This window comes from Musca domestica, unplaced genomic scaffold (assembly GCF_030504385.1).
Source record: "Musca domestica strain aabys unplaced genomic scaffold, Musca_domestica.polishedcontigs.V.1.1 87, whole genome shotgun sequence".
Taxonomy (NCBI): Eukaryota; Metazoa; Arthropoda; class Insecta; order Diptera; family Muscidae; genus Musca; species Musca domestica.
In genome coordinates, this window is record NW_026712423.1 from 2,761,221 (window position 1) to 2,833,309 (window position 72,089).

The 72,089-nt window shown below is 34.5% G+C and overlaps 2 protein-coding genes across 5 annotated transcripts in view; one reads left to right on the forward strand and one right to left on the reverse strand.

The window, feature by feature from the left end:
• LOC101890721 (uncharacterized) overlaps positions 1 to 9,177 on the forward strand; it is a 293,996-nt gene extending 284,819 nt beyond the window's left edge. Inside the window, exons 7-9 of the mRNA XM_059131395.1 lie at positions 3,214 to 3,336; positions 3,473 to 3,650; positions 7,349 to 9,177. Of these exons, the coding sequence (XP_058987378.1) occupies positions 3,214 to 3,336; positions 3,473 to 3,650; positions 7,349 to 8,685 (1,638 nt within the window). The 3' untranslated portion in view covers positions 8,686 to 9,177. The remainder of the gene's footprint in view (positions 1 to 3,213; positions 3,337 to 3,472; positions 3,651 to 7,348) is intronic.
• Positions 9,178 to 28,876: 19,699 nt separating this feature from the next.
• LOC101888541 (protein bicaudal C) lies at positions 28,877 to 58,091 on the reverse strand. 4 transcript variants are annotated; one of them, XM_059131401.1, is made up of 13 exons: positions 57,543 to 58,091; positions 46,904 to 47,285; positions 46,721 to 46,770; positions 46,582 to 46,651; positions 46,424 to 46,503; positions 46,037 to 46,363; positions 45,853 to 45,978; positions 45,466 to 45,576; positions 38,403 to 38,510; positions 38,168 to 38,330; positions 37,118 to 38,094; positions 30,086 to 30,437; positions 28,877 to 29,982 (listed from the first exon to the last, which is right to left on the reverse strand). In XM_059131401.1, the coding sequence occupies exons 2-13, from the start codon at positions 47,145 to 47,147 to the stop codon at positions 29,741 to 29,743; spliced, it is 2,850 nt and encodes a 949-aa protein (XP_058987384.1). In that variant the 5' UTR covers positions 47,148 to 47,285; positions 57,543 to 58,091; the 3' UTR covers positions 28,877 to 29,740. The 4 variants fall into 4 exon arrangements, with proteins under 4 accessions (XP_058987384.1, XP_058987382.1, XP_058987385.1 ...); XM_059131399.1 differs by having other exon boundaries at positions 46,904 to 47,288; XM_059131402.1 differs by lacking the exon at positions 57,543 to 58,091 and adding an exon at positions 52,640 to 53,075.
• Positions 58,092 to 72,089: the final 13,998 nt, after the last annotated feature.

Consider the following 72,089-nt stretch of genomic DNA (forward strand, 5'->3'; position numbering starts at 1 on the left):
AATTTTTAATTTTGGCCAATCAAACTACGCCAACACATAGTGTTGTAGGGTATAAAAATGGGAAGACCTTGCAATACTTTATCAAATATATTGGCCTATGTTTTTGCGCAGAAATAAATTGTGAAAATACTTTGTGAAAAAATCAAATTGTTCTTCCGGAAAGCCATTGTTTAAACAATTCTAAAAAAGCCAATAAGGAAAGGTGAAAAGTCGGGCGGTCCTGGCTATTTGATACCCTACACCACTATACGAATTTAGCAGAGCTCCCGGCACAAAAAAGTGTATGTTTGGAATTTATGTGAAATAGATCATAACAACTATGAGGCTTATTTAAATGCGAATCATGGCTTTAAATTAGTCATATTTTTGGAAACTGCATCCAACTCTGAACCGATTTTCAAAAAATTTGACTTAGGCCTTTGTACCTCTAGTACCAAATAACGTTGTTGTATAGTGTATGATATGACTTCGATAGTAACTATATTAAAAAATATTTATGGGAGCAATAGGAATACCGGACCGAGTTTCACCTAATGGAAAAATTCGGTTGAATATGAAGAAATTTATCCAATTTGGGCATATATTACATTTATGGTTAACAATAAAGGTAAAATCGATTGAAGATGTATATCGAAGTTATAGATGAATCTGAACCGATCTCGATAAAATTTGACAGAGGCATTTTATAGCTGTATCTGATGCTCGGTATCAAATATCATTGTGGAGCGCATATTACGCATGTCAGGGACTTTAGTACCAAATCGGATGAAACATATATGGGAGCTATAGCTATACCTGAACCAAATTTCACCAAATTTTAAATACTTCTTTCTAGGATGAATTCAGTCTGAATTGCCAAGATTCAGTTCATTTGGGCTGATATTGGTCATTTGATGCACAATAAACCACATATCGGATAAAGATATATGTGGGAGCCATATCCAAATCTGAACCGATCTTGATATAATGTGGCATAGATATTCCTGGACTGAATCTTGTACCAAATATCATTCCTGTGTTGTGCGTATTACGAATGTGAGGGACTTAATCACCAAATCGGATGAAACATAAATATGGGAGGTATATGAAATATACATCTGAAGCGATTTTCACCAAATTTGATGTACTTGCTTCTAAACAGAATTCGGTCGGATGTGCCAAAATGCAGGACATTAGAACTGATATTGGACATTTGGTGCACAATTAATCCGCAATCGGTTAAAGATATATATGGGAGCTATATCCAAATCTGAACCGATTTTGGTACAATTTAGTAGAGGTATTTCGGGACTGCATCTGATATCTGGTACCAATTTAAATTCTTGTCGAATACATATTACGAATGTGAGGTACTTAAACACCAAATCGGATGAAACATATATACATGGGAGCTATAGCTATGTGCACTTGCTTCTAGACCGAATTTGGTTGGATGTGCAAACGAAATCGGTTGAAGACATATGGGAACTGTATCTAAATCTGATCGGATTATCACCAATTTTAAAAGGGTTCATCCTTTGACCAAAAAACATGGTTTGGAAAAGTGCATCCCAAGCGACCAGCATTTTGTTCACAAGAATAAATGGACAGAAGGACATTTATAAATGTTTAAGAAAATGCATGTTTTTATTCTTTAAAATATTTTCAAAAAATCACGATAATGTCCTTAAAATATCTTAATAAAATCCACGTGTGAGATCTTAAAATAATTTTAAAACCTTCATCAATTCCACATATTTAGAAAATATTAAAAAAAAATCTCTTCAGACATATGGCTATAGCCCTATATCATTTGATATGACCAAAACGTGCCTCGTCTTTTGGAGTTGATCTAGCTTATCTGTCTGGCTGGTTCGCACGATAACTCTTGAAGGGAGAATTTGATTTCGTCCAAACTTGGTACTTCGTTATATTATTATCGGCACATTCTTTCTTGTAATTCAACGAAAAAAGAACCTAATATTTGTATCAGAATTTGGTCAGATGCCAAATGGAGTATATTGGCCCACTACATCGGTACCTCCACATAAAGGGTTAAGATTTTGAATAACCATAACGCATATCAAAATATGTTTTAAAAAAGGACATAGGCTGAGGATATGCATCTATCGGTAAAACCGACTGATACTTTTGAACTTCGTTATTCCTTCCAAAAGAATTCTACGAATAAAAAATTCTGGGAAAGAATTCCACAAATGGTCAATACTGGACAAATATAGAAATTAAAATGCACAAAAATTTGACCAAATTTACCACTTTCTCCATTCTTGATTTAATAAAAAAGGTGGTGTTTTCAAAATTATAGGCATATTCGATGTTTGGGATTGTGCAAAATGTTTTTCATTTGTGAGAGAGGCACTTCAATTAATTGGTCTAAAAATATTGGGATTGGGGTCTTCTTCTGAATTTCGACTTTTATTGTTTCTCAGCTATTTTGATAATTTTTGAGAAAGCTACCCGAAAGAGGGGAATGTATACATCATTTCCACATTTGACATAATATTGACAAATTAATCATTTCGCCCCTTAATGGGGTAGGTACTAATGTTTCCATATTTAACACTTGCAAATACTGTGATGAAAGACATTTTAAAATAATCACATTCTCCGAGTATAAATGTTTTTGAAAACGTTGACCCTTTGTGGAGCAGATACGTGAAGGAGTTACTTAGTAGTGTTCTCTTTTTCACCTAACTTTAAGTCTGATATAAATAATATTGTGTGGTAAGATTAGGCTACAACTGCTCTTAGGGAAGTCCGAAATATCAAATCGGATGGGATTACTCTCATGTTTGAACCGATTACTATTTTGGATAAATATAAGCCTTATAAATACTGACTCTAACCAGGCATCCTGATGTAAAAAGTGAAAGTGAATAACAAGAATCTCCTCCATCCCCCAACACCATAAAATGGCAAACATAAAATTTGGTTAGCCCATCCAGAGAACCAGCCGAGCTACTCAAACAGTCAGCATTGGAGTAACCGCAATTGAGAATTTTTGTTTTACAACTTGTCCTCTGGTGAAAAATGCAAACGTAAACCAACAACAACAACGGCAACACTAATAAACACAAAATTCTCTCAAATCCACAATTTTACAGAAATTTGTAATTTCCTCTCACTTCCTTTGCACACACAGACACACACACACAAAAGCAACACCACACCACAAAACAACAAAAAATGATTTGGTTTCTTTTATTTTTACAGGTTCCACCGCATCACATCAAAACCTACCAAATTGAAAAATATGAACAGACCAATTTGGAATCGGTTATGAGTGCCATTCATTTTATGGTAACCACACAGCATTTTATCAAAGGACAAATGAGGGTAAGTGCAAGAAGTAGTGTTGGCAGTTGAAGGAAACCAGCAAAATGGGGGAGGCGACATAATGCAAATATTACTTTTGTTTTTGTGGTCTAAGCGAATTAAATTAAATGTTTTTTTTTTTTTTCACTTTTTCCAGCTCAAATGTACGGCGAGTATTTTCGATATATTCCGTGAAGAAATCGAAAGTGTCATTGAAGAGGACCGCCCCAGAATCATGGCTTCCGGTCGTTCATATGATGCCCACAGCTATCCTCATGACGACAACAGTGTGGGCTATGAGGATCACAATGAGTCGTATTTGACATATTTTTCGGGTAAGTTGGAGGAAAATAAGGGATAAAAGTGACAACAACAATACTAAAGCATAATGGATTAGGAATTACATTGATCTGCAAAGCTTTTTTAGGATTTTAACTTAATATGAAGAATAAAGAATAATTTGGTATTTTGGGTTGGTGAGAATATCAGCATTTCCAAACATCAACTCATTTAACGATAATTAAAGTTATCCAGGGTGTGGAATGTAAGAACTTAACTCCACGACTGAGAGAGTCTGATAATAATATATCGATAAGAATAAATAGCGATAAACGTATGACTAATTGGGGGACATATTATTCGATACGACTATAATCTCGTTGCTTAAATTATATAAAATATACAATCAATGAACCACTTGTTCAAAAACTCTTTCGAAATTAGAATGTGTGTGAAGATGGAAAATGTGAAATGAGGTCGCTAGCTTTTGGAGCCTCTCCTTGAATGAGTTTAAATTTTGAGTAATTTTGAAACCTTGCTCATCCAGATATGTCTGTCAATGTTACGAATGTTATAAATTTCCTACAACTGTAAAAAAACAAGTAAGCAAAGGATAGACGTGCGGGCCGACCATGTGATACCCTACAACACTACAATATAGTAGAAGCCAAAACCCAATTTGGAAGATTTCGCATTTGAAATTATGTCATAGAGCACTGCCCAGATATCACCCTTAGCTTTTTGACCAGGGACATTTGCCCAATATTTACGCAATCTGTCTTGCTGTTAGTTGTTGTGGTCCATTTTACAGCTACATATAATACAAAATGATAGACTTCTTCCCTGTTCTTAACACTCTCCTCATGCAAAATGCCGTGTCGATTGGTTTCAATTGTATGATCATGAAAATGTTACTATTTTTGGTTCATTTGAACCCCTAAATATGCGATATTTGGCTATATTCGTCAACGAAATCAGCATTAAAATGGCATAAGTTCGCCTTTTATGCATTTTGGATTTTACCTGTAAATTATTTTCAGCGTTTCGGAAGAATGGAAATGTTTTTATTCTTTTCACACAAAGGTAGTGGTTCCTATTAACCGCTGTCCTAAAATTTTATTTCATGCGAGATTTCCTGTTCTTTGGTTTCTACTTTACAATGGCTGCAAAATCAGGAACATTTATAGTTGTTGGTCCATTTCAACCCCTAAATATATTGCGGACATCTTTAAAAACAATAGTCCGAGACCTTCTGAACCTAACCCTAGCCTTATGAAAATTCTCGTGAGGATTACCCGATCATTATAATGTGCATATAATAACCACAACCCGTGTTGTAAGGTAAAAAAATATTACAAAATATACACTTCAATATAATAAGTCAATGGCAAAAGTCGCATGCGATAAAAAATATGAAAAATCCTCAGAATCAGAAAATCAGAATAGTATCTGAATTGACAAATTTTTTCAAAATGGCCATCCTTGATATATAAGCATTTTAGCTAACATCCCTTCCTTTGTATATATTTCACTGTATAAATCCGATACATTTGCTATCGACATCTATATAACTGTCACAACTGACATTTTCGTCCATTTGTGATCTTGCGAGGGATTAAAAATATTCTCGGTCTAATAAAAAATTTGACTTTTATTTAACACAAATGTTATGGTCTATTTCACCCACTAGATATTGCCCTATGACCATTGGAAAGCTTCTGCCCAGCCCTAAGCTGTAGCCCCTAGTATTTAATTGCGACATGTAGTGCAACTGCAAAATCAAAAAATATTTCTACTTTTGGTCCATTTCAATCCCTAAATATTATGCGCTCATTTCCAAAAGCAATGGGCTTATATTCTGACCATAACCATGCAAAATCTCGTGAAGATCTGGCCATAATTACGACCTGCAGAGTGATTACAAATTAACATGGACAGACGGACATACTTAGCTAAATCAGCTCAGCTCGGCGAGATAGGAACATCCATGTATAGCTTCCTATATTGGAAGCCATTATTTCATTATTTACGCATGTCGTTGAGATGAAATTTTCCATAAAATATTTTTTGGCCCAAGGACGAACCCTTTTGAAATTTGTTAGAATCGGTTTAAATTTAGACATAGCTCCCACATATATCTTCAATCGATTTCTTTTTAATTGTGCCCAAATGGCCAATATCAGTCCAAATGACCTGATTTTTGGCACATCCGACCAAATACAAACTAGAAGTAAGCCCATCAAATTTTGGCTATAGCTCCCATATGTATCTTTAATTTGATTGGTAATTTTAAGTCCCTCACATGCGTACTGCACAAGAATGATATTTGGCTCTAGATATCAGATACCGCTCAGAAATACCTTTGTCAATTTTATCGAGATCGGTTCAGATTTGGATGTAGCTCCCATAGATATTTTTATCCGATTTCAGGTTTTTTGATATTAGCCATTTGATGCACTATCAGTCAACATGACCTGAATTTGGCGAATTTCGATAGAATTCAGTCTAGAAGCAAGTACTTTAAATTTTGGTGAACATCGGTTCGTATATAGATATAGTTCCCATATTTATGTTTCATCCGATTTGAGGTCTTAAATCCCTCGCATGCGTAATATTCACTCCACAAGAATGATATTTGGTACCAAATAATTTTTGGAGTTCAAAAATACCTCTATACAATTTTATCGAGATCCGATCAGATTAGGATATGACTCCTAAATATATCATGATCCGATTACACGTTTATTATGCACAAAATTGTCGAAATCAGGCCAAATGGAAATAGGTACAAAATACCGCAGAGCAACATTCGGGCAGCGTGTGACGATTTCATTGGCCGCTTGAAGATCATAATTCGTGCCAAAGGTGACCAATTCGAATAAATCTAAACTTATTCTAAAATTGTATGCTATTTCCGAAATTTTTTGCGTTCGTTCATTAAAATTTAAAAAAATGTGAGAATCATGGCGTTTGTCTTTGTTGCAGTTTTTTATCTCACCCTGTATATGTTTCATTCTATTTGGGGTTTTTAGTGCCTCACACGCGTACTATGCACTCCTCGACAATGATATTTGAAGCCGGGCATCAGATATTGCTTAAAAATACCTCTGTCAAAATTTTATCGAGATCGGTTCAGATTATTAATAGCTTCGATAGACATCTTCATCCAATTTTAAGGTTATTGTCCACCTCATATGTAATATCAGCCCAAATTTAATAGATTTTTTCATATTCAACCGAATTTTACCATTTGGTGAAAATCGAAGTCATATCATGAACTATAAAGCAATATTATTTGGTTCAAAGTTGGTATGGTTTACTTCATTTAAACTTTTAAGTTACGCGAGCTCTACTAAATACGCACAGTGGTGTAGGGCATCATATAATCGCCGCAGTTTGACTTTTCCTTACTGGTTTTTTTCATGTAATGTGAATCTTAAACTTTAGTTTACTTTTACTAAAAATGTTGGTCGCTAACTTACCGAACATTTTCGCATAAACCGAAATTACAAACACTCTAATTTAACCATTTTTTTGTCGGTGTTTTCAAAAATGAGTTAGACAATAGCACATTTTTTGGTCTCGAAAATTTCGTGTGATTTATAATATTGTCATAACAAATTGCTCTAACTACCCAAAGCCAAGTCATTCTCCCACAGCTACCATAGAAATTTATATAAAATAATTTTCCTAATAACATTCCAATTAACGTTATAACAAACAATTCTTTTTCTCTCTCGTCTTTTTTCTACAGCTCCAAAGTCATCAGCATCGCCCCGGGCCAAGGCACCCTTTGCCATAATCTTCGAATACTTTCACAAGCTGTTGCCGGCATTATCGCTGAGGAAAATAAAAAATCATATATGCAACACATTAGCGACATTTATCATCGATATTGAAAGGTATTATGGGAAAATCACTCAAAATGTCATGACAACATATTGGCTGAAAATGGAGCAGGAGCTAATCAAACTAATAACAGTAATGGCCGTATTATTAAAGATATATCAACAACAACAAGAACAGAACAACAATGGTGGCAACGGAAAAACTTGCCACTGGTGGCGACAGATGCTGGGAAATGGCAGCAATGTTCTGGGAAAGATATTTTGTAGTTTCAAGAAGCAGCAAGAACAGCAACTGATGAAATCAACGACAATCATGAATGAATATGAGGACATGCATCAAGAGCAGAGGGAGCCACTGTTGGTGCAACAAACGAAATCTAACAAGGCACACTCTTATCTTTGCACACAGCAAGTCGGCGAGGGGGAAGGAGAAGCTACGGCCATTGATGTTCTTCTTGCTGCTCTACGTATTGATTGTCAGTTGGAAAATGAACAGTGTTTAGCAGCAAATCAAAATGTCATCAATGAAAAGGTCTTTTGGCATACGGCAACAGCAACAGGAGCAGGAGCATTGGAATCATTTTCCAATGTCGATTACCAGCAACATTGGCGGCAGCGGCAGCGACAGCAACAGCAGCAGATGTCACAAACACTTGACAATGTCCCATCAACAAATGCAACAACGTCTTTGGCATTCCCTTTGCAGGGCTTACCATTCGCCACAATTGCCATTGTTGTTGGAACTGGTGCTGGTGTAACGTTTGGTCGTGATAGTTTTCCATTATGTGAGGATGTCGACGATGCTGCTGGTGGTGGTGATGCCGATGATGATGCTTTCGTTGCAACTAAAAGCAATAACGCCAACTATATGTCAAGGGATCAAACATTATTGATGATGACTTCCAGTAAGAAGAGTGCCACGACCTATCTTAATAGCAGAAAATTACAAAGGGTAGCGGCAAAATTGGCAATGCAATGGTTAGAAGAAATTGAAGAAGAACCCTCACGACCATCACCCCCCGCAGCAGCAGTGACGACCGGGGCATTAGAAAGAAACCTGAAAAGTATGGCTCACAAAGGAAATGCAAAAGCAGCCCCATCATCAACGTCGTCGGTGTCTTTCTTGACATTTGCATTGCCCTCCCTCTACTTGAAGAAGGCATTTTCATTCTCCGCCCTTCCCCAGTTTCATAATTCTTATTTGATGACGTTTATTGGTAAATTTCTCTTACATCAATGCTGATGTTAAACGGATGATAAATGATATGTTTCTTTTTCACATTTATTTTCCCCATTCATTTCCCATTACCAAAACAAAACTCATGGAGAAATGTAAAAAAAAATGCAACACAACACGAAAAAAAATCTATAATTTCTATAAGCCAAAAAATATATATTAAAAAAGAAGAGAGAAATAAGAACTTCTATTCAAAATGCAGTTTATTTTTCATTCATACACATACACACACATGGGAGCGACTTATAACCAATTCCCCCAAGAAACCCTATTTAAGAAAAGGAAATAAGAATAAATCTTAACATGAAATGAAATAACAAAAAAAAAATATAAAAAATTAATTATATGCGCGCTTTTTTATGAAAGAATAAAAAAACCAATACAAACAACAAAAATAACACATTCACATAAAGTTGTATGTCTAGTAATTAAGTGTTATAAATGTTATTATTTTTCTTGTAAGAAAAGGAGGAAAAAAAAAATAAAAAACACAAATAGAGAAACAAACACAATTTATGTTATTTGTTAAAATAAATATATTTAAGAAATATGAAAAATATTATATAAATAATATTGATAGAAAAAATAAGCTTTTAGGAATATAAAAGGAAAATGTTTGGGAATGATATAGTTTTGATTATAATATGAAAGTTTCGAGTGAATTTTTTAAAATTATATTTAATATTGTGACAGGAAATTTAACAAGTAAAAAAAAATTAAGTTCTGCAAAGTTTTCATTTAGCCTTGAAAATTTTATGTGGCGGACCCTGTATCTTTTAGAAGAAGCTTGTGATGCAAAACTAAAACAAAAAACATGAAATCATATAGATAAGATCTTATCAGAGAATATGGCGATTATTGTTAACTTCAAATACGAAAATTCAAACAACGCTATTAAAAAATTTTGCTAAAATTATACAAATACAAAGTTTCGAGGGGGTTATGCGAAACGTGTACCAGCATAGATACCACTATGCAGGTCCATGTTATATAACAAAAAGTGGACCGATATCACCCATTTTCTGTACCAATGATTCTGGATGTAATCCAAAGACCTCTTTCACATTTTAAAGTTTTATCCCAAATTTCGAATTTAAAAGGTGTTTTTTTTTAAGTCCGATAGAACTTGAAATTGAAAAAAATAACACAAAAAAATTAAATTTTAATCAATTTTTATTTTATTCAAGAGATCAATACGTGACATTAACATTTGAAAATGATTTCGGTCATATGGGCACCGCGGCTGTTCTTGACGAAGTGCATTCTGGACGTCCAATTTTTGGCCACTTTTTCGAGCACTGCTGGTCGTATGTCACGAATAACACGAACAATGCTGGCCTCCAAGGCGTCAATTGTTGCTGGTTTATCAGCATAAATCATTGACTTCACGTAGCCCCACAGGAAATAATCGTAGCATCACTCGAAATCAACTTATCGCCAAATTTTGATTTCAATAAGTCGGTGGTTACGTTCGCAGTATGACACGTAACGCCATCCTGTTGAAACCACATCTCCTCCGGATCAATGTCATCCATATTTTTAAACAAAAAATCATTGATCATAGTGCGGTAACGATCTCCATTGACCGTAACGCGAGCGCCGGCCTCAGCGTGAAAACCGCACCATTTTTCTGGAAGTCATGGAGTCTGTAGGGTCTCTTGTGGATTTTTCTCACTCCATATGCGGCAATTTTGTTTATTAACAAAACCCGTTAAGCCAAAAATGCGCTTCATCGCTGAACACAATTTTGCGATAAAACAACGGGTCATTTGCCAACTGCTCTAGAGACTGATTTTCAATGTAAATTTCGGATAATTTCGTAGCGTTGTTCAAGCGTGAGCCTATTCATAATGATTTTAATTTTTGTGTTATTTTTTACAATTTAAAGCTCTATCTAGCATAAAACACACCCTTTAATATACCAAAGAATATATACCAGGAAGAAGCTAAGTTCGGCCAGGTGGAACTTTTTATATCCTCCACCATTTGGAAGAATCTAGAAAATTGTCAAAAAAAAACTATCACAAAATACCGCCCAAACCGTAATATGAGGGCTATACGAAGACGTGATCCTGCATAAGTAATTTGTGTCATAAGCGGTTGTAACGGTTTCGAACATTATATACAAAATTTGAAACAATTCGCAAAAATCATGAAAATATCAAATATCTGGGGGTACCGTTTTATACTAAAATGTGGACCTATTTAAACAGTCCTCCTCAAGGGAGTAATACACTCACAAGGGACTCCTTCTTTGGTTTTTAAGACAATTCCATTGAAAAATTTAGGGGAAATCATGAAAACATCGAATATTGGGGGTACATTATTATGGGGGCTATACGGTATCGTGGACCTACAAAGACAATTCTCGTCTAGAGGATGAAGTACTGACAAAGAACTCCTTTTGTGGATTTTCAGACTATTCCATTGGAAAATGTGGCTAAAATTATCAAATACCGGGGGTAACGTTATATGGGGGCTCTAGGATATCGTGGACCTATATAAAATAACTCCAAAAATAACTCCTCTTGTGGATTTTCAGACTATTTCATATGAAAATGTGGCTAAAATCATAAAAATACCGGATATCGGGACGTACCGTTATATGGGGGCTATACGATATCGTAGAACGATATAGCCCGTCTTCGAATCTGCCCTGCCTGCAGACAAAAGACAGACATTTGTTTCGAATGTATTGTGATTACAACAGACGGACAGGATTAAATCGTCTGGGTCTAAAATTATTATTTCGATGAGTTACAAATGGAATTTTTTCTTATTTCGCACTTAAAAGTCCTAATATTTATTTGGCCCAAGGACGAACCCTATTGAAATTGGTGATCGGATCGGATCAAAATTCGATATAGCTTCCACATATCTTCACCGTTTTCGGGTTAATTGTGCACCAAATGGTCCATATAAGTCCAAATGACCTGAATTTTAGCACATCCAACCGAATTCTATCTAGAAGCATTAATTTTAGTGAAAATCGGTTCAGATATAGCTTTAGCTCCCATATATATGTTTCATACGATTTGGTGTTTAAGTCACTCACTTGCGTAATGGTACCAGATATCAGACACAGCCCAGAAATACCTCTGCCAAATTTTATCAAGATCGGTTCAGATATACATATATCTTCAACAGATTTCGTATTAATTGTGCACCAAATGGCCAATAAAAGTCCAAATGAACTGAATTTTAGCACATCCAGTCGAACTCAGTATAGAAGCATACACATTAAGTTTTGTGAAAATCGGTTCAGATATAACTATAGCTCCCATATATATGTTTCGTCCAATTTGGTGTTTAAATCCCTTAAATTCGTAATATCAATTCAACAACGATGATATTTGGTACCAGGTATCTTATATAGCTCGGAAATATTTTTGCCAAATTTTACCGAGATCGGCCAATATTTAGATATAGCTCCTAAATATCCCTAATCTGATTACAGCTTTATTGTGCAAATAATGGCTAATATCAGCCCGAATGAATTTCGAGACATAAGTTTCCATTTTGTGGAACTCCGATATTTATTTTTTTTAGTATAATCCTCTCACGCACTCCACAGCAATATTTTGTATTAAAGATTAAAATGTATCCGTCAAATTTAGTGAAAATCTATTCAGAATTGAATATAGGTATCTCCCATAAATTAATTCCCTCTGAAAACAAACTATAACTGTTCCAAAGCCAAATGTTGATTGGTGGTATAATCTACTTCATATAAATTCTTTTGTCACTGGAGCTCTACTGAATGTGCATAGCGGTGTAGGGTATCATATAGTCGGCGCCGTCCGACTTTTGACTTTTTCTTACTGGCTTTTGCATGAAGATCAATTAAATGTACAAACTCGAGAAAAACGTCTTGGCTTACAACACAAAAAAGTATTTTTTTCAAGACAAGCACCGGCGCACAAGAGTGTTTTAAAATTGCTAGAAAAGCGTTGGACTAAGGGTATTGAAGTTTCAGGAGATTATATTGAAAAATAAAAATATTTTTGAAAAACTAACTATACTCTTTCATTGATAGGATAAGAAATTTAAGAAAATATCACTTTATAGTATCATACTCGTATTTAATGATTATTTGGAAGTTTGAAGGCTTTAGTCGGATATGCTAAGATGGATGTAATTTGCAGCATTATATTCCTTTGAATAGAATAGCTCCTGATTCCCGAAATATTGGAGGTTATGATTTCTTGTGAAAGGAAACAAAAAGTTCTTCACATAATTTCAGTTAACGGCACTGATGGATTTTATTCATTTTAGGGTCCAAGACACATTTTTCGATCGAAATTTTTATATTTGGGAATTCAATAAAGTTTAATAAATATTCCTCTGAAAAGGCTTGTCTTTTATTAGTTATGGTAATTAATAATTATTTATTTATTAATAATAATTTTTAATTAGTACTTTCCAAATAATTTAAATTTATCTTATTCGACGACCTCACTCTAAGTGTACGACACAAGCTATATTTATATGTATTTAAAACCCAAATATTTTCCTAAAACACATAAAAATAACAATAAAACAATATATTATAATGTAAATATGTATATAAGTAAATAAAGAACTAATATAGTAAATATTTAAAGAAAAATAAAAAAAATATCTCAAAAGAGAACTAATCGAAAAAAACATGTATAGTTTTTGGGGAAAATAATTACCGTTATTGAACTAGTAAAAGAAAACAAACAAACGAACAAAATATGCGTTTGTAATGAAAAAAATCTAAACAAATCTAATTAAATCAACTTGCAAAACTTTTAGGCCAATAAAATTTAATTTTCAAAAAGCATAACAAAGGAAGCATATAATAAAATTATTTAATTTATTAAAATTATAAAATTGGTTTATTTGAAAAGAAAATGAAATCCATAAGAAACAACGGTAACTAGTTCCTTAAATTAAGAGATATATATAAAGCAAAAAAGTAACATTTATTGTTTAAGAAATTATTTTAAATTTGGTGAAAGGTAGAATGATAAATTGCGTGTAAACATAAGTCAGAAATTTCTAAGTTTTCGAAAAATTCGAAAATGTAAATTTACATAAAAAATTCAATGGAACAGATGGTAATAGATACTTCCATTTTTTAAATTCATTCCAAAATTATTATATGAAAATTATACATAAACATTAAATTATTATTAAATAAATGTAAATAGTCAGCATATTATAATGTAAAATAAAATTAAAATTAAATTTTTAAATGTGGTGTACAGCTATTCTAAGACAATGTCTGATTTTTTGACCAATTCTTAAATTTTTGTATGGGCATATGCATAATTTTGTAGTGCGCAGAACTAATGGTGATCTGAATTCAATTATAAACCAGATATACTATAGCAAAAAGTTTAAAAGGAATAATGTTTAGCATTCCTGTTAGAACCACAGAGGGCGAAAAAATTGCATTGTCTCGTGGGTCCGGTCAATAGCTGAGCTAACCCTTTGGCAAGAATGAAATGGTAATATTTGAAATGTCTATTAAATGTAGTTTTCTGATATAATGATGATTGCATCAAACTTTTTATTAGAAATTTTGTGGCTACAGGGATGTATATGTCTTGAGGGCTTCGTTCATTCTTGATAAAATTGTCCCACATATAAAACAAGTCAGAAAATGTCAGTCGGTTTTGCCTACAGATGTATACTCTCAGCCAAGGCTCGATTATTTAAATCAATAATATACAAGTAAGCAAAGGCTATAATCGTGCGGGGCCGACCATGTGATACCCTACAACACTACAACATGTTAGAAGCCCTCTTATGTCCTAATCCATTTTGGAAGATTTCGCTTTTGAAACTATGTCACGCAGATATTACCCTTAGCATTTTGAACAGGGACATTTGCCCTATATTTACGAACTATGTCGTGTTGTTAGTTGATGTGCAAAAATGCTAGAACTCTTCCCTGTCCTTATCGCTCTTCCCTGACATGTCGAATGGCTTCAATCGTGTATCAGGATTTTTTTCTGTTTTTGGTTCACTTGAACCCTCTCCAAAAGCAAGAGGCCCCTTTGAATCTCCAAATTTAGACTCATCTATATGATTTTCTTGTCTACGATATTTGGCTATTGTCGGATATCGCCTGTAAGTAATGTTGGTATTTTTTACACAAAGTAGAGGTCCATTCTACCCAGAGTCCTTAACTCTAACTTCATGCGAGATTTTGTATCGTTTGGTTTCTATTTGTATTATAACGGCTGCAAAATCAGGAGCATGTTTTGTTGGTCAATTTCAACTCCTAAATATATTGAAAATTGTGACCCTTTGTTGGTGAGGTACCAGAAGAGGTTCGCAAATATATATATATCCTCTTCACAACAGATCTTGTATTAGCAAAAATGTTTGTATCTGTGAAATTTGAAGACATTTGGAAGCTTATTTTGCTTTCTTTTAGCTTTTTGTGTTTCAAAATCTTAAATCCTATTTGGGACAGGTAGCAAAAGAAATGGTCCGATCTCTATCATCTTTATAACAGATCTTGTGTTGATGGAAATATTGAGATGTACCAAGTCTGGAATGGAATCGGATTTTAATTTTGCGTTTTATTAGCTTAATGTATATTCACAATTTCGACCTTTTTATGAGGGAGGTACCATCTTAACACCAGACCTTTGGTTATTATAAATATTGGGATCTGTGAAATTTGAAGACAATCGGACTCTTACATCACGTTTTATGATAGTTGTAATTATTCAAAATTTTGACCATTTGTGGGGGAGGTACTTGATGGAGTGGACCGATATTATCCACTTTCACACCTGACCCAGCGCTGACGCAAATATTAGGATCTGCAAAGTTGGAGCAAAATCGTATTATCCTTTCTCTTTCTGTGTAAAAAAATAATTTTTTGAAAATTTCAACTTTTTTAGTGAAGGTACCAAAAGGAGAGGACCGATACTCGATCTAAGTTTGACAAAAATATTACGATGTACCAAGTTTAGACCAAATCGAATACTCCCTTCGAGAGTTATCGTGCGCACCAGACAGACAGACGGACGGACATCTTCAGATCGACTCCAAATGTTCTGAAACGGATTTGGTTCAAAGAGACCTAGGGTCTTAAACCCTTATATCGACTAGACACGTTTTGACCGTATCAAATGATATATACCCTCTGTAGCCATGTGGCTGAGGGTATAAAAACTATACCGCAAATTATCATTTTGTGGGGTATGTCTATAGTGACTATTGCCATTCATACATGTTCTCATACAAATCCAAGACTTTTGAATGAATATAAAAATATAAGTTTTAAACGAATTGCAAACGAAATTTGTAAATATGTCAGCCATAAAACACTTTTCCGTGGCTATAAAGCAATCCCATTACACAACCTTATTCCCCCTTTCCTATTCCAAATTTGCAACGTTATTACCTACATTAGCTACAGCTTCATGGCGTAGGACATCAATGATAGGCATACAACTTTTGACTGAATTCCTCCCAATTGTTATACCCTCTACCTTGAAAATTAACTTTGTCATTCCGTTTGTAACATCCCTAAATATTCATCGTAAACCTCATAAAGTATATGCAGGGTGAGATAAAAAAATCCGCAACAAAGTCAAACGCTATAATTTTTATTTTCTTTTTTAATTTTATTGAATGAAAACAAAGAATGTCGAAATAGCATCAAATTTAAGAATAAGTTTAGATTTGTTCAAAATGGTCACCTTGGGCACGAATTATGGCCTTAAAACGGCCAAACCATCAAACGCTCCTCGAATGTTGCTCTGCGAATTTTTGTTTGTTTACAAACTGCTGGAAAACGAATGTTTTCTCATCAGAGAAAACCAAATTCGGCAGTTCTCCATTTTCGGGCAAGCCAAGCAACTCTGTAGCTCTTCTGAGTCTATTTTCTTTCTGTTGCGGTTTAAGTTCTATCACTTTTTGGAATTTCAATGGCTTTATTCCGAGCTCTTTTTTCAATATTTGCCGAATGGAATGTTGAGATATGTTCATTTCACGAACCACTTTTTGGACACTGCGACGCGGGTTTCGATCAAGTGGCTTCTTTCGAACCATTTCTGCTGATGTTGCTGTTTTCTTCCGCCCACTTCCTTGACGCCGAGCTACGACTGGTCACCGTAATGAGCCACAAAAGATTTATTCATATTTAAATGCTGGGGTGCTCTAACGATAGTCACTTGTGGTTTTCCAGCCAAATATAAAGAAATCACACTATCACGCTTGAGTTCCGTCACGAATAAGTTTTTTTTTTTCAGGAAAATTCTTACCAAAATGCTTTGGTACGCTTGTAAACAATGTAATGAGCTGTCACTGGAATGATTTTAACAGTTGCCGGACGAGTGGCTTAAAAATGACAGCATCCTTAAATTGGTTGCAGTTTTTTCATCTCACCCTGTATATTCATCATCAGCATAAACTTCTAAGTCGTTTTAACGAAATCATGATAAGGTCCACATAATGCGAGCTAGAGCTGCAAAATTTGGCAGAATAATTTATATTGTGTTTAGAACGGTTGGTATTGAAAATGATATATATCGATACACGGTTTGGTATAGCTACCATCTAACAAAATCCTATTCACATTTACCCACGAAATTGTTTCAAATTTGACATTTAAGAAGATTTGGTAGATTACAATCTTTGAAGTATAAAATTGCCGGCCGAACTTAATATTTTCTTACTTGTTTATGACAATTTGTTGATAAGGTACTAAAATATGACATATGTATAACTTTTTTGAGAGGAAGAGAATATGCCGCTTTATATGATATTTGAGATTTTATCGGAAAATATGACATTTTTGGAGGTACCAGAAGGAGTTGTCCGATGTTGTCCATTTGCGAACTTGATGTAAGTTTTGTAAAAATATTGCGAGGTACCAAGTTTGGACAAATCGGATACCCTTCATGAGTTATAGTGCGTAAAGACAGTTTTCTAGGTCGATTCCATGTGCCCAGTACAAGGGCCTATAAGGATGACTTGCTTCAAATTATATTCATTCTCTGTAGCCATGGCGCGGAGGATAAACATATTTCCATATCTGAACTATTCTGTGTTTTTTGAACTAAGTTCACCTTCAACTTGACAACTAAAAATCTTGACCTTTGTTGGTGGGACCGAAAGCAGTAGGCCGACATTATCAATTTTGTATGTCCTCTGCGAACCCTAAATATCAATTTTAAGCTCGATTCCTTAGCAAAAGTTGCTAAAAAATTGAAAATCTTGGATGTCAGTGCTATAAGCAAAACATCAGTGATATTTCTATAATTTAGAAAAATTATATATTGTCTTAGAAAGGCTGACGACCACTATGTATTAAACGCAAAATGATCCCGGTAAAGAGTAAACAAATTAAAAAATAAAAACAATTATTTAATCAATGAGTTAATAAAAAACACTAAATTAAATTTTTACTAAAAGTGCGACTGTAAATATTGAAATTGTAAAAATGGGTCATGAAGAAAATATATAAAATAACTTGGAATAAAACACTTCCAACTTTGACTTAATGTCCAACATGTTGAGATAGAGAATTAAAAATATTAAGCGAGCTCATTATTTCTCTTCATACATGATCCATACATATATTATTGCCAAATTTGAAAATATCTAAAATAATAAATGTATTAAAATCACACAAAATAAAAACAAAATGTAAATTAAAACAATAAATGGATATATTAAATAATTTATAAGAATGTTTCTTATATACTGAAAAAAATATATATATACATATATAGTGTTTAGCAAAAGTGTTGTGCCAATTGTCTTCCTTAAGTTATAATTGTATCCAAAAAAAAAATAAAATGAGAAACTGAATTAATAATACCGGACAAATATTGTGCAATGTGAGCAAATATTCGAATTGAAGCTAATGAAGCCATTAAATTTTTAGAATACTTATTTTTTAGTGAAATTGTTTAAGGTTTCGTATAAAGACAAAAAAAGTCGCAGTTTTTGTGTAATTTATAAAGAATGATATTTGAATTTTGTCAAAATTTAAAATTTTGTTGCAAAATTAACGTACATTGAAAAAAAATTAACATTCTGTCCACAAAGTTTTGATAAATTATTTTTAAAACAAAAATAAAAATATTTCAAAAATTGTTATTGTAAATATACATATAAATTAATTTATATATAAAAAATAACTTAAAAAAAACGAATGTGTAAAATTAAAAACATTACATCATACATGGGTTGAAACCGCTCACCCACTGTTATAAATATTAAAAATAAAAATGAAATATATGTAAAATATTTAAAAATAATGGCAATTCCAATAAATATTGTTATGAAAATAGTATTAAATACATGAAAGTATATAAAAATAAAAAATAATAAATATTAATATTGCCAAATACAATAATAATTCAAACCAAAATATAAACAACAAATAAAATTGTATTATAGTTTAAAAAGAAAAATAAAAAATAAAATAAAACAAAATAAATACAATATTAAAATTACCCCATAAATAAATAAAAAATAAAACAAAACAAATATTTTAAAAATAGTCATATCTTATCGAAAAGAGTAAAAAATATTATTATTATAAATATAAAACGTATGATAATACAATTGAATATAAATACATTTTGCAAATAAATATAAATAAAGAATAAACTGATGATTGGAAATAAAATATAACACCTGGTTTTTATTTTCATATGTATTTTGAAGTGCATTTATGTAACGCCTCAGAATATAAGTCCTGAGCATAAAATGTTATGTATGGATCTTCTCTTTTAATTGCAATCGCCCTACAGGTCACAATACGGCTTGTTCCTGACAAAATTTTGCATGAAGGTAGGGATAGGATCAGAATAGAAGTTTTAACAAATGATCGCAATAGTCAACCCCTATGGACAAAAAACTGAAAATTTTCCTGATTTTGCAGTAGCTTTACAGGCCACAATGATAGATCAATCGAAGAGGAATTTAGCATGAGGTTAGAGCTTAGGGTTGGACAAAAGCCCAACCAGAAGGCGAAATGAACCATAACTTTTGTGTATAACCAGTAAGGAAATGTCAAACGTCGGGTGGGGCCGACTATATGATACCCTACACCACTATGGGTATTTAAAGAAACTCCCGCAACAAAAAAGTTTATATTGGGAATTTGCGTTAAGTAGATCATACCAACCATGAACCTTATTTGAATGCCTATCATGGTTTTCGAGTAGTCACAATTTGGGAACTATATTCAACTCTGAATCCATTTTCAACAAATTTGACGAAGACGTTTGTACTTCTAGTACCAAATAACAATGCTGTATAGTGCACGATATGACTTCAATAAGAATTACATTAAAAAATATTTATTGGAGCAATAGATATACCGGACCGAGTTCCGCCAAATGGAAAAATTTGGTTGAATATGAAAAAATATCCAGTTTGGGCTGATATTACATATATGCTGGACAATAACCGTAAAATCGGATGAAGGTGTATATCGAAGATATATAAAAATATAATATCATTCTTGTCGAATGCATATTACGAATGTAAGGGACTTCAACAACAAATCGGATAAAACATATATATATATATATATATATATATATATATATATATATATATATATATATGGGAGCTATATCTATATCGAAATGTGGACCAATCTTGACAAAACATGAAACACTTGTTTCTGAGCTGTGGCTGATATCTGGTACCATAGATCATTTTTATAGAGTGCATGTTGCATCAAATCGGATAAAACATTACATTTATATGGCAGCTACAGCTATATATGAACTGATTTTTAACAAATGTAAAGAAACTGTTTTTGGGATGCATTAGGTAGGAATTGTTAAAATTCAGTCCATTTCGGCTAATATTAGCCATTTGGTGCACAATAAACCTGATATCGGATAGAGATATATATGGGAGCTATATAAAAATCTGATCCGATCTGACAGAGGAATTTCTGGGCTGTATTTGATATCTGGTAACAAATATCATTCTTGTGTAGTACATATTAAGAATTTGAGGGCCTTAAACACCAAATCAGATGTAACATATATACAGGGTGAGATAAAAAACTGCAATACAGTCAAAAGCCATAATTTTGCATTTTTTTTCTAAATATTATTGAATGAAAACAAAAAATGTCGGAAATAGCATCAAACTTTACAATAAGTTTAAATTGTTCGAATTGGTCAACTTTGGCACGAAATATGGCCTTCAGACGGCCAATGAAACCCTCACACGCTGCTCGAATGTTGCTCTGCGGTATTTTGTCCGATTCCCGGCGAAGCGCTTGCTTGAGGTGATCGACACTTTGTTATTTCTTAGTGTCAACCTTGCTTTCCAAAATACTCCAGACACAATAGTCCAACGGATTGGTATCCGGAGATTTTGGTGGCCATTATGCGCTGGAAATGAAGAGAGGAACCTCATTTTATAAGCATTCTCGCGTGGCGCGTGCTGAGTGCGATGATGCTGATTCCTGTTGGAATGTCCAAGGTCTGCGGTCAAAATGTTTGCGTGCCCAAGGCTTTAATACACCCTCCAGAATATTTTCGCGATAATATTCGGCATTTATTCTGATGCCACGGTCGATTGATACGAGCTGAGAGCGACCATCGGCAGTTATGGCAGCCCGCACCATCACCATGGCCGGCGCTTGACTTCTGGTGGTACATTTTCAACTGACTTCTTTAGCAAGTAAACATGATCATTTTGTTTCTTTACAAACTGCTACACAACGAATGTTTTCTCATCGGAGAGAAAGAAAACCAAATTCGGCAGTTCACCACATTCGGCCAAGCGAAGCAACTGTTGAGCTCTTTTGAGTCCGTTTTCTTTCTGTTGCGTTGTAAGTTCTTGCCCTTTTTGGAATTTCAATGGCTTTACCCCGAGCTCAGTTTTCAATATTTGCCGAATGGAATATTGCTATATGTTAGCTCATGAGCCATTCTTCGGCCACTGAGGCGAGGGTTTCGATCAAGTCACCATTTCTGCTAGTATTGCTGTTTTCTTCCGTCCACTTCTATGATGTCGGTCAACGCTACCATTATCACGGTAACCACAAAAGATTTATTCACATTTAAATGCTGGAGTACTCTATAAACAATATAATGAGTTGTCAATGGAATAATTTTTAGAGCTGTCGGACGAGTAGCTTAGAAATGACAGTAGTCTGATGTTTGTTGCAGTTTTCTCATCTCACCCTGTAAATTGGAGCTATATCCAAATATGAAGCGATATCGGTAAAATAGTATTTTTGAGTTCTATGAGATATCTGGCACCAAATATCATTCTTGTGGAGTGCGTATTACGAATATGAGGGGCTTAAACACAAAATCGGATGAAACATATAAATGGGAGCTATATCTGAACCTGTTTTTAACCAAACTTGATTTACTTGCTTCTAAATTCGGTCGGATGTGCCAAAATTTAGGTCATTTGGAATTTGCCGTTTGGTGCACAATTAACCCGAATTCGGTTGAAGATATATACCCTCACTTCAATAGGGTTCGTCCTTGGTCCAAGCAAATATTGTTGGAAAATTGAATCTCAATCGGGTAATGAATGCGACCTACATCTTGTTCACAAAAATATATGGATAAACGGACGGACATGCATAAATCGACTCAGAATATGATTCCATGCAGATCCACAAAAGTTACTATTGGTCTATCTCGCGTCCTTCTCCATGTAACAAACAAATGCACAAGACATAATCCCCTTACCACTATGTGGTGTGGGGTATAAAAATACAAATTGATGGTATTTCGCCTTGGAGGATGTAATGGAAAATCATTGAACTGTATAACAATTAATCTGCAACAAGAATATAGAATATCTTTTACGAAATTTTAAGTAGTTTCTTTAGAAAATGAATCTAAGATTGGCAAAATATTGAACAAAGAGAAATATTGTTGTATGGGTGCTATAGGAAAATATAAACCTATATGGGCAATGATCTACTACAGCAGGTAGGACTTATTATGGTCTGTGACTTACAAATTGTATTCAAATACGTTAGAAATGATCAAAATGCCCAAAGCTAATATGATCAAAATGCCCAATATAGGAAAGTACAGTTATGTGAGGGCTATACCAAATTATTTATTTTTATGCAAAATGACTTGAAGGAGTAAGTACAACTACCGAATTTAAAGATATTCCGCTGGAACCTGAAGCTTAAATCATCAGAAACCTATTTACATACATCTGAATTAGATTTGACCAGCCTACTTCACTTCGTTCGGAAACCAGAGTGATTTCCACAAACGAAGAGACAGATAGACGGGGTGCAAAATTGTGGGGTGCAAAATTGATATATCGAGGTATTACAAACGGAATGACAAACTTAGTGGTGGGGGTATAACAATTGTCAAACTTTGGATGACAGACAACCCCACACTTATATTAAAAGCATAGACATATGAAAATATAGACAACGGAGTGCTCTTACCGCTTATCATCGAAAAAATTCGAATCTGTAGATGTCGTCTATATCATTTAAATTATATGAAGGAAAATAATGAAGTCACTCAAACCTAGAATTTTAAAAATATTAACCACTGTAAAAGATTTGTGAGCTGCATATGGTGCATTGGAATAGAAAAACTGTCTCATATATGATAACATCAAAAATATTAACAATTAAACAATTGTAATTATTGGAAATTCAATTAATTTTTTTCGAGTCTAAAAAAATAGGTAAAATTCAAATGCTTATAGTTTCGGTAATTAACGAATTTTGTCGGTAAGTTTGCGACGAAATTGAAGTAGTCGCTAAGGCCTACCTATAGATAGCAATGTTGCTAATTTTTATTTATTTTTTATATCAAAATTTTGTGTTTGAAAGTTAACGATTTTTGTCGGTAATTCAAAATATGGGTTAGAGAATCCTACTATTGTTGCGACATCTGTCAGGAATCGATATTGTAAACCTTCGTTGTCTATATTATCATTTGACTATGTTAAAAGTGCCACTATGAAGCTTTGAGCACAATATAAAAGCTCAAGACGACAAGAGCTTCGTATATCGGTACATAACAGATGGCGTACTAAAAGTTTTTGCGCGTTCAAGTGTGTGATTAAATATCCAACTAACTAAGTTATCCAACTGACACTTGGATAGACTAATAAATATATAGACGACAAAAGCTTTCAATATTTACGGGTTCAAGTTTGTAATTTGTATCGACGATGCACTCAACATGGGAGAGAAATTGATTAAAGTTTCAGGAATTACAATTATTTGTTTGAATATTTCTCGATATAACGACGTAGGGAACAGTTTTTCTATTTTAATGCACAGTTTATACCCTACACCACAAGGTGGTCAGGGTATTATGTCTTTGTGCATTTGTTTGTAACATGGAGAAGAAAGCGAGATAGACCCATAGTTACTTTTGAGGATGTCCATAGAATCACTTTCTGAGTTGATTTATGCATGTCAGTCCGTCTGTCCGTCTGTCCATGTATTCTTGTGGACAAAATGCAGGTCGCATTTATTATGCGATTGAGATGAAATTTTTGTTTTTTGTTGGCCCAAGGACGAATACTATTGAAATTATTTTTATTGTGCACCAAACGTGTAATATCAGCCCGAATATGGAATTTTGCACAAACAACCAAATTACTCCTGAAAATAAATATGCCAAATTTGATCTAAATCGGTTCAGATATAGCTATAGCTCCCATATATATGTTTCATCCGATTTGTTATTTTTGTCTTCCGCAGCCGTAATATGCACTCTGTAACAACAATATTTGGGCAAATATATCAAATGCAGCTCAGAAATACCTTTGCTAAATTTTAACGAGATCGGTTCAGATATGGATATAGCTCCCATATATAACTTCGTCCGATTTATCTTTAATTGTGCACCAAACGTCTAATATTTGCCCAAATGGGATGGAATTTGGCACATACGACCAAATTGAGACTAGAAGGTAGTATGCCAAATTTGGTGAGGATCGGTTCAGATATAGCTATAGCTCCCATATATATTGTTCATCCGATTTCTAGTAATATGCACTCCGTAACAACGATATTCAGGGAAATATATCAAATACAGCTCAGAAATACCTTTGCTAAATTTTATAGAGATCGGTTCAGATTTGGATGTGTATATCTTTATCTGATTTCAAATTAATTTTGGACCAAATGGCCCCGCCCGACTTTAGGACTTTCTTTACTGGTTTTAGTTTATAGTTATCTCACACTCATTAATATTTCCAAAATTTAAATTTGAGTAACTTGAATATTTTCACTCAAAATTCCTGAAACCTACACTCATGTTAAGACTTAATAATTTATATAAAACTGGCACCACAATATTTTTAAGCATTCGGACTTCAACTTAGCTGCTCGTAATTCCATTTGTTGTAACCGGCAACCCTAACAGGCAATCCACCCCTAGCGATATAAAAGGAATTATAATAGTTGTAATGTGTCATTGCTCTAGTTATATGTACTGTACCGATAAAGTGGAAAAGGTGTGTGTCGTTGATACATGTCTTATCACCAGCTATTTCAAAACTGTAACAATTAATATTTGAAAACTGTAACAATTAAAATTTGAAAACTGTCAATCTTTGAAAGAACCCGGCAAATGACAAATATTCTTAAATTTATCAAATTTCGTTACGATGTATCAGAATTTTATTCCCTCCACCATAGTATGGAGGGTATATTGAGTTTGTCATTCCGTTTGTAACACCTAAAAATATACATTTTAGACCCCCCAAAGTATATATATTCTTGATCAGCATAAAATTCTATGTCGATTTAGCAATGCCCGTCTGTGCAAATCACTCTAGCTACCGAACGAAATAAAGTAAGTTGATAAAAAAATTACTCGAATGTGTATTATGTCTGCATGGTTTTTGGTATTGAAAATGGGCCGAAGACGTGGACCTAGTCTTCGTATATCCCCCATATAACGGTACCTCCGGATATGGAGTATTTTGATAATTTTAGCGACATTATTTACCGGAATTGTTTCAAATTTGGTATTTGAAGTTTGTAATGGATACTACGGCCTATGCCAGAAAATTGTCTGTGCAGATTCACGTCTTTGTATAGCCATATATAACGGTACCCCAATATTCGGTATTTGTATGATTTTAGCGACATTATTCCCCAGAATGTTTTCAAATTTGGTATTTGAAGTTCGTAATGAATACTATAGCCTATGACAGAAAATTGTCTGTGCAGTTCCACGTCTTCGTATAGCCCACATGAAACGGTACCACCCCGATATTCGGTATTTTGATGATTTAGCGACATTATTTACTGGGATTGTTTCAAACTTGGTATTTGAAGTTTGTAATGGATACTACAGCCTAAGACAGAAAATTGTTTGTGCAGGTCCACGTTTTATAACCCCCATGGTACCTCCCTATATTCGTTATTTCGATGATTTTAGCTAAATTATGAACAGATTTTTTTCAAGTTTCGCATTTGAATATTGTAATAGCTTATGACAACAGTTGCCTATGCCCGTTGTCGTATAGACCCTAATAAACGGCTACATTCGGTGTGTTTAAGATTTTAACAGATTTTTTTAACGGATTTTTATACCCTACACCACAAGGTGGTCAGGGTATTATGTCTTTGTGCATTTGTTTGTACCAGGCAAAAGGAAACGAGATAGACCCATAGTTCCTTTTGATGATCTGCATAGAATCACTTTCTGAGTTGATTTATGCATGTCAGTCCGTCCGTCCGTCTGTCCATGTATTCTTGTGAACAAAATGCAGGTCGCATTTATTATCCGATTGAGATGAAATTTTCCAAACAACATTTGTTTGGCCCAAGGACAAACCCTATTGAAATTGGAGATAATCGTTAAAAATTTAGATATAGCTCCCATATATATCTTCGTCCGATTTGCCTTTCATTGTGCACCAAACGTGTAATATCAGCCCGAATTGTACGGAATTTGCACATACAACCAAATTAGGCATGAAAATAAGTGTACCAAATTTGATCGAAATCGGTTCAGATATAGCTATAGCTTCCATATATATTGTTCATCCGATTTGTTATTTTTGTCCTCCGCAGCCGTAATATGCACTGTGTAACAACAATATTTGGGGAAATATATCAAATGCAGCTCAGAAATACCTTTGCTAAATTTTATCGAGATTGGTCCAGTTTTGGATATAGCTCCCATATATAACTTCGTCCGATTTACTCTTTATTGTACACCAAAAGTCTAATATTTGCCCAAATATGATGGAATTTGGCACATACGACCAACTGAGTCTAGAAGTTGGTATGCTAAATTTGGTGAAGATCGGTTCAGATATGGCTATAGCTCCCATATATAATGTTCATCCGATTTCTTGTATTTGTAACCCACAGCCATAATATGCACTCCGTAACAACGATATTCAGGGAAATATATCAAATACAGCTCAGAAATATATTTGCCAAATTTTATCGAGATCGGTTCAGATTTGGATATAGCTCCCATATGTATCTTTATATGATTTCAAATTAATTTTGCACAAAATAGGCAATAAAAGTCCGAATTTAAAAGAAACAAATGCTTCGGCATATTTAGTTCTTTGAACTTTAAATTATAATCATAGCGTGTAAGATTGAATTCTCCCATAAAAACTTTTAAATTTACTTAATTAGCAGCGTGTTGTAGGGTATCATAAAGTCGGCCCCGCCCGACTTTAAGACTTTCTTTACTGGTTTTCTTTCAATTTATTCCTTCCTATTTTTGTTGACTTATAATATTGAAGAATACGTTTTGTAATATTTTTTCATTTTACAACACAAGTTGGGGTTATTATATACAGATTGCAATTATCCTCACGAAAAAGGGTAGGTTAGGCTCAGAAGGGTTAGGCTCATTGTTTTCAAAGATGTCCTGACTTCTTTGCCGTTATAAAGGTCACAAATAGAATCCAAAGGACACGAAATCTCGCATGAAGATAGAGTTTAGGACAGCGGGTAGAATATACCACTACTATTGTGGGAAAAATTCCATACAAATATCGTAGATAAACTTATCATACAGATGAGGCTTAGTTTAGGGGTACAGAGGGCCCTTTTGCTTTAAGAGATGATCGCAAAATAGTTAGGGACTTTTAATATTTGTAGTGTTGCAGGGTATCACATAGTCGGACCCGCACGACTATAGCTTTTGCTTACTTGTTTTCATTTAGTTTTATGAAAATGAAGGTTTTCTTTTAAGATGGCCATAACTCGTTAAATATTAACATTACGCGGTTTTTAGCTAGTTTTTCCTTCAGATTTAAAAACAAAGAAAAGTAAGGTGTTTTAAATGACCATAACGCTATTACCAACACCAACTTCAAGTTTTAAAACAACTTCGTTAAACAGTCGTCAAAATCTGAATTTGAAATAATTCCGGTGAAAAATATGGCTAAAACCGTGAAAGCACCGAATTTTGGGAAGTACAGTTACATTGTGGATATACGAAAACGTAGAGCTATTCTGCCAATTTTCTGTCGAGCGCTTATTACGATCTCTATGTCCGGAATTTTAAGCAATTCTGGATAAAAAAAATGCAATTTTGGTGAAACCAAATATCGGGGGTACAACTATATAGGGGTTAAGCGGATAAGGATCTATTCGACTTGCTGCCATAGAAGGGGAGGGAATTGCGATCTCTAGGTCTCAAATTTAAAACAAGGTGAAAAGTGTTGCACAAATCATAAAAATACCGAATACCGGTTATATCAAACTTGGGCATGTATATAGGCTATGCAAGGAAACACAAACAGACAATTTACAGCAAATTTTTATTCAAAATCACAGTTATATGGGCCTACTTCAAAACTGGGGCTATTTTTGGAATAGGAATTCCAAAAATCCTGCAGATCTACAATACATCTGAGTAAAGGTTTACCAACCTACTTCTTTTCATGGCCAAATAGACATCGATAAAATGTTATGCTGATCAATAATATTTCGAAGTGTTAAAAACGGAATGAATGTTCCATGGAGGGTATATGGAGTTATAAAAATTCCGGAAGGCACCATTTCAGATGGAAACGGAGATTGTATTTCTCCCAGCCATATATTTTATACTTCCTTTCAATTTAAGCATAATCTCCAAGGAAATTTCTTTTAAATTGTGTCTTCGTAATCGCTAAATAATATACACATCCTCTTCATTATGTTCTGAGATTAATAATCTTTTTATTTGGGTTTTGTAATTTCATTATGTGTTGTTGTTTTTTTTTCAAATTTGTTTTAAAATTGTTTTTTTTCGAATAGTAGTTACAGCTTAATAATACAAAATCATACAAATGTGTGTTTCAAAATTTCAAAGTTCATTGGGTTGATGATTGATAAAGTGGCAAAGTTCAAAATAATACTTGGTTACAAAAAAATAGGAAATAATAAATACATAATAAAAAATATTAATAAATAATAAAAATAAAAAATATAATAAATACAAAGAAAATAAATTAAATAAATAGAAAAAAAATGGTAAAGACTTCGAGATCAAAAGAAAATCAATTTGGTCTCTACACTGACGCGTTGTAAAGAAAACCAAACTGTTGTCTATTTTAAAGAAATTTGTGTACAAATACGAGTATAAGTCATTTTTGTGAGATTCGGAAGAAAGGTTCGCGTTGATTTGTTGTTATTATTTTATTTTTAGTTAGTTGTAAGTTAGAGAATATAAAATTTATTAATTAAATTTCATAAGACAACAGTCGATTGGTTACTTCACAAACCATACGTTTTGTGTAGAGATGTTGGAGTAGTTAAAAAGGTAGTTTTTTTCTACAGGATTTCAATGTAAGAGAGTCTTTTTTTAAGGATTTTTGTTCAAATGGGGAAAAAAGTTTTTTTTTTTTGAGTTTTTAAATATTTCACTGAATTCAAAAGTTAATAATTTAGTTAGAAATTATCTATATAAGGCATGCAATATTAAGAGATACAAAAGAAAAAATAATGAGAAATAAAAATATAAAAAAGACTTGAATTGCAATATTAAATATTTATAAGAACCCGGGTCTCTAAATTTCCACTGTAATGTTTCAATATTACGGAGACTTTGAAAATAAAATTTTACAATTCAAGTCCCGAAAAAGGGATCAGTTGTTTTATGATCTACCACTGATTTGAGGGTCTACGTTCAGCACCCGGTGCAGCAGATCCCGAAAATCGTGGCGATGAGGCATTCGATGATGTTTGTGGCATGGTGGATGTGGTTGCCTCGTTGGCCTGCAATGTGTGTATGGCAACCAGCATTTTCTTGCGTGCCCCAAAGGCTGTTATACCCAATTCCATGAGATTTTCCTCGGTGAGGGTCATAAACATTTCCAAATCGATTTCGTTTAAAACGAAAATTTCTAAAAAAAAATAGAAGAAAATATTAAAAATTCCACTTCCACAAACATTTTCCAAATATTCTAAAATATTCCACTTTCCACAAAAATGCATATAATCACTTACTGATGTAATGTTCCAGACCCAGTGCTGTCAGCAGGGTATGTATATCCTTGTATTGAGTCAATTGTAGACGACGATTTGTTGGTGTTGAGTCAACAATACCCGTTGTTGCACCCAATCCATATGGAGAGACAAGGGAGCCAGCTCCGCCTCCTAGACCTGTCGTACAGCCAGTTGGTCCACGATGCCAAGGTGATAAATCGTCAACAGTTTCAAAGGGTACCGGCGAGGTGCGACTCAAACCCATACCCATCCAGCTGGGTGTGGGTGTACGCAATTCCCCAGCAACAGGGGGTCGTTCCATGGCCTTGAAACCCATAGCGCGCTTAATGTCAAAATCAAAAGTCCGATTGTGCTGAAATGGTGAAAAAAAAAAAAACATATCAACGGATTTTTTACGGAGGGATGGATTTTTGAATGGATAAAATATTAAAATAAATTTTGTAAATTCTAATTCATCCGCGGCTTGTTTAAAAAAATTACCCAATTTATCTGCAATGGGGATAATATATAAAAATAAAGTAAACGCGGATAAACGTTGGATAAATTATCTTCGTTATTCACCACAACAACACAAAAAATAATTACAGGGAGAGTACAGCAGATTGTGAAAACAGAGCTAAAACTGGAAACCATATATATTGGCTTTCGAAAATATACATCGCAAAGTAATATAAATAGAGGAGGCAGGAGTTCACCACTATCCCACATTTCTTTAAGTTTTCGGATTAAGATTCCTTGAAATCCGTTGATTTTATTTATATAGTGTCTTCAGCAACAATGCACGAGGATTACTTTTGTCGAACAACTACCTTTAAAAGGAGTCGTAGTCATATTTGCCAAAAAATTCTACTAGATGACATCAAAAGTCTACTTCGAACCTAAAGCCCAAGAACTATATAATTAACCAGTAAGGCTATAACTTCGATAAGGATTATATTAAATAATATTAATTGTAGAAACCTAAATTGGACCGATTTCCACCAAATGATAAAATTAGGTTGAATTTGAAAAAATCTATTCAATTTGGGCTTATATTACATGTAATCTGAGCAATAACAGTAAAATCGGAAAAATATGGCTCGTGAGCTGAACATATCGCAATGTCCCATTCGGCAAATATTGAAAAATGAGCTCGGGGTAATACCATTGAAATTCCAAAAAGTGCGAGAACTTACACCTCAACAGAAAGAAAAGAGTCTCAAAAGAGCTAAAGAATTGTTTCGCTTGGCCGAATGTGGTGAACTGCCGAATTTGGCTTTCTCCTATGGGAAAACATTCGTTGTCCAGCAGTTTGTAAACCAACAAAATGATCGTGTTTACTTGCCAAAGAGGTCAGCTGAAAATGTGCACCTTCGGTTGGCCACCAGAACTCAAGCGCCGGCCATTGTAATGGTGTGGGCCGCCATAACAGCCGATAGTCGCTCTCCGCTCGTACTAATCGATCGTGCCATCAGAATAAATACCGAATATTATCGCCAAAATATTCTAGAGGGTGTATTAAAGCATTGGGCACGCAAACATTTTGGACATTCCAACAGGACTCAGCACCATCGCACTCAGTGCGCGCCACCCAAGGATGGTTACAAAATGAGGTTCCTCGCTTCATTTCCAGCACACAATACCCACCAAAATATCCGGATACCAATCCGTTGGTCTATTGTGTCTAGAGTATTTTGGAGTATCACCTCAAGCAAGCGCTTCGCCGGGAATGGCCCAAAATACCGCAGGGCAACATTCGGACAGAGTGTGACGGTTTGATTGGCCGTTTGAAGGCCATATTCGTGCTAAAGGTGACCAATTCGAACAAACCTAAGCTTACTCTAAAATTTTTTGCTCTCATTCAATAAAATTAAAAAAATGTAAAAATTATGGCGTTTGACTTTGTTGCAGTTTTTTAATCTCACCCTGTATATCATTTGACACGGCCAAAACGTGCCTAGTCGAAATAACTGTTTTCGACCCTAGGTCTCTTTGAACCAAATCCGTTTTAGGGCATTTGGAGTCGATCTATTAGTGTCCGTCCGTTTATCTCTTTGGCTGGTGCACACGATAACCATTGAAGGGAGTATCCGATTTGGTCCAAAATTGGTACATCGTAATATTTTTGTCAAACTTAGATCGATTTCTACTCCTTCTGGTACCTCCCCCCTAAAAGGTCAACAGAGAGAGAAAGAGAGCAGATAATCTGATTTGGTGCAAATTTGCATTACCGCAAGTTTGGGTGCGATAATGGACAAGATCGGACTACTCCTTCTAGTACCTCCTCCACAAGGGGTCCAGATTTGGAATATCTAAAACGCTCATAAAATGAGAAATGTAATGCAAATTCTCTTCAAATTTCACTTATCCCAATATTTTGACCATCACAAAATCGGGTATAAAGATGGAGTATAGCGGATCACTCCTTCTTGTACCTCCCCCACAAAGGTTCACAATTTTGAACAACCAAAACGCTTTTAAAATGCAAATTAAACATCGGACTATTTTCAAACTTTGTACATTTCTAGTGAAACAAGATCTGATGTGAATATTGGATATAGCGACTACACCTTTGAATACCATCCCCACAAAAGGTCAATATTTGGAATATCTAAAATGCTCATAAAATGCGAAATATGCATCAGGTTTTCTTTAAATTTCGCACATCCTAATGTTTTGACCATTACAAAATCGGGTATAAAGATGGAGTATAGCGAACCACTCCTTCTGGTACCTTCCCCACAAAGGTTCAAAATTGTGAACAACCAAAACGCTTATAAAATGCGAACTAAGCATCCGATTATTTTCAAACTTCCCACATCACAATATTTTTACTAAAACAAGATTTGATGTGAAGATGTGATATATCGGATTACCTCTTTGAATACCTTCTCCACAAAGGACAAATTTTGCAATATCTAAAACTCTCATAAAATGCGAAATATGCATCAGATTTTTTTTTTAAATTTCGCACATATTGCACATATTTTAACTATTATAAGATAGAGTGTTCAATGTGACATACCGGCTCACACCTTCTGGTAAGTTGGAATATATCGACCCACTCCTTCTAATATCTTCCCACCAACGGGTAAACATACTAATAACTTCAAATTTTCTTCAAATTTCGCACGTCCCAATATTTCTACCAACACAAGATCTGGTACGATAAACAAGTGAAGTATGTCAACGATTTTCTTCAAATATTGTATATTACAATATTTTTACCAAACAGTGATCTGATCAGAATATGAAATTTATGGGACCACTCCCGATGGTACTTTCCCCACATTTTAACATTATGAATAATTATAACCCTTATCCTTCAAAAATCGTAGTATATGGAGTATGTTGATCCACTATTTCTGATGACTTCCAAAAAAAAAATGATACTCTTTAATTCGTTTACTGATGATTTAATAAGATTCCAATCTGAGTCAATATCTTCCTTTAAAATATCTTTTTGGGAAATGTAGCAAAGGAAGAATTATCCTAGATCACATTTCATTACGACTCTCTGATCAAAAGAAATTTGTATATTTAACATATACGATGCAAAAATATCATTATATTCATACCCTACACCACATAGTGGTAAGGGTATTACGTCTTTGTGCATTTGTTTGTAACATGGAGAAGGAAGCGCGATATACCCATAATTACTTTTGAGGATCTTAATAGAATAACTTTCTGAGTCGATATATGCATGTCAGTCCGTCCGTCCATGTGTTCATGTGAACAAAATGCAGATCACATTTATTACCCGATTGAGATGAAATTTTGCAAACAATATTTGTTTGGCCCAACCCTATTGAAATTGTTGTTAACCGGATCAGATTTAGATATAGTTTCCATATGTATTCAACCGATTTCGGGTTAATTGTTCACCAAATAACCTATATTTTGGTATATCCCACCGAATAAGTCTCGAAGCAAGCTAATAAAATTTGGAAAAAAATCGGTTCAGATATAGCTATAGCTCTCATCTATATGTTTGGGGTTTTAAGTCTCCCACATGCGTAATATGCACTCCAGAAGAATTATATTTAGCAACGGTTATCAGATACTACTTGAAAATATATCTGTCAAATTATATCGAGATCGGTTCAGATTAGGTTATAGCTCCCATATATACATCTTTATCCGTTATTAGGATTATTGTGGACCAGATGGTTACCAGTAATTCAAATTTGGTATAAATCGGTTCAGATATAGTTATATCTCCCATATATGTACATGTTTTACCTCATTTGGGGTTTAAAGTCCCTCACAAGTGTAATATGCATTCAACAGCAATGATCTTTGGTACCAGATATCAGGTACAGCTTTGAAATAAATTTATCAAATATGGTCATGATTGGTTCAGATTTGGATATAGCTCCCATATAGATCCTCAACAGACTTCGGTTAATTGTGCACCAAATGGCCAATATCAGTCCAAATGTCCTGAATTTTGGCACATCCGACTGAATTCAGTCTAGAAGCAAGTACATCGATTTCGGAGAAAATCGGTTCAGATATAGCTATAGCTCCCATATATATGTTTCATCCGATTTGGTGTTTATGTCCCTCAAATTCGTAATATGAATTTCACAACAACGATATTTTATAAAGAACGGCTAAGATTTCAGGTTTATTGTGCAAGTAATGGCTAATATCAGTCTAAATGGAGTGAATTTTGGGGATGTACGTATATATTTTGTACAACTCGGCTCCGATATATATTTATACCCTACACCACATAGTGGTAAGGGTATTATGTCTTTGTGCATTTGTTTGTAACATGGAGAAGGAAACGAGATAGACCCATAGTTACTTTTGAGAACCTTCATAGAATCACTTTCTGAGTCGATTTGTGCATGTCAGTCCGTCTGTCTGTCCATGTATTCTTGTGAACAAAATGCAGGTCGCATTTATTATCCGATTGAGATGAAATTTTCCAAACAGTATTTTTTTGGCCCAAGGACGAACCCTATTGAAATTGGTGAGAATCGGATCAAATTTAGATATAGCTCCCATATATCTTCATCCGATTTCGGGTTAAATGTGCACCAAATATCCACTATCAGTCCAAATTACCTGAATTTTGGCACACCCAACCGAGTTCGGCCTAGAAGCAAGTATATCAAATTTGGAGAAAATCGGTTCAGATATAGCTATAGCTCCCATATATATCTTTCATCCGATTTGATCTTTAAGTCCCTCACATTCCTACTATGCACTCCACAACCGTGATATTTGGTACCAGGTATTAGATGGAGCACAGAAATAGCTGTTTTAAATTTTATCGAAATCGGTTCAGATTTGGATATAGCTTCCATATATATCTTCATCCGATTTCGGGTTAATTGACCACCAAATGGCCAATATCAGCCCAAATGGCCCGAATTTTGGCACATGTGACCGAGATTAGCCTTAAAGCAAATACAACAAATTTGGAGAAAATCGGTTCAGAAACAGCTATAGCTCCCATATATATCTTCATCCGATTTCGGGTTAAATGTGCACCAAATGTCCACTATCAGTCCAAATTACCTGAATTTTGGCACACCCAACCGAGCTCGGCCTAGAAGCAAGTATAATAAATTTGGAGAAAATCGGTTCAGATATAGCTATAGCTCCCATATATATCTTTCATCCGATTTGGTGTTTAAGCCTCTCACGTTCGTAATATGCACTCCACAAGAATGATATCTGGTACCAGATATAAGATACAGCCCAGAAATAGCTGTTTGTAATTTTATCGAAATCGGTTCAGATTTGGATATAGCTCCCATACATATCTTCATCCGATTTCGGGTTAATTGTGCACCAAATGGCCGATATAAGTCCAAATGGACTGAATTTTAGTACATCGGACCAAATTCAGCCCAGAAGCAAGTATATCAAATTTAGTGAAAATCGGATCAGATATAGATATAGCAACCATATATATGTTTCATCCGATTTAGAGTTTTAGTCCCATACATTCGTAATATTCACTCCACAACCTTGATATTTGGTACCAGGTATTAGATGGAGCACAGGAATAGCTGTTTTAAATTTTATCGAAATCGGTTCAGATTTGGATATAGCTCTCATATATATCTTCATCCGATTTCGGGTTAAATGTGCACTAAATGGTCAATATCAGCCCAAATCACCAGTCTACGTAAAATTTGGAGAAACCTGGTTCAGAGATAGCTATAGAATTAGATAGAATTAGATAGATATTGATTTTGTACCAAATATCTCATAGAGCTCTGAAATGCCCTGTATAAACCTTTTTACGAGAGCTCTACTAAATATGCATAGTGGTGTAGGGTATCATATAGTCGGCCCCGCCCGACTTTTGAGCTTTCCTTACTGGTTTTTAATATAATCCTTCTCCAAGAGATGTCATGCACTCTATAGCAAACTGTAACTGCTCTAAAGCCAAATGTTGATTGGTGGTATGATCTACTTGAAATAAATTCTTTTGTTACTGGAGCTCCAATTAATATGCATAGTGGTGTAGGCTATCATATAGACGGCCCCGCCCGATTTTTGAGTTTTACTTACTGGTTTTAGTTTTACTTTCATAATCTGTTGGACTTTACTCGTCATTTTTTTTTTGTGTTGCACAGTGTTATCGACGTTGGATAAATAATCTACGTTATATAAATTATCCCCTTGGGCTAGCTTACCCACGTTAGATAAATTTTCCACCTTGGATAAATTAATCATACTGGATAAATTTTAAGCCTAGGAAAAGTTATCCACCTTGGATAAATTATCCTCGATATCCACGTTACTTAAATTATTCACATTAGATAACTTTTCCAAGTGGGCTAAGTTATCCAGCTTGGACAAATTATCCATGTTGTATAAGTTACCCACGTTGGATAAATTATTCTTCTTCGATAAATTATTCACGCGCGAAGAATTATCACCCTTCTCTCTCCACGTTGGATGAATTCTCCTCGATGAATTATTTATCCAAAGTGAATAAGTTATCCACTTCGGATAAATTATCCACTTTTGATACATTGTGTTATATTATTGAACAACTGGATAAAGTGAATTGTCACATACCTTCAAGTCATAGTGAGAGTTACGATAACTTTCAGCGCTACCGGGTACCATCGGCCCAATGGGTCCTGAAGCGCCCAAGCCCAAGAGGACACCATCACTGGAGCGCCTACCCAAACGGCTGCAGCCAGCCTCACTGCTATAATTGGAATCCGGTGAAAATGGTGATGGCCTATTGCCATTGAGCAAAGATGGACCATTTGGTCCGTTGTTGGTATTTACACCCAAGGCATTGCCAAACGGAGGATAGGCCTGTTCCAGTGATGTTGTACTGCTGCTGAAACTTTGATAGCCACTGGTGTTGTTGCTGCAGCTATTACGTGGCGATATATTATGTGTTTGGGGTATGTGTTGTTGTTGTTGCTGCTGCTGATGGATGATGTGAGTGGGTGGCTGCATTTGTGTTTGTTGTTGGTGCTGTTGCTGCTGTGGGTGGTGGTGGTGATGCTGCTGCTGTTGTTGTTGTTGCTGTTGCAGTACTTGCAAATAGTTGTTATTGTGATGCTGATGTTGCAAATGTGGTGGCTGTTGCTGTGGTGGAATTTGCTGCTGTTGTTGTTGTTGTTGCCTAGCATAATTGCTATTATGAATCTGTAAATATTTTTGCGTTGGCGAGCAAATGCCCGTCGGTGTGGTGGGATAAAGACCACCAAATTGTTGTCGATTCAACTGATTTAGATTTGCATTGTTATTATTATTGTTGTTGTTCAAAAGATTATTGTTGTTGTTGTTGTTATTGTTAAGCAACAAATTATTATTGTTGCCATAGGGGGACAAAGACGTTAGGTGTCCGGTTGTGGTCGGCATTACATTGAGTGCCTTCGGACTTTCGTTATAGCCAGCCAACAATGCTGTCAATGTGGTGCGATAGACCAAATTGAAATCTTTGTCCTGCGGCATAAAATATCGTTCCGGTATGTCCGGCTTAATCAGGGGTGTTGTCAAACGTAAAATCTCCTGACGGGCTTCGTAGATTTTGTCTGGGAGAGAAAAGAATTGAAATGATATTAGCAATATATTCTCACACATACATATGTACAATGATCGACTTACCTATAAACTTTTCGACTCCTTTAATAACAATGGCCAAAGTGCTTTGTCTTTGCTTCTGGCGCAACGTTATATAAACGCCATATTTAGTGCTAAGGCTCATTATTTCAGAGGCATCGTTTTGATTGTCGGGAAAGTCAAATATTAAGGCAATCGGTAAATTACCCTATTAAGAAGTCATGCAAGACGATCATAAGAAATATCATAGATTTGTATTACATATTTCAATTCTACTCACAAGTAATTGTTGTCGTGCCTTATAGACACCTTCTATGGTCCCAGTTATAGTCACTTGAGATTTCTTCAATGGTTTAACATTCATATCAGATAGATCGGGAAAGATTATCTACAAAGTAAGGAAAATAAGTCATTAGTTATACAAAAAATAATTTTAATACAAATATATATTATTAGAGTATTGAATTAAATTTTTTTAGGCTCCATATAACGGTACCACCACGATTTGAGGTAATATGAAATTTGAAATATATAATATATGAAAAATATAAATAAATTGTATATATAAGTCTATGATTTCGCATAGCACTCATACTACAAGATATTTGGCATTGTCAAAGTCATAAAAATATTTTACAAGCTCAATTTAATTTGGGGTTATTTGTCAGCAAATATTGTCTTAAAAAATAAATCATATAAAAAAGTAAAATAAATCAGAAAGGTTCCCCTCGAATATATTTTAGAATGTTTCGCACGTCTTCAACCCTGCTTAGACTCAGAAAACAACATCAACTTTATTCTACGAACAGTTTTCGTTTTATATTTTCTTATCATTTGGACTTATATTGGTTATTTGGTGCACAATTAACCCGAAACCTGTTGAGGATACTTATGGGAGCTATATCGAAATCTGAATCGATCTTGACAAAATTTGATACACTTATTTCAAAGCTGTATCTGATATCTGGTACCAAAGATCATTGTTGTGGAATGCATATTACGCTTGCTAGGGACTTTAAACCCAAATCGGATGAAACATATATATGGGAACTATAGCTATATCTGAACCGAATTACACCAAATTTAAAGTACTGGTTTATAGGCTGAATTCAGTCGTAATTGCCAAAATTCAGTCCATTTGGAATGACATTAGCCTATTGGCGCACAATAAACCTGATATCGGATAAATATATATATGGGAGCTTTGTCATAATCTTATCCGATCTCGATAAAATTTGACAGAGGTATTTTCGAGGAGTATCTGATGTCCGGAACCAAATATCATTCTTGTGTAGTGTATATTACGCATATGAGGGACTTAAACCCCCAAATCGGATCAAACATTATATGGGAGCTATAGCTATATCTGAACTGATTTTCACTAAATTTAATATACTTGCTTTTAGACTAAATTATGTCGTATATGCCACAATTCAGATCATTTGGACTGATTTAGGTCAGGGCATTTGGTGCAAAATTTACCCGAAATCGGTTTAAGATATATACAGGAACTATATATATTTTATGAACTTGCTTGTATACTGAATTCGATGGTAGCATAGGGTATAAAAATTGAAAAACGTGCATCTACATTTATACTTAAAATCAGTAGAAATACCCGAAAATTTACAGCTCTCTGAAGGCGAAAATCAGTAGGAGTTTTAAATGGGATCTTAACCCATTGTCAATCCCACCAATTTAGAAATGTAAACTGTGTGACTGTAGAAGTGTGAACTGTTTTAAGTGTAAACTGTTTCAAAGCTGAGGTGTTACTAACGAAACGAAAACCAGCAATTTTTACCACCAGAGACCCTTTGCCAAATACCCAATTTAGTACCACTTAGTACTTTTCGAACAATTATAGTATATATTTCCAAAACCACAGGCACACTTGGAAAAAATTGTAATCAGCTGGTAGTTCTACTTTACTTCTTTATTGTACCATGAGTTTTACAAGGGGCCAATATTGTCAATTTCATATCGCGCCTAAGTAAATATGATATAAAATATTGACGTGATGTTTTGCCCCATATTGGTTACTTTCTTCACAGGATATGAGATATGTGTTAGTTTTCTAAAATGTTGAAATGTGCGTGAGGTACCAGATATAGTCGACCGATGTATTCCATTTTCATACTTCATCCATTACCGATAAAAATATTGGTATGTGCGAAATCATAAATTCCATGTTCATCTTAGATATAGCAAGTTGTAAAGAAATGGTCCGATCTCTACCATCTTTATTAAATATCTTGTGTTGATGGAAATATTGAGATGAACCAAGTTTGAGTAGAATCGGATGTTAATTTCGCGTTCGAGCTTCATGGAAAATAATAACCATTTGGGGCGATCGGAAGGAGTGGACCTATATGTTCCATGTTCACAGCAGATTTTGTATTAATACAAAAAATTTGTATCAGTAAAATATGGAAAGAACCGGATGCTTGTTTCGGATTTCATAATCGTTTTGGTTATTCAAAACTTTGACCCTTGTAGGGGAGTAACCAGAAGAAATGGTCCGATCTATATAAAAGATCTGGTGTTAATGGAAATATTGAGATGTAACGAGTCTTAATGGAATCGAATGTTAATTTCGCGTTTCATGACCTTCATGAATATTCAAAATGTTGACCTTTTGTGGGGAAGGTACCAGAAGATGTGGACCGATATTGCCCATCTGCGAACTCGATCTAAGTTTGATAATAATATTACAATGTACCAAGTTTGGACCAAATTGGATACCGCCTTCGAGAGTTATCCTGCGCATAGCCAGACAGACAGACGGACTGACTCGCGGACATCGCTAGATCGACTCAAAATATTCTGAAACGGATTTGGTCCAAAGAGACCTAGGGTCTAAAACCGTCATTGAGATGAGGCTAGTCATATGACTGAGGTTATAAAAATTAGTGTCCACAAAGTCAGTTAAATGAATATTATCTCTTATAACGTCCTGTCTGATGAAATTACTCAAAACGCTTCTAAAAAGTAACTGCATTGGGTTAAGTAAATTATGAATTCCGGTAGATTATTTTTCAAATAATTTGTAGGTGGTACTTATAACTTTGAGAATATGCGCCAAAAAAGACAGATATATTTTATTTGACGTTGACTTTGACAACGTTTTAAATTAAAAAGTGAGGCAGTTTAAGACTATCGTTAAAATATCGTCATTTTTGAGGTAAAAATCGGAAAATCGGCATTTCTCAATTTTAGAGTGAAAAATCGTCAAAATGCCGACAAATCGGCAAAAATGGCAGCCCTGATTGCTGCAGTTCTGGAATAGAGCACAGTTGTAATGCAATAAACAGTATTTCATTTATATTGTTCTGTGTTACATAATCACAGATGTCTAACAATTTAATAAGCTAGAATTTGGTATCGAATTTTTGAAATGAAAAGCAAAAAAGTTAAAAAGTATCTGTCCGTTTTGTATATCTTCAGCCTATGTTCCTTCATTAAAATATATTTTGTCTTGTGTTACTACTATTTAAAATATTGACACCTTATTTGGGTGGTATCGAAGGTGTGGGCCAATATTTTCCATTTCGCATCAGACCTAATTCTGATATATACATTGCGTCGTCCCAGGTTTGTAATAAATCAAAGATTGTTGCATAGGGTAAGTGTACCAGTACTCGGCACTTTTGGGATTTTCGCGTTTTTAATCGCTCACCATTCTGAGTGGAACTTTTCAATTATTACAAAAGTTAATTTATTCAGATTCGAAATTTTGTATAGTTTTTGCAATAATAAATAAAGTTTTAATAACTATTTATTAAATTTCATAAATTTGTAGTTTCATTAAAACCATGCTTTTTTGCCAGTAGTCGGCACCACTTGCCGCTTGTCTGTATGGCATGTTCCAACAGTCGGCATACCAATTTTTTGTAAGAATAATTAATAATAAATTAATTCATTAAAATATAATATTTTTGTTTAGTTAAACTGATTCGACGTCTTTATTGTACTTTTCTTAAGAATATGGCTTGTTGAGGACCTTCACAGACAAAAATTTAATTTTTATTAGAATAAATCATCTTTTCTTAGCGAAATTGTACACAAAGATAACTGACAATATATTTGAAGTAAACAAAATACATTTAGTTGTAAAAGTTTCATTTGTTTGGGCTTAAAAATAAAAAGTGCCAACTACTGGGACGTGCCGAAATTAGGCACACTTACCCTATACCTTTTTGAAAATGTTGAACTTGCGTGGTTGAGTTACGAGAAAGAGTGGACGTATGTATTCGATTTTCGGACTTTATCTAATACTGATAAAATGTTAAGACGTGCAAAAATTAATTATTTCCAATATTATTCGATTTGTTTTATGGAGGAGGCACCATATTTACATTAGACCTACGGTTGATTGAATTGAGATTTAACATTTTTTAAAATGTTGACCCTTTGTGGGGAGATACAAGAAAGAATGAAACCATGAATTCAATATTTACACAAGATTTAATATAGTTAAAAATATTTCATTGTACGAATTTAGAACAAACATGGAATAATTATTTTGCATGTTATGGGACTTGTAACCATTTAAAATGTTGATCCCTTGTGGGGGAGGTACCGAAAGTATTGGGTCGAAAAATCCCATGTTCAGTTCTCGGGTTTAACGAACAGCTCAGAAAGACTTGGTATAAGGGTTATAAATACTTAAAATTTTGTGGAGGAGGTATCTGAAATATTAGGATTTGCAGAGCTTGAAACTAATTGGATGATTATTTTGCAATTTTTAGCATTATAATTATTATAAAATTTGACCCTTGTAGGAATGGAATGGGTCAATATTTTTTATTTTCGTAACTAACCTAGCACGAAATTGGATAATTGGATAATTCTTTTTCGTTCTATGAGGTAATTTTTTTCTGAAAAATTTTCCTTTTGTGAAGGAGGTGCCAGAAGGAGTAGACGGATAAGTTTCATAATAATATTACGATATTGGGCCAAATCGTATACACCTTTTGAGAGTTATCGTGCGAATCAGCCAGACGGACGGACTTACGGACATCTCTAGATCGACTCCAAATTTCCTGAAACGAAATTGGTCCAAAGAGACATAGAGGTCAAAATCATTGGTTCGATGGGGCACGTTTTAGCCGTAGCAAATTATATAAAATTAAAAGTAAAAAAGCAGCTGAGCTTGACCGGGCCGAACTTATAATACCCTTCACCATTTTGAAAAATAAACCAGTAAGGAAAGCTCAAAAGTCGGGCGGGGCCGACTATATGATACCCTACACCACTATGCATATTTAGTAGAGCTCTCGTAAAAAGGTTTATACAGGGCATTTCAGAGCTCTATGAGATATTTGGTACAAAATCAATATCTATCTAATTCTATCTAATTCTATAGCTATCTCTGAACCAGGTTTCTCCAAATTTTACGTAGACTGGTGATTTGGGCTGATATTGACCATTTAGTGCACATTTAACCCGAAATCGGATGAAGATATATATGAGAGCTATATCCAAATCTGAACCGATTTCGATAAAATTTAAAACAGCTATTCCTGTGCTCCATCTAATACCTGGTACCAAATATCAAGGTTGTGGAGTGAATATTACGAATGTATGGGACTAAAACTCTAAATCGGATGAAACATATATATGGTTGCTATATCTATATCTGATCCGATTTTCACTAAATTTGATATACTTGCTTCTGGGCTGAATTTGGTCCGATGTACTAAAATTCAGTCCATTTGGACTTATATCGGCCATTTGGTGCACAATTAACCCGAAATCGGTTGAAGATATGTATGGGAGCTATATCCAAATCTGAACCGATTTCGATAAAATTACAAACAGCTATTTCTGGGCTGTATCTTATATCTGGTACCAGATATCATTCTTGTGGAGTGCATATTACGAACGTGAGAGGCTTAAACACCAAATCGGATGAAAGATATATATGGGAGCTATAGCTATATCTGAACCGATTTTCTCCAAATTTATTATACTTGCTTCTAGGCCGAGCTCGGTTGGGTGTGCCAAAATTCGGGCCATTTGGGCTGATATTGGCCATTTGGTGGTCAATTAACCCGAAATCGGATGAAGATATATATGGAAGCTATATCCAAATCTGAACCGATTTCGATAAAATTTAAAACAGCTATTTCTGTGCTCCATCTAATACCTGGTACCAAACATCACGGTTGTGGAGTGCATAGTAGGAATGTGAGGGACTTAAAGATCAAATCGGATGAAAGATATATATGGTACCTATAGCTATATCTGAACCGATTTTCTCCAAATTTGATATACTTGCTTCTAGGCCGAACTCGGTTGGGTGTGCCAAAATTCAGGTAATTTGGACTGATAGTGGACATTTGGTGCACATTTAACCCGAAATCGGATGAAAGATATATATGGTACCTATAGCTGTTTCTGAACCGATTTTCTCCAAATTTGTTGTATTTGCTTTAAGGCTAATCTCGGTCACATGTGCCAAAATTCGGGCCATTTGGGCTGATATTGGCCATTTGGTGGTCAATTAACCCGAAATCGGATGAAGATATATATGGAAGCTATATCCAAATCTGAACCGATTTCGATAAAATTTAAAACAGCTATTTCTGTGCTCCATCTAATACCTGGTACCAAATATCACGGTTGTGGAGTGCATAGTAGGAATGTGAGGGACTTAAAGATCAAATCGGATGAAAGATATATATGGGAGCTATAGCTATATCTGAACCGATTTTCTCCAAATTTGATATACTTGCTTCTAGGCCGAACTCGGTTGGGTGTGCCAAAATTCAGGTAATTTGGACTGATAGTGGATATTTGGTGCACATTTAACCCGAAATCGGATGAAGATATATATGGGAGCTATATCTAAATTTGATCCGATTCTCACCAATTTCAATAGGGTTCGTCCTTGGGCCAAAAAAATACTGTTTGGAAAATTTCATCTCAATCGGATAATAAATGCGACCTGCATTTTGTTCACAAGAATACATGGACAGACAGACGGACTGACATGCACAAATCGACTCAGAAAGTGATTCTATGAAGGTTCTCAAAAGTAACTATGGGTCTATCTCGTTTCCTTCTCCATGTTACAAACAAATGCACAAAGACATAATACCCTTACCACTATGTGGTGTAGGGTATAAAAATATACGTCGAAAATACCCAATGTCGATGTTACCGTTATTGGGGGCTATACGAGAAAGTGGACCACACAAAAGACTGATCTGTGCAAAATTTTAGCTTCCTATCTCAATTCCACAGGGCACAGGTATTTCTTATATAACTAAAATACTTATTGCTGTTAAGAGCTGATAAAGGATTTCGTATTGCTAGCATTAAAATTAAAAAAAACTTACTTTAGTGTTTGTGCGCTCCATAATACTCAATAGGTTGGTATTATTTTTTCCTTTAACAATTTCATGATGCTGTGGCGATATCTCCAATTGCATGTTAACTAAAATTTGACTCTAAGAAAACAAAGTATAAGTAAAATGTTAGAAAACCGAAATTAATACATATATATAACAAGTTTTTGGAACCATTATGGCATTGAGAAACAATTAAAAATCAGTAAATTTAAAATTCGAAAAATGTTAGAATTTTTTAATTTTTGTTAATATCAAAACCGGCAAAGTCTATTCTTCTTCTCATTTTTTGCAATTTTTTTCGTACACATAAATTATTTTTATAGGATATGGTGATAAGAATTAGTAAAAACTGGAATTGAATTTCCATATACAAACCGCAATATTTTCACATGAAAAATTTATCAACGTTTGTGTAGCTTCTTGAACATGTCCGGCTTCTTTTTCTGAACCCTTAACCAAGACCAGGGATGAGTGTAATTTCGGACGAGATGAGAAAATGACCTACGAATAAAAGTTGGATAGAAAATTAGTATAAAGATAAAAGGTCAGCACGTCCCACCTGCACATTATATTTCTGCTCGACCATCGTTACATATGGTGTATCCCTATCCGGTTGGGGACGTCCTGCTGCCATTACCGGCAATTCGAATGATATCAACAGTGGTGTAGATAAACGCACCAGAGATCTGGCCTTTTCTACACCCTCCAAGGAACCGCATAAAGAAACTTGATTGGATTTTTCCGTTGGATTCGAACGATTCGAATCGGGGAAATGTATGTGGGTTGCAGTCTCTTCCATTATGCGTTTGATGTTATTGCCACCACGTCCTATAATATAGGAGTGATCGGTGTAGGAGACATCCATTTTCATAATGACACGGGTGCCCTGAAAGGAAAATTTATTTGATGGCACATTTTCTTAAAATATTTTTAGAGATCTACTCACTCTTGAGTCTAAACTAGCTAAAATACGTTCTTTAGCTTTAGCCACTTCGTCGGCTTTTCCCACAATGCGTACATGGGGATCTATAAAGAAAAAGGAGTTTTTGAAACAAGAGCGTAAGAGTGGTTACACATTTAGGATTTTACAATTTAGACCCTTACCCTTTTTACTCTTAGCTCCAATTTTAAGTCTACAAGGCCAGCTTATATAGGTTTCAGTAGTTTTCATAACCTACCAATAAAATATATATTTTTTAAATAATTTGAAAAAAAAAAAAAAAAACTTACTCTGAATACTTACGCTTTCAAAAAAGTACTCAGCTCCATTCATACCCTCTATGGAGCTATCAGCTGAAATAGGTTATGAGAATAAATTCTGTATTAAATTTTTGAAAAATACTAGAATTTCGTATTTAATAATTAGCTTTCTTTACATAGGTATTTTAATTTCACGTACTCTTTAAAGATTGATTTTTTTCTTTACCTTTTATCATTTGCTCCAATTTTTGTCGATCAACCTTGAAACGTTCCGTATGCAAATCGTCTGGATTCGAAACACCCAATTTCAATGCTATCGCTCTAATGTCACTCCAATCACTGTCCACCGATGAAATTTCACTTTGTGTCTCGCTGGGAGCACCGCTCGATGAGGCCAGTGTTGCAGCCGCCGATGCCGCAGCCACTGTGGCTGCGGTTGGATATACAAGTTTATTAATACAGGATATCATGATGCTCGAATTTACGTAGATGTTGAAAATAGATGTAAGTCGTTTTGTTTTATAGAAGCGCCAAGAAGATATATATGTCGTTGTGAATAGACAGTAGATAAATAAATGTGTTGTTTATGTGTAGTAGAAAAAATGTTACTGCTGAAAGGAAAAAATTAAATGTAGTTATAAACAAATGCATAGATTTTGGAATATAAGAATTTTAAAAAATTGAAATTATTTGTATTGTTTTCGTAATAATTGTTAAATACAAATTAAATCGCTCTTACAGATATGCGGATCAAAAAACTAATAATAATTTTTCTGTTGGCATTTTGAAATGTCATAGATCATTTTTCGACATTTGTTTTCATTTGTTAAAGATAACATTTGAATGGTGTATTAAGAAGACGCCTTTTTTAAGAGTCGAACAATGCCTAGGGAGAGAAAAACGTACCATGTGAGAACGGAAAAATTTTTTGAAGAAATTAAGAATACAATAATGTAGTTTATGATTAGTCCATATATCTTATATCATAATAACATTGTGCGACAAATTTTAATTTTTTCAACAGTTACGGGAAAAATCGGCTGATAATGAAAATAGAGCTAAAACCATTAAGAAAAGGCTCAAAGTCTGGCAGGCCGATTTTATGATACCCTAAACCAATTTGTAGACTAAGTAGAGCTACCCATAAGAAAACCAAACCAATTTATGATGGTTTTTGAATGCATATTATGGATTTGAAGCAGATATAATTTAGAGCCGAAAGGATCTGTTATATGGCAGAATTTTCACCTCTTAACCGATTTGCACAAAAACCTTCTTATTTGAGCTGATATTACACTTTTTAGACATAATAAAGGATGCAAAGGAGTAGTAGCAAGTAAAAAAGCTGTATACCCTCTACCATTTGGAACGAAATTGGAAATTCTCAAAAACAATAAAATCCATTAAAAATTCTGTTAACATCTTAAAAAATACCGAATGTACCTGTTACATTAGGGTCTATACGAGGAGCTAAGCTCATCAAAATACCGAATATCGGGAGGTACCGTTATATGGGGGCTATACGAAGACGTGGACCAGCACAGACAATTTTCTGTCGTAGGCTGTAGTATCAACTACGAACATCAAATACCAAATTTGGAACAATTCCGGTGAATAATATCGCTAAAATCATCAATATACCGAATATCGGGAGGTACCGTTATATGAAGGCTATACGAAGACGTGGACCTGCACAGACAATTTTCTGTCATAGGCTGTAGTATTCACTGCATACTTCAAATAACAAATTTGAAACAATTGCGGTAAATAATGTCGCTAAAATCATCAAAATACCGATGATCGGGAGGTACCGTTATATGGGGCCTATACGAAGATGTGGGCCTGCATATACACTTTTCTGTCTCAATATAAGGTGTTTCCTTTATATTGGGGCCCATACGAAGATGTGGACCTGTATATGCAATTTATGTCACAGGTCATTACGATATTCAAATACGAATTTTAAACACTTCCTGTCATGAAAATACCGATTCAAATACGAATTTTAAAACACTTCCAGTCATCGAAATACCGATTATACCGTTGTATGGTAACTATACAGAGACATGGGCCTACATATGCAATAAAAATGGAGGTTGAAATTAAAAAGAAAAAGACATGTTAAAAAGGCAGTAAGTTCGGCCGGGCCGAACTCTGGATACCCTCCACCTTTTGGAACGAATTTGGAAATCTTCAAAAAATAACATTCGGCAAAATTTCTGTTAAAATCTTAAAAACACCTAATATAGCCGTTATATTGGGGTCTATACGAAGACGTGGACCTGCATAGGCAACCTTTGCCATAAGCCATTACAATATTGAAATACGAAACTTGAAAAAAATCCGTGAATAACGTAACTAAAATCATCAAAATGCTGAATATAGGGAGGTTTGTACGAAGGTCTGGACATGCATAGACAATTTTCTGTCATAGACTGTAGTTCCCATTACGAACCTTAATACGAAATTTGAAACAATTCCGATGAATGATGTCGCTAAAATTAATATAATACCGAATATTGGAATGCACCATTATATGGAGGCTATACGAAGACATGGGTCTGCATAATGTTTTGTCCTAGGCTATAGAACCCATTCTAGGTACGCAATTTCAAACAACTCCGGTGAATAACGTCCCCAAACTCGCCAAATATCTTATTTCAGGGGAATTCTGTTGTATGTGGGCTATACGATATCTTGAACCTATATAGATATTTCTGTTTCAGAGAGTGCTTGGAAAGAACTTCTAGAATGGATTTTTAGACATTATATTGGAGATAAACGATATAGTGGACCCAACAACCTTTCGGGGGATGAACTACTCAGAATGTAATCCTTATGTGGATTTCCAGACAATTTTATTGAAAAATTTTTGTACAATCATCAAAATACTGAATATCGGGGTACCGTTGTAAGGGGGCTACACGATATCGTAGACTTATATAGGAAATTCTCTTCCAAGGGGTAAAGTACTCAAAAGGAACTCCTCGTGTGGATTTTTAGACAATTCCATTGGTAAATGTGACTAAAATACCGAATATCGGGGTGTTCCGTTGTATGCGATATCATGGACCGATATAGCCCATCTTCGAACTTGATCTGCCTGCAGGCAAAAGACTGATCTGTTTCTTTATTCGTTTTGACACTAGCGTGATTACAACAGACAGACGGACAGACAGACAGGGCTAATCAAGAATATATATACTTTGTTATGTCTAAAATGGTTATTTCGATAGGTTACAAACGGAGTGGGGAAATACAAATTGATATATATGCAATTATTTTGGCTGAATATTAGTCTGACTTTCTCATAATTTTATGACTTACTTTTATATTTTTTGTTGTTGAGAAAAAAGAATATAAAATAAAATGTTCCACAAGAAAACCATATAAATCAACCAAATTAGATTAAGCAACAGTGCGATCATTTGCATGGTTCGCTATGGTTTCGTTGATTTTGTGAATGTTAGATGACATCAAAATATGACAAGTAATGCAATGCATTGATTTCGTTGTATTCTCACCTGATGAATGAGAGTTTTTCAATTTGATTTACAATATTGAATTGTACATTATTTTACATATATTTTTTTAGCAGTCAACACTATGTGTTGTGGATGTTATATTTAGGGTTTAAAATGGACCAAAGACCGATAATTTGCAAAAAAAAAAAAAAAAATAAATAAATGTGATTTTTTACGGAGTCAGAGTTTAGGTCAGCTCTGGTTTGCTGGTAAAATGGACCACAATTTTGTTTAAAATTAACAAAATCACAAATACATGAATGGCGTATCTCTAAACTCTACATCAATGTAGATTTCGTTGAAAAATCAAATAAAAAAAGGAATCTAATTTTTAAATATTGCTAGAAATACCCATTAACAGACCCCACAAAGTATATATATTCTCGATCAGCATAATATTCTATGTCGACACAACGACGATCTGTCTGTCTATCCGTCTGTGGAAATCATTCTAGCTTCCGAACGAATTGAAGAAGGCTGATAAAATTTTACTCAGATGAGTGTTTGGTCTGCAGGACTTTTGTGCTATATGGGTCCACGTTTCGGTGTTTATTTTTACTGTAAATAAGGGTCTAAGTTTTGGTATAGTCCCCATATAACTATACCTCCTGATATTCCGTATTTTGATGATTTGTGTAACACTTTTCACCGGAAATGTTTCAAATTTGGAATTAGAAGTTGTTAATGAGTACGAAGCCTATGGAAGAAAATTGCTTATGAAGGTCTAAGTTTTCGTATAGCCGCTATATAACGCTACCTCCCTATAATAAGTATTTTCATCGGGAATTCCGTTACATGGGGGTTACATTCGAACCTATATACCCCAATTTTCGGATGAAAAATATATATGGGAGCTAAAGCTATATCTGAACCGATATTCACCAAATTTGGCACACTATCTTCTAGACTCAATTCGGTCGTATGTGCCAAATTCCATCAAAGGTAAATCGAACGAAGTTATATATGGGAGCTGTATCCAAATCTGAACCGATCTTGATAAAATTTAGCAAAGCTATTTCTGAGCTGCATTTGATATATTTCCCCAAATATTGTTGTTACAGAGTGCATATTACGGCTGCGGAGGACAAAAATAACAAATCGGATGAACAAAATATGTGGTAGCTATAGCTATATCTGAACCGATCTTCACAAAATTTGGCGTACTACCTTCTAGACTAAATTCGATCGTATGTGCTAAATTCCATCCCATTTGGGTAAATATTAGACGTTTGGTGCACAATAAAAGGTAACTCGGAAGAAGTTATATATGGGAGCTATATCCAAATCTGAACGGATCTCGATAAAATTTAGCAAAGGTATTCCTGAGCTGCATTTGATATATTTCCCCAAATGTTGTTGTTACAGAGTGCATATTACGGCTGCGGAGGACAAATATAACAAATCGGATGAACAATATATATGGGAGCTATAGCTATATCTGAACCGATTTCGATCAAATTTGGCATACTTATTTTCAGGTCTAATTTAGTTGTATGTGCAAAATTCTATATCATTCGGGCTGATATTACAGGTTTGGTGCACAATAAAAGGCAAATCGGACGAAGATATATATGGGAGCTATATCTATTTTTTACCGATTATCTCCAGTTTCAATAGGATTCGTCCTTGGGTCAAACAAATGTTGTTTGGAAAATTTCATCTCAATCGGATAATAAAGGCGACCTGCACTTTGTTCACAAGAATACATGGACAGACGGACAGACGGACTGACATGCATAAATCAACTCGGAAAGTGATTCTATACAGATCATCAAAAGGAACTATGGGTCTATCTCGTTTTCTTTTGGCTGTTACAAACAAATGCACAAAGACATAATACCCTGACCACCTTGTGGTGTAGGGTATAAAAATGGGAACAATTTAAAAATGTAAAATAAAATGTAAAAATACCCAAATGTGGGTAAAATGATCAAAATATCGAATATAGGAAATGCAAGCTTTGCCAAATTCAGGTGAAGAAGCCCAAACATATTCCGTTGTATGGGGACTGTATCAAAACTTGGTACATCGTACATCGTAAATTTGAATAAAATTTTCTAGACACATTTAATTACGTTCTACTTGACCGACAGACAGACGGACATTCCTAAATCGACATCGAATTTTAGGCTGATCTACTTTGGTTATATGGTGGAAGGTGTAATAAATATATGGAAATACAGTCCATTCAAATTGCCACCAATGTACATATGTCATCTAACTGTCCTTGACGTTGGAAGGACATACCATTTAAATAAGACAAATTTCCAAAAATATATTCTATAATTGCAGTCACCATTTAATTTCAAAACAAAAAAAAACCTACATTCCACCATTTAAATAATAATATTACATTGGAATTATTTATCAATATGGCGATGAGAACACTTTTTAAACACAAAAAATAAATTCCAATCTACGTTTGATCAGAAACTCACCTCGTTAGGTTATAATTTAGGAATTGCTCCCAAATGAATTATTTTTCATTTAATATCGAAGAAAATTTGAAAATCCAAATAAACAGCGTGGAATAAATTCTGCAAAATTTCATTAACTTCGAGAACGCAAAAGTCCATGACAAAACGGCTTAACTGTTTAAAGTCTGTGTAAAACGGCATTTAGGCGTTGTGATGCAAAAAAAGAAAAAAATCCACAATATTTCGCAACTATTGTCACACAAAACTAAATTATTTCAATTTTGAAATAGTTTTATTTCAAAAGTTCTTCATTTGTCAATTCAATATTTTACACTTGGTATTGAAACAGTTTTATTTTATGATCACTGGAATAATTTTAGCGTTTCATAAAGCAATGCAAAAAAAACTGGCACAAGGAGTAAAAGAGATTCCTAGCTTGTACTATGTGGTGAAGTCACAAAATTTAAACTGAAATTAATTTCCTAAATTCCTTCTAAATGCTTGTTCAACATGCTCGTGTCCTATTTTACATTTCACTTGACTTGTCATTATCTCTCTCTGTTGTTAACTCCCAGATTGTCTCTCTGAATATTGTGCTCAGCATCAGTTAGGACTTTTGTTGTTGCTTTGAAAAGTACACAAAGAAATAGAAAACAGTAACGGTCCCCCAAGGTTCACTGACCGGTGAACGTGATCAGTAGCCAAACACAACAGCTACGGAGAAGATTATTTGTTTTGTTTTGGCACATGATGCAAGAGGTGAAATGTAAACAGTTTGAAAGGCACTGTGTGGGGGAAAGAGAGATTTACGAACTCTTCGATTTTTGGGCAAGTGCATCACATACTCTTAGAAATGCAAGAGAATATGATGAAGACGTTAGTGTACTGTTAATATATGATTGAAAAGTTCGAAAATTTAAAAAGACAATTTGTATTTCTGTTATCATTTTATGCCTTTCACCAAATTTTGCCTTTTTGCAATGTCACGAAATCACTGGGAATCCAGAATTGGATTAGTATACCCTCCATCATGAAAAGTAGGGTATATTAACATTGTCATTCCGTTTGTAACATCCTCAAATATTCGTCGTAGACCCCATAAAGTATATATATTCACAATCAATATAAAATTCTAAGTCGATATAACGTCTGTCTGTTGAAATCACGATGCAGTCAAGATTATTTGACGTAGATTTTGGCACAACAATTTGCTTTGTGTTTTGGATACTTGGTATTGAAAATAAAATATATTTATTGGTCCAAGTTCGGTATTTTGATGATTTTAGCAACAGTATTCAACGGATTTTTTTTTTTTTTTTTTTTTTGAAATTTCTTATTTGGAGTTTGGAATGGGTACTTTAACCTACGACGAAATATTGTCTATGTCCACGTTTCGCATAGCTCCCATTTAACAATAACTCCCGATATACTGTAATTTGATAATTTTGGTATTTTGATAATTTTTTAGTTGGAAGTTTCTAAGAGGTACTACCATCCATGACTAAAAATTGCTCAAGCTGGCCCATGTTCACATACAACAATTTTCATTTTAGATGTATTTTTCGACGGATTTTATTTTTGTTTAGTCTTTAAAGTTCCTTCCCAATAATGGAAGGTAAAAAAATATAACCTCTGTAGACATGTGACTGAGGCATGGCATAAAAAGATTATGTTCGGCCGAGCCGAAACATTCAAGATCCTATACTATTAAGTAAAAAAAACCATTGGGTGGGTGGATTCATTATATGGGGGATATACCAAGTCGGGAAACTCTATGGACCATTTTATACTCTCCACCATTTTAGCTCCTCGAATAATTCATAATATACCCTACGAAGTATAAATTCTGGATCAGCGAAAATCTCTAAGACGATCTAGCGATGTCCGTCTGTCAGTCTATTGTAATCATGATATCATTCGAACGAATTGTGATATAAGGCTAAGCAGGTTAATATCGTTCGGACATGTCGTTCCACGTCTTCGTATAGCCCCCATACAACGGTACCTCCCGATATTCGACATTTTAATGATTTTAGCGACATTATTCACTGGAACTGTTTAAAATGTCATATTTGAAGTTCGTAATGGGTACTACAGCCCATGACAAGAAATTTCGTAAGCAGATCCCGTCTTCGTATCAGCTTTCGAAAATAAACAGTATGGTACTGTACCGTAGTTCCGAGGTGGAGTGGTACAACCCTTAAAAATATTTTAGTGATACTGTACCGGAGCACAACGAGAATCGTGCTGTTCCGCAGTCGGAGCACTAACAAGTAAGAAAGCAGTAAGTTCGGCCGGGCCGAACTTAAAACCCTCCACCATTTGGAACGAATTAGGACATTTTCAAAACAAAAAAAAAAAAAAAAAATAAATAAATAAATAAATAAATAAAAATAAAATAAATTCCATTAAAAATTCTTTAAAAAACCTAATATCGGAATACTTAATATACGATATCGTGGACCTATAAAGATAATTATCTTCCAAGGCATAAAGTACCCACAAGGAACTCCTTGCGTGGATTTTCAGACAATTCCGTTGAAAAATGTGGCTGAAATCGTCAAAATACCGAATATCGGGGGGTACCTTTATAAGGGGATATACGATATCGTGGACCTATGTAGACAATCCTCTTTTAGGGAGTAAAGTACTCACAAAGAACTCCTTGTGTGGATTTTCAGACAATTGCGATGAAAAATGTGGGTAAAATCATCAAAATACCGAATATGGGGGGGTACAGTTATATGGGGGATATACGATATAGTGGACTTATATAGAAAATTCTTTTTGAGGGGGTAAAATGATCACAAGGGACTCCTTTTGTGGAATTTCAGACAATTCCATTGAAAAATGTGGCTAAAATCATCAAAATACCGAATCCCGTGGGGGTACCGTTATATGGGGGCTATACGATATTGTGGACCTATATAGATAATTCTCTGCCGAGGTATAAAGTGCAACATAAAGTGCCGAGAGATCTGTGCAACATTTTAGCTTCCTATCTTAATTTGTTTAGACTGTAGCGTGATTACAACAGACGGACAGACGGACGGACGTACAGACGGAAGGACAGGGCTAAATCGTCTTGGAATTTTACGCTGATCATGATTATTAAAATGATTATTTCGATGAGTTACAAACGGAATAACGAACTTAATATACCCTCCATCCTTTTTTTGGTGGAGGGTATAAAAACAGTAAGTTCGGCCGGTCCGAACTTTCAATAAGCTCCACCATTTGGAACGAATAAGGACATTTCCACAAAAATAAAATCCACCAAAAATTCTCTTAAAATCTTAAAATACCGAATATCGTAAGGTGCCGATATATTGGAGGGATATACCATATTGTGGACCTATACTGAAAAATCTATGTCTGGGGGTAAAGTACTCACAATGAACATCTTGTGTGGAATTTCAGGCAATTCCATTGAAAAATGTGGCTAAAATCATCAAAATATCGAATATCGGAAGGTAGCGTAATAGACAATTCTCATTCAGTGGGTAAAGTGCTCACAAGGAACTCCTACTGTAGAATTTCAGACAATTTCATTGAAAAATGTGGCTAAAATCATCAAAATACCGATTATCGTGGGGTACCGTTATATGGGAGCTATAAGATATCGTAGACCGATATAGCCCATCTTCGAACTTGACCTGACTGCAGACAAAAGACAGATCTGTGCAAAATTTTAGCTTCCTATCTTAATTCGTTTTGACTTTAGCGTGATTACAATAGACGTACGGATAGACAGGTCTATACAGGTCTTAGATCAAATCGTCAAGATCAAGAACATATATATTTGTTGGGTCTAAAATTATTATTTCGATGAGTTAAAAAACGTAATGACGAACTTAATATACCCTCCATACTATGTATGGTGGAGGGTATAAAAACACTTCATAGCTAAAATGATCAGAATATCGAATATCGGGAGGTAACGTTATATGGAGGCCGTACGAAATTTATTATGTCAAATTTTAAAGCTGTATGTCATTTAACAGGGCTGTATCTTGATTACGACAGACAGGCGCACAATAATAGTACTGAAGAATTTTGACAATACTGACATGTACACACGATTTGTGGTCATATTTAGCTAAATTCGTTTAAATTTGACTTTCTCCGACTCATCGCATCGTGCTTTGATGGCTGGTATTCTGGTAAGTTATTGTATTTTTCATGATTCGTTTCACTGGCAAACATCTTCATTTTTGGTATATAATTTAATCATTAATCGTCTTAAAAAACGTTATACACTTGCAAATCATTGCAGTTTAATATCAAAATGCTTGCTCTGATAAGAAAAGCAAATCGTGCGCTTCTTGTGTTCAGCAACAAAGTTAATTTTTGGCTCAATGGGCACATTAATATGTAGAATTGTCGATTTTGTAGTGAAGATCAGCCAGAAGTATTGCAAAAGCTACCTATGCATCCAGAAAAAGTCACAAATGTGGTGCGTTTTATGGGCTCGACTTAAATGGCGTGTGATTTCAACAAGACGGTGCAACATGTCATACTTATTGAACGGCGAGTTCGGTGAACAAGTATTTCAATATGGGACTGGCCTTCAGACAGTACAAAAATACAAAAGTTAATATTGAAACTCCTAGGAATTTCAAATAAGTTCTGGAGATGTTGTACATGGTGAACAACTTTTAAATATTCTCTATTCCTTGGTAATTTTATTCAATCCAGACAAAGATCCCGCAAATAATATTCCTATGTGTAATTTAATAAGTTCCTTTTTTATATAATGGTAGAAAATTTCTGTCAAAGGTTTTTCGCATATTGGCAACACTTTTAAATTAATTAACATTTGTCTCCCTTCATTTCCACTCAATAACAAAATAATTTCTCTGAGAAATTTATCGAACTAACTCATAGATCATTATCACATTATTTTGGCGGGAAATATACTCACCACTTGCAGAAATTTGTTTTTGTTCGAAATTACAAAATCGTATGTTGTTAACAAAAGAAACAAATAATTTGAATAAATAATAAAAAAACGACGCGAAACGGTTTCAGTCCAAAAAAAAAAAAAAATAAATTACGTAGAAATATTAAAAAAAACACAAGAATTTGTTCGAGGAAAAGTCGTAACGAAAACGTAAAATATTTACACGCGAATAATAAACCAGTCAATGGGAAAAGCGGTGGGGAGAGAAAAACACTTGAAGTGCAGTCAATTAAAAAAACGATTTACATAAAATAAATAGTTTACGTCAAATTTGGTCAATTTAATTAAAATAAAAATTAGTGAGGATAACCTAAAGAGGGAAGCAAGCTAGACAACTAACTTCTTCCAAAAGCAAATACAGGGGATTGGGGAAAGGTTAAATAAATTAAGTGTGGATTTTGCAAAAGGGGTCAAATAAAAGTCAACGCGATTAAAAAAGAACAAGATTTTGTTAAATATATATTTTTTTCAGTCAGTCTTGGCACAATTATTTTTTTGTTTCGAATTATTTTTGGTATTAATTTATTAGATTTTATATTATTATTTTGTATATTATTTGATTTTTTTATATTTTTTTGGTTGAAACTTAAATATTTTTTCTTGATGCACAAATAAAGGCGGCAAATTAAATTTCTCTCCTTTGGTGCGCTATCAATGAGTGACCGATGGATGTTGCGAGCGATAGCGGGTTTAGTTAATCACTGAAGATCATCGGCATTAGCAATTCCACAAATTGTTATTCGCTTTCAATGCAATTCATTGATGATTTGTTTTTGCACAAATTTTGTTTGTTTTTCTGAATTAACGGTTTTTGGGAATGAAACATTACAAACAATAAGAATTTACTACCTACAAAGTGTGGTGAAATTGTGGTAATTGTCGGGGAAGTGTACATATTGATCACATTCCGAAATCTATTGGTATTGACAAAGTAAGTTCCAAAGTTTTTCCATTTTAATTCACTTCTTCTGTAATCGAGTAAAAGAAGTCGAAAGTGTTTTTTTGAGGATCGTTATTTTGTCATTTTGTCAACCGTACATTCTACATTACTTCACAATGTATACACCTGTTATAGTGCTGCTGTAGGACAACTGATTAATCGCTTTGAACATTGGGACTGCAACTTCTAGTTGGCAGTAATATTTTACGATTTTTTTTTTTTCATATTTTTCAAATTTGATTTACAATATTTAATCGTGTATTTTGTAATATTTTTGCACCTTACAACAATATGTCATCAACACCCAAAAACATGACATAGGGCGTAAAAATAGGTAAAAATTTGTGTGAAGTCGGAGTTTTGGTTTAAAGCACAGATAAAACTTTTGGAGCACTATGCGACATTTTTTCAAGAATAAAATGAAAATAAAATGTTCGATTAGCCTGAAAAAAAAAAATCAAGAAAAAATAGATATGTGATGTTTCATAGAGGAATCTTCATTTTAGTAAAAAAGGAAACTGAAACTTTACCGCGAATTGTAGTGGCGCGCTTTTTCACCCTCTCAATATTCGCTATTCTGATGATTTTTGCAACATTCTTCCACGAAATTGTTGCAAATTTGGTATTTAAGAATTGTTGCAAATTTGGTATTTTTAAGTTAAAAGAATTATCCAAACGGTCACGTTTGAATTCAGATATTTTATATAAAAATATTTCCTTAACCCAAAGGTGGAGGGGATTAAAAGTTCGGACCGGCCGAACTTAATGTTTGTTATGATTAGCATCGCACTTATCACCAGAATTAACTTAAATTTAGATTTCTCAATGTGTACAACTTCCTATGACAGAAAGTTTCCAGCACAGATCATTGTCTTTGTATAGCCCCCACGGTACCTTCCACTATTCTAAATTTTAAGAACATTTTTAAATAGATTTATCTCAAACTGGGTATTTGGAGTTCTCAATAAGTACCGCATTCTCTGGCAGATGATAGGCTATGGAGGCTAGGAAGGTCTACGTTTTTGTTTATACCTCATATAACGATACATCTAGATATTGTTTTTATACCCTCCACCATACTATGGAGGGTATATTAATTTTGTCATTCCGTTTGTAACTCTTCGAAATACTCATGTCAGACCCAACAAAGTATATATATTCTTGATCAGCGTACAATTCTAAGACGATTTAGCCATGTCCGTCTGTCTGTCTGTCTGTCCGTCTGTCTGTCTGTTGTAATCATCTCATCTTTCCAACAAATTGAGGTAGAAGGCTAAAATTTTGCACAAATGTATATTTTGCCAGTAGGCAGGTTAATTTCGTAAATGGGTCATGTAGGTCCACGTTTTCTTATAGCCCCCATATAACGGTACCTCCCCATATTGGGTATTTTGATGATTTTAGCGACATCATTCACCGGAATTGTTTCAAATTTGGCTCTTGAAGTTCGTAATGGATACTACAGCCTAAGACAGAAAATTATCTGTGCAAGTCCACGTCTTCGTGTAGCCCCCATGTAACGGGTACCCACCGATATTCGGTATTTTGATGATAATAGCGACATTGTTTACCGGAAATGTTTCAAATTTGGCATTTGAAGTTCGTAATGGATACTACAGCCTAAGACATAAAATTATCTGTGCAGGTCCACGTCTTCGTGTAGCCCCCATGTAACGGTACCCACCGATATTCGGTATTTTGATGATATTAGCGACATTGTTTACCGGAATTGTTTCAAATTTGGCATTTGAAGTTCGTAATGGATACTACAGCCTAAGGCATAAAATTATCTGTACAGCTCCACATCTTCATATAGCCCCCATATAACGGTACCCCCCGATATTCGGCATTTTGATTATTTTAGCGACATTATTTAACGGAATCGTTCCAAATTTGGTATTTGAAGTTCGTAATAGATACTGCAGCATAAAACAGAAAATGGGCCATGTAGGTCCACGTCTTCGTAAAGCCCCCATATAACGGTACCTCCAGATATTCGGTATTTTGATGATTTTAGCGACATTATTTACCGGGATTGTTTCAAATTTCGCATGTGAAGTTCGTAATAAATACTTCAGCCCATGCCAGAAATTGTCTGTGCAGGTTCAAGTCTTCGTATAGCCTCCATATAACGGTACCCCCATATTCGTTATTTTGATGATTTTAGCTACATTATAAACAGATTTTTCTTCAAGTTTCGCATTTAAATATTGTAATAACTTATGATAGAAGTTTCCTGTGCAGGTCCATGTCGTCGTATAAGCATTTGGTATTTTTAAGATTTTAACAGAATTTTTAACGGATTTTATTTTTTTTTGTGCCCTACACCACAAGGTGGTCAGGGTATTATGTCTTTGTGCATTTGTTTGTAACAGGCGAGATAGACCCATAGTTCCTTTTGATAATCTGCATAGAATTACATTCTGAGTCGATTTATGCATGTCCGTCCGTCCGTCTGTCCATGTATTTTTGTAAACAAAGTACAGGTCGCGTTTATTGCACGATCCAGACGAAATTTTGCAAAGATCATTTGTTTGGCCCAAGGACGAACCCTATTGAAATTGGAGATAATCGGTCTAAATTTAGATATAGCTCCCATATATATCTTCGTCCGATTTGCATTTTATTGTGCACCAAACGTGTAATATCAGCCCGAATTGTATGCATATACACCCAAATTAGGCCTGAAAATATGTATGCCAAATTTGATCGAAATCGGTTCAGATATAGCTAAAGCTCCCATATATAATGTTCATCCGATTTGTTATTTTTGTCCACCGCCGCCGTAATATGCACTATGCAACAACAATATTTGAGGGAATATATCAAATACAGCTCAGAAATACATTTGCTAAATTTTATCGAGATCGGTTCAGATTTGGATATAGCTCCCATATATACCTTCGTCCGATTTACATTTTATTGTGCACCAAACGTCTAATATTTGTCCAAATGGGATGGAATTTGGCACTTACGACCGATTTGAGTCTAGAAGCTAGTATTTCAAATTTGGTGTGGATCGATTCAGATATAGCTATAGCTTCCATATATATTATTCATCCGATTTGTTATATTTGTTACCCACAACCGTAATATTCACTCCGTAACAACGTTATTCAGGGAAATATGTCAAATACAGCTCAGAAATACCTTTGCCAAATTTTATCGAGATCGGTTCAGATTTGGATATAGCTCCCAAATATATCTTTATCCGATTTCAAATTAACTGTGCACCAAATGGGCAATACAATTCCGAATTTAAAAGATACAAATGCTTCTGCATATTTAGTCCTTTGAACTTTAAATTATAATTATAATCATAGCGTGTATGATTGAATTCTCCCATAAAAACGTTTAATTGTTATGTGGAGCTCTACTTAATTAGCAAAGTGGTGTAGGGTATCATAAAGTCGGCCCCGCCCGACTTAAAGACTTTATTTACTGGTTTTTTTTATACCCTACACCACAAGGTGGTCAGGGTATTATGTCTTTGTGCATTTGTTTGTAACAGGCAGAAGGAAACGAGATAGACCCATAGTTCCTTTTGATGATCTGCATAGAATCACATTCTGAGTCGATTTATGCATGTCCGTCCGTCCGCCTATCCGTCCGTCTGTCTGTCCGTCCGTCCGTCTGTTCATGTATTTTTGTAAACAAAGTACAGGGGCCAAATCACCGCATTCGTCATCGAGTTCTGTTTCGTATAGAGAAACATTTCGATCGCTGTAAATTTTTGGATCACCGCATTCGATCGCAAATTAGTTTGCCTACTACTTTTTTTGCATTGCTGTAAACATATGGTAATAAGAAATTGGAAGCTAAAAAGAATTTCAAAGTAAGTTTTTGCGATCAAAATATGTTATAAGAAATTTATATTGTTTCTGTGTGTTTAAATACGTGTGTATAAATATATTATGAATGCAAGTGTTTTTTCGTATTTTTAATCGCATGCGATTTTTTCATTTTGACTTATAATATTGAAGAATACATTTTGTAATATTTTTTCATTTTACTACACATTATATGCAGATTGCAATTATCCTCACGAAGAAGTGTAGGTTAGGCTCAGAAGGGTTAGGCCTATTGTTTTCAAAGATGTCCGCAATATATTTAGGTTTGAAATGAACCAACAACTAAAAATGTTCCCGATTTTGTAGCCGTTACAAAGGCCACAAATATAATCCAAAGGACACGAAGTCTCCATGAAGTTAGAGTTTAGGACAGCGGGTTGAATGGACCACTATTTTTGTGTGAAAAAATACCATACAAATATCGTAGACAAGCAAATCATATAGATGAGTCTAAATTTGGAGATACAGAGGAGCCTCTTGCTTTTGGAGATGAACGCAAAATAGTTAGGGGTTCAAATGAACCAAAAAGAGAAACTAATTCCTGATCACACAATTGAAGCCAATCGCTACGCCTGAGAAACGCGATATCTTCCAAAATGGATTTGGACATAAGGGGGCTTCTAACATATTATAGTGTATCACATGGTCGGCCCCGCACGACTATAGTCTTTGTTTACTTGTTTTATTTAAAATAGAATAAAACTGACACTTTCACCAACTTCTTGTTTCTTTTTGTTTGCCTTTTTTCGCACAAAAATCACTACATACTTTGTTTTCGATAGCATACTACTGATCATGTACAACTTCGAGTGAAAACAATTCGATAACGACTGCGGTGATCCGCGTAAACTACATTACGATGCTGCCCAGGTCGCATTTATTGCCCGATCCAAATGAAATTTTGCACAAATCATTTTTTTGGCCCAAGGACGAACCCTATTGAAATTGGAAATAATCGGTAAAAATTTAGATATAGCTCCCATATATATCTTCGTCCGATTTGCCTTTTATTGGGAAATAAACGTGTAATATCAGCCCGAATTGTATGGAATTTTGCATATACACCCAAATTAGGCCTGAAAATATGTATGCCAAATTTGATCGAAATCGGTTCAGATATAGCTATAGCTCCCATATATATTGTTCATCCGATTTGTTATTTTTGTCCACCGTCACCGTAATATGCACTATGCAACAACAATATTTGAGGGAATATATCAAATACAGCTCAGAAATACATTTGCTAAATTTTATAGAGATCGGTTCAGATTTGGATATAGCTCCCATATATAACTTCATCCGATTTACCTTTTTTTGTGCACCAACCGTCTAATATTTGTCCAAATGGGATGGAATTTGACACTTCCGACCGAATTGAGTCTAGCAGCTAGTATGTCAAATTTGGTGAAGTCGGTTCAGATATAGATATATTATTCATCCATATATATTATTCATCCGATTTGTTATATTTGTTACCCACAACCGTAACATGCACTCCGTAACAACGATATTCAGGGAAATATATCAAATACAGCTCAGAAATATCTTTGCCAAATTTTATCGAGATCGGTTTGGATATAGCTCCCATATATATCTTTATCCGATTTCAAATTAATTGTGCACCAAATGGGCAATACAAGTCCGAATTTAAAAGATACAAATGCTTCGACATATTTAGTCCTTTGAACTTTAAATTACAATTATAATCATAGCGCGTATGATTGAATTCTCCCATAAAAACTTTTAATTGTTATGTGGAGCTCTACTAAATTAGCAAAGTGGTGTAGGGTATCATATAGTCGGCCCCGCCTGACTTTAGGACTTTCTTTACTGTTTTTTTTTTTTTTGGAAATTGCCAAATTTGTACCAAATGGTGGAGGGTATTTAAAGTTCGGCTCGGCCGAACTTACAGCTTTTTTAATTGTTTTATTTAGCCACTATAATACCAGTGGCCAAATTCATGATCTCAAATTAGGAGTTTACAATGGGAACTACATCCTGTACATATACATATATCTTCGTATAGCCTCCATAAAAAGGTTACTCCCAAAATTCGCTATTTTAAATTTTTTCATTATCAAGAGAATTATCTTAAACTTACTGTCTGCTATAAAAGGCGCGGTTTTTATGTAGCCCATATAAGTGGAACAGCTGTTTCGAATTCGATTTCTTTAATTTTAGCGGCATTTTTCAAAGCTTTTTTTTTTACCTTTCTCCAATTTCTTCCCAAATGGAACTCCTGAACTAGGCTCTTGTTTTATCTGTTATCTATTTTATTCTTGAATTAAAGCAATATATTCAGGGGAAAATTTTGTGTTAATTGCCCTTTATTTACACCCTTTGCCGTAGTAAAGAAATTTCAGAAAAATATTTAGAAATTTAGAGTACTGCTTATTATGATACATCTTCGATATCTGGAAATAGACCCCAACAAATTCAGAATCAGCACAAAAGTACATTTGGCTTTAGAGCAGTTATAATTTGGTTTCATAGGGATCAAATATATGGACGTTTTTCCAATTCCAAATCGATTTTCACTAAATTTGGCAGAGACATTTTTATCTTTTAATCCAAACAACATTGCTATAGAGTGCATGATATTACTTCGAGAGAGCTTATATTAAACAATATATAAATAGGAGCTGAGTTCGGCCAAATGGGAACGTATGTCCAGAAATTCACTCTATTTGGACTGATATTAGCCATTATTTGAACAATAAATCTGAAATCGGATTGAGTATATATATGGGAGCTATATTAAAATCTTAGCCGATCGATCAAATTTGGCAAAGACATTTCCGAGCTCTATAAGATATCTGGTACCAAATACAATTCTGGTGGAGTGCATATTACGAATGTGAGGGTCTTAAACTATGGCTATATCTTAACCGATTTTATGTACTTGCTTCTAGACTGAATTCGGTAGGTATTGCTAAAACTAAGGTTATTTGGACTGATATCGACCATTTGGTGTACAATAAACCTGATATCGAATAATCATATATATGGGAGCTATATCCAAATCTGAATGGATCTTAACAACGTTAGCAGAGGTATTTCTGGGCTGTATCTGATATCTGGTACCAAAGATTATTGTTGTAGAGTGCATATTACGCATGTGAGGGACCTAAAACCCCAAATCGTATAAATCATATATATGGGAGCTACAACTTTATCTGAACCGATTTTCTTGAAATTTGATGTACTAACTTTTAGACTGGATTCTGTCGGACTGGTCAGGTCATTTGGACTGATATTCATTGGCCTTTTGGTGAACAATTAAACCTGGTATCAGATGAAGACATATATGGGAGCTTTATCTAGATTTATTATTTATTTTCTTTTTTTTTTTGAAAATTTCATATCAAGTTTCTATTACAGTCGTAGCCCTGACTGCAATTTATCTTTCGTAAGGATCGCACATTAATTGGGTAAACGGACGAATACACATTTCTAGATCGACTGACTCGGTGATATATGGCCTGGTATATAATGTAGTGGCTTCAGAACCAATATTGTGAATGGAGGTAGGGATGAGGTGTTACAAACTTTCTGACCAAATCAAACTTTTAACACCCTAGTTTTTTTACGGTAAAATAAATTCATAATAATATAAAAAATTAAAAATGAAATAACATTTCATTTAGTTTCTTCCTTTTTTTTACAAATTTAGCTCATTTATCATTGTCTTGCCATTGTCGCAAAAATTATCATCATTTGCAAAACATATGTAAATTAGAATATTTCCAACATTATTTTCAGCACTTTATAAATTACGCTAACAAGAAGGCAGTCGAAGATAATATTTAGCTAACTTTATCATGACGGCATTATTGGCTCATTGACTCAATGGTTAAGAGAACAAAAAACACAGCAAAAAACAAAACGAGAGCTAGTCATTAAGTCCTTTTCGAGTACTTATGAAATTATACGATGACGACAAGTACTTTGTTATTCCTAATGTTCTGCAGTACATCCTTTTTGGTGTAATACATTGCCCTCTGACGTAGTTGGGGTCCTTATTCCCATCGTCCTCGTTGTTGTTGTTTCTGCTGCTTGTAGATGAGATGATATTATTCACAATGGAAGTAGAAGTTTGGCGTCGCCATCCGGCTAGTAATTCATAATGTTCCACATACATATAAATAGACAGAATAGCAGCATAGCATCGATGTGTATGCATGTATGTCCCGAACATATCATTAAATAACTGGGTTTATGTCAACATACAAGTACTTGTGGAATAAGTTGTTTGTATGTTTTCCGTAATCCATATATTTTTTGTACATACATATCAAGGATATAAGTTATCATGTTTACCACATTTTAATGTTCGATTCGCTCTCATTACTTTGCTGTGGGTTGTTTGCCCTCATTATTGAGCTTGAGAGCATCTCGGAGAATATTTATTTGTTTGTTGTTATTATTTGTAGAAAATTTTACAATTTATTGTTTGAAAAAAATTGAACTGCAAGTTTTCAAAAACTCATCCATCATTGACATAGTTATATTTACTGCCCACTTTCTTAATTAGCTTTTATGGAGAAAATGGGAAGTTTTAGGGATGAGTATTGAAAACAAACAGTTTCCAATTGATGTGGAGATTTGTATTAGTGTAGTTAAAATAAAAGGTTTTCAAGTGCTATATAGAAGCCTTTTGAAAAGGTTGTGAGTTCGGAGATGGGCAACATCGGTCCACTCCTTCTAACACCTCTCTCCCACTAAAGGTCTAAATTTTTTAAGAAAATTTTTTATTTTTTTTTTTTCATATTTGGAAATATTAATATTTGCGTTAAAGCTAGGTCAGGTGCGAAAATGGAAAATATCGGTCAACTCCATCAAGTACCTCCACCACAAGGGGCCAAAACTTTGAATAATTACAACTCTTATAAATTTGATGTAAGAGTCCGATTGTCTTCAAATTTCACACATCCCAATAATTGTATTAAACCCAAGGTCTGGTGCCAAGTTTGAATACATCGGTCCACTCCTTCTGTACCTCCTCCTCAAAAGGTCGAAATTTTCAAAATATGTATTTTCTGCACAGAAAGAGAAATGATAATCCGATTTTGCTCCAACTTTACAAATCCTAATATTTGCGTCAGTTCTAGGTCAGATACAAAAATTGATTATATCGGTCCACTTCATCAAGTACCTCCTCTACAATTAATGAATAATTATAACTCTTATAAAATGTGATGTAAGAGTTCGATTGTCTTCAAATGTCACACATCGCAATACTTTTGTTAACCCAAGGTCTGGTGTGAAGATGGGATGGAATAGGGGCACAAAAGGTTGAAATTTCAAAAAAAAAAATTTCCACAGAAAGAGAAACGATAATCCGATTTTGTTCCAAATCCCAATATTTGCATCAGTGCTAGGTTAGGTGTGAAAATGGACAATATTGGTTCCCTCTATCAAGTACCTCTCCCACAATGGGTCAAAATTTTAAATAATTGAACTCATAAAATTTAAAGTAAGAGCCAGAATGTCTTTTAATTTCTCACATCTGGTGTTAAGATAGAATACAGGGTGAGATAAAAAACTGGAACAAAGTCAAACGCCATAATTTTTACATATTTTCTTTTAATTTTATTGAATGAAAGCAAAAAATTTCGGAAATACCATCAAGTTTTAGAATAAGTTTAGATTTGTTCGAATTGGTCACCTTTGGCACGAATTACCGTCACACGCTGCCCGAATGTTGCTCTGTGGTATTTTGGCCCATTCCCGGCGAAGCGCTTGCTTCAGGTGATCAACACTTTGGTATTTGGTATATTTTTAATGCCAACCTTGCTTTCCAAAATACTCCAGACACAATAGTCCAACGGATTGGTATCAGGAGATTTTGGTGGCCATTGTGCGCTGGAAATGAAACGAGTACCCTAATTTTGCAACCATTTTTGGGTGGCGTGTGCTCAGAGCGATGGTGCTGAGTCCTGTTGAAATGTCCAAGGTCTGCAGCCAAAATGTTTGCGTACCCAAGGCTTTAATACACCCTCTAGAATACTTTCGCGATAACATTCGGCATTTATTCTGATGCCACGGTTGATTAATACGAGCGGAGAGCGATCATCGGCTGTTATGGCGGCTTATAACATCACCATCGCCGGCGCTTGAGTTCTGGTGGCCCACCGAAGGTGCACATTTTCAGCTGAACTCTTTGGCAAGTAAACACAAACATTTTGTTTGTTTACAAACTGCTGGACAACGAATGTTTTCTCATCAGAGAAAACCAAATTCGGCAGCTCACCACTTTCGGCCAAGCGGAGCAACTCTTTAGCTCTTTTGAGTCTATTTTTTTCAGTTGCGGTGTAAGTTCTTGCACTTTTTGGAATTTTAATGGCTTTTCAATTTCAATGGCAATTCATTTTTCAATATTGGCCGAATGGAATATTCTTCACTTTTCGTACCATTTCTGCTGATGTTGCTGTGTTCTTCCGTCGACTTCCTTGACGTCGGGCTACGCTACCAGTAACGAGCGATGGTACGAGACACAAAATATTTATTCACATTTAAATGTTGGAGTGCGCTAACGATAGCCACTTCCAGCCAAATTTAAAAAAATTACACTATCACCCTTGAATTCCATCATGAATAACTTTTTTTCTAGAAAATTCTCAACAAACTGCTTTTGTACGCTTGTAAACAATATAATGATCTGTCACGGAAATAATTTTAACAGCTGTCGGACGAAATTATAGCTTAGAAATGACAGCAGTCTAAAATTGTTGCAATTTTTTGATCTCACCCTGTATATCGGTCCACTTGTTTTGATACCTCCCCAACAAAGGTTAAAAATTCTGAATATCCGCTCGTTGCGGTACCTCCCCCATAAAGGCTTGAAATTTTGGATAACCCTAAAGATCACAAAACACGAAATTAACATCCGTTTCTAATCAGACTTGGTACATCTGAATATTTCCATCAACACAGGATCTGTTATAAAAGCGGTAGAGATCGGACCATTTCTTTTCGTACCTCCTTCGTTAAAGTTTTTGAAAAACGCTCAAAAAAGCGAAATAAGCAGCCTAGTCTCTTTAAATTTCACACACACAAACATTTTTGCTAACACAAGATCTATTGTGAAGATGATATATATCTGTGAACCCCTTCTGGTACCGCACTCACAAAGGGCATACATTTGTCAGCAAAACCGACTTATATGGCATACTGATAATTTTTGAGCCTTGATCTTTGTGGTGTTTGAAGATGTTATTATGTCGTTTATTATGTGTTGTGGGTAACTATTGTTATACCCTACACCACACAGTGGTAAGGGTATTATGTGTTTGTGCATTTGTTTTTGTAACATGGAGAAGGAAGCGGGATAGACAAATGACAGCACTTTTGAGGATCTTCATAGAATCACTTTCTGAGTCGATTTATGCTTGTCAGTCCGTCCGTCCATGTACTCTTGTCAACAAAATGCAGGTCGCATTTTTATTCGATTAAGTTGATATTTTGCAAACAATATTTGTTTGGCCCAAGGACAAACCCTATTGAAATTGGTAATAATCGGATCAGATTTAGATATAGCTCCCATATATCTCTAACCGATTTCGCGTAAATTGTGCACCAAATGGTTAATATAGGTCCAAAATGACCTCTATTTTGGTACATCACACCGAATTCCGTCTAGAAGGAAGTAAATCAAAATTTTCATATATAGCTATAGCTCCCAAATATATGTTTCATCCGATTGGGGGTTTTGAGTCTCTCACATGAGTAATATGCACTCCAGAAGAATCTTTACCTTCTTTGGGGTTAATTAATTGCCTCACCTTCGTAATATGCATTCGACAGGAATGGCATTTGGTACCAGTTATCAGATACAGCCCAGAAATATCTCTGCCAAATTTTATCAGATTTGGACATAGGTCCCATATATATCTTCAACCGATTTCGGGTTAATTGTGCACAAAATGGCCAATATCTGTCCAAAAGTCCGGAATTTTGGTACATTCGACCGAATTGAGTCCCATATATATGTTTCATTCGATTTGCATTCGACAAAAATGATATATAGTACCAGATATCTTATAAAGATCGGAAATACCTTTAGCAAATTTTATGGAGGACGGCAAAGATTTATATCCAAATTTCGCACATATATCTTTAATCCGATTTCAGGTTAATTGTGCAAATAATAGCTAATATCAGCCAAAATGGAATGGATTTCGGGACATACGTTTCCATTTTGTGCAACTCGGCTCCGATATATTTTTTTATATAATCCTTCTCCAAGTGATATCATACACTCTATAGCAAACTATAACTACTCTAAAGTCAATTGTTGACAGGTGGTATGATATACTTCAAATAAATTCGTTTGTTACGTGAGCTCTACTTGTTTTCAGTATTACCATGAATTGTTTTATGTTTTTATCAATAAACTGTTCATCAATTAAAAATATTATTTTGTTTAAATGGGCTTTCGCTGGATTTATTTTCATATTTTTCGGTTGTGTTGAATGATAATTAATTATGGGTTTCGAGGATTTAAGTTTTTCTTATAACATTGATATTAGTTTTTCCTATCACATTGTGAGATTCAAGAAAATTATTTTTAATTGAAGTATACATTTATAGCTCAAACTTCGCTCCTAGTTATATCCTTATGACTATAGAAGAAATCTCAATTTATGTATTATTGCTGGGGAATCTCTCTCTATACATACCAAATAACTTCAACTTAGAATATATCTCCAATATAAAAATATCCTCCTTTTTTATAGGTAGTGAAATAAATTAAAAAATACACTTTTTAATCGATGGCAGAATACAAAGTTCATTATCTTTCGTCCTATTTCTAATTTCTTGCTCTTCCAATTACTGCAAGTACTGCGTACATGACAACATATTCTTGTTCTCTTGACCCATGTTGTCCGTGTACATGCGGTACACGCACTTTACAACATATTCCATGTTGCCCCCATTGTCTCAACACGACTGTAGTGAACTAGAATTTTGCCAATAATTCAAATTAAAGGAGACAGCGAACAACAGTCATCTTGGGCACATATTTTATATTAGGTTACTCCTTGAAAGATGCGTATTTGGTGATTGTGATATATTCAATGATAAAAGAAGATAGGTTAAGAACACATAATGAAAGATCGTGTATTTTATGAAAAAGCATAAAAATATTTCTGACCAATTGTACAGGAAAGAGCAAAAAAAAAAAAAAAACAAGTAAAAGAACTTAATACTCTCATATACTTACTCAATAACCCCTGGTAAACATTACCATCGTTCTCCACTCATAAACTAAAGTTGTTTTTATAAAAACAACAATAAAGGGATAATACCGTAGTATTTTGCAACAACAAAATACTACGGTATCCCGAACAAACAAGCCACACTGTTCTATTATAGACAAGGCACGGTCGACGGAGGGGTTTTTGTTGTAACAGACAAAACCAACTTACATGGTTATGCTACTTCGTTCAGGTTGAACGAAAGCATAACAAGTGGAGAAAGATGAAAATGTTTATAAGTGCGATTGTAAGATTTAGAAGACTTTCCAAAAGAATTTTAGTTTTATTTAATTCTTTGGTTCCTCTTCTATTGAGCTTACGATCTCGTCACTTGGGTAAAAAATGTTTTTTGTCATAGAAGTTATTTTTAAAATAACTTCTGGGGAGAATATCCCAGACAAAAAACAAGGGAACTGATGAGGATTGGTGGCTCTTTCCGAAACCTAGGTATTCCCTG

What these genes read in the sequence shown, in the direction of transcription:
- LOC101888541 (XM_059131401.1), bottom strand. Translation starts at nt 47,147, where the DNA reads ATGATATCCTGTATTAATAAACTTGTATATCCAACCGCAGCCACAGTG. An exon ending in ACTCTCACTATGACTTGAAG is followed by an intron (nt 30,438 to 37,117) that starts GTATGTGACAAT and finishes TCACCATTTCAG; the next exon opens with CACAATCGGACTTTTGATTT. An exon ending in GGGTCTGGAACATTACATCA is followed by an intron (nt 29,983 to 30,085) that starts GTAAGTGATTAT and finishes ATTTTTTTTTAG; the next exon opens with AAATTTTCGTTTTAAACGAA.